A 72089-nucleotide genomic window follows, 5' to 3' on the forward strand; every position below is an offset into this window, starting at 1 on the left:
ATAAATCTTCATTTCTCCATCATAGTCACGAGCACGGGATCTTCATTTTACTCCATAGGTTTTTCATACAGAGGTGTAGTGACTATGGCATAGCTATGAAGGCTGCTTTATTTATAATAATTGACTCGTGAGTTTGCAGGGCAGCAACATGTGTATTTGTGTAAACCATAATCAATGCTTTCATGGCAGGAGAGGTTCATACTGTATACTTACGTTCCTCCTGTGTCCTCCTCCATGGCAAGCATGCTCAGCTCTGCTACATCTCCCACACGAGACCGCTAACACATAAGATGCTGCCAAGTTGATTACTAGACAAGTGGCAACTTTGAGGGGCCCCTTTGGAACAGGGGGTCCTGGGCAATTGCCCAGTTTGCCCCCCCTTCCCCAACGCTGGCCCTGCATTGATTAGAAAGTTACCGTTTTAGAAACCACCTCTACATCTTACTCCTTCTTTTGCGTGACCATATTTCCTTTTATGTCTGTTTGCCTGCCAAGTCTGTACCAGACAATTCCATAGCTACGATACTAAATTACCAATGTAGTTTATTGTATAATGTACATCTGCCTAAATAATACTGATACACTGAACTAGCTTTGGAAACTTGGCTATATATTGTATCTCTAGAAGTCAATACATACATTTTTGCTATAGTTTTCAATGTAGTTCTATCTTTAGTTTAATATTTGACTCGTGATAGTTCAGGATTTCACAGAAAGGAACCAAAATTAATTAATAAAGTATATTATTAAACCTATTACTGTCACATTACTGTCTATTACTGTTGTTTGTAAGTTTAGTTACGCTCAAGGTCTCCTGCATCCGACTATAGTTTACATCCACGATTATAGATAAAACCATGGACATTTCTACGGGCCACGGGGTTGTCATTTTTGTGGCCGTATATAAGGATTGTAAATGATGTATCTGGTCGTATTCTTGGCCGTATTTACGTAACAGACAATTGTAGAGGATCATACAAGTATTTTTACGGATCCGTGTTTGCGGATGACATTCCAATGCAATGTGGACAGTAAAAACCACTAGGGTCATGTCCATGTGCTTAAAGAGGACCTTTGGTTTGGGGCACAGGCAGTTCTATATACTGCTGGGAAGCTGACAGTGCGCTGAATTCAGCGCACTGTTGGCTTTCCCAATCTGTGCCCTGGGTAAAGAACTATCGGTGCCGGTACTGTAGCGCTTTACAGTCAGAAGGGCATTCCTGACAGTCAGTCAGGAACGTCCTTCTTAACAGCAGTGCCTATCACGCTGTACAGTGTGAGCAGGGAGGAACGTCCCCTCCCCTCCTGATAATACTCGTCTATGGACGAGCACTGTGAGCAGAGGGAGGGGGCTTTCCTCCCCACTCACACAGTACAGTGCGATAGGCGCTGCTGTGAAGAAGGACGTACCTGACTGACTGTCAGGAACGCCCTTCTGACTGTAAAGAGCTACGGTACCGGGACCACTAGCTCTTTACCCGGGGCACAGATTGGGAAAGCCAACAGTGCACTGAATTCAGCGCACTGTTGGCTTTCCAGCAGTATATGGAACTGTCTGTGCCCCAAACCATGAAAGGTCCTCTTTAAAGAGGACCTTTCCTGTCCTAGATCATCGGCCATGTTATATATTGATGGAACGCGGATATTGTGCTGAATTCAGTGCACTATCAGCATTGCCAGTATCTGCTACGGTTGCACAGATAATGATAAATGTAAATACATAATGTGCCATTTGTTTTGGTACCAATATCTCTGCACTGTCAGAGGGGCCGGCCTTGCTTCTCGGCATCATCACTGGGTGCTCAGCTACGCCCCCTGGCAGTATATGTGTATAGAAGAGTACCATTAGGGGCGTCCCTCACCACCCAGCGATGATTCTGAGCTGTATGGCCGAGCCCTCAGACAGTGCAGGGATATCAGTACCGAGACTAAGGGCACTGTCCGCTTTCTAACAAGAAAAGGTCTTCTTTAGAATTGTGTTTGTGTTCTCTCTTGTAGAACTTGTTGTCTCTGCCATAAAATCCATTACTGTAAATGACCTTTTTTATGGCTTCTTTAATTATTCAGCCAATCTTCAGATACAATGACATGAATAGACGCCCGGTCACACTGATGAAATATGTATGACCCCGGATAATGTCTGCCCGTGTCATCTGTTCTCTTACATAACCTGAGCGGCTCCTCCCACGCTGCTGCGTATCTCCAGGCTGTACATATGGAGATGGTTATCTCTGTGGCATGTTGTGCTCTGTATGGGGAAGCCTATGTTACTGTAAGTCAGGTGTGAATGGCACTTTATCTCTGCGCTCCGATCAGAGGCTTACTGGGCAATTTGCTGCAGGATCAGGAAAATGATCATTTATTTAGTTATTTTTTTCTAAGGCTGGGTTCACATCTGTGTATGGATGAGTTTTAGTGATCCGCTCTCCATTGTTCAGGTCAGTGATGGGAGCCATGATGCATTGTAGGGATCGATGGTGCTATAAGATGGGATCATTAGACCTCTGGTGGGAGCGCACAAGACAGACATATTCTTCCTATGTGAATACAGCCTTATCCCCGAATCTCACTTTTTGCATTGCAATGAATGTAATCCTCCGTGCACTTTAAATTGTGCTGCGTTCCTGGAATCGCTGTGGATTTCTCTGCTGTGACTTTAGATGTTCACTTATATGGTAACTGGTTGTGGATTTTGGGTGCACTTCCTATGTCTGATGTGGGGCACAAACTAAAAAAATATGGAAAAGCATATGACCAGAGGAGTAACTATAGGGGGTACAGAGGTAGCAATGACGACCGGGCCCTGGAGGCTGAGGGGCCAACAGGTCTCTCTACAGGAGCTTCAGTTTGATGACCATAGGGGGCGATGTAATGCATTTGTAATTGCAATGTTGCATACAATTTATATCCATGGGGGGGGGGGGGGGGGGATGGAAGAAATCTGTGACAAAACCAGTGTATAGAGGACACCGCAGAATGTTAGTTTTTGGTTATTTTGTGAGATGACATATAATATTGCACACTACTAGAGTCAGCCATGTCCAGATGTAGCAGAGCTGAAGGTGTTAGTACATGACACAGTGTCACACACCTCAGCTCTGCTACCTCTTTGCTATCCTCACCACGTCTTACACACTGCCCAGCCCCTCTCTATATATAACGCCTCCCAGACCGGCCTCCGGTGACGTCACAGCAGCCCTCCCTCCGTGACGTCACAATGACTCCAAACAGGAAATGCTGGAGAATCTAGCAGAATATAGCCGCTAGAGGAATGAGAATAATGTGCCTGTGAGAGGAAGGTAAGAGCTGCCCTGCCCGGGCCATGGGGTGGTGCTGAGGTGGCCTGTATATAGTGTCCTCACATGGATATACAGTCCTTATAGGGTGACATCACATGGATACACTCAGCTGTTACACTATAGGGACTGTGTAGACACTGTATCATCACATGTACTGTATATACAGCCCCTATAGCGTATCATCACATGTATATACAGTCCTTATAGGGTGCCATCACATGTATATACAGTCCCTATAGTGTGCCATCACATGTATATACAGTCCTTATAGGGTGTCATCACATGTATATACAGTCCCTATAGTGTGCCATCACATGTATATGCAGTCCTTATAGGATGCCATCACATGTATATGCAGTCCCTATAGTGTGCCATCACATGTATATGCAGTCCTTATAGGGTGCCATCACATGTATATGCAGTCCTTATAGGGTGTCATCACATGTATATACAGTCCTTATAGTGTGCCATCACATGTATATACAGTCCTTATAGGGTGTCATCACATGTATATACAGTCCCTATAGTGTGCCATCACATGTATATGCAGTCCTTATAGGGTGCCATCACATGTATATGCAGTCCTTATAGGGTGTCATCACATGGATACACTCAGCTGTTACACTATAGGGACTGTGTAGACTCTGTATCATCACATGTACTATATATACAGTCCTATAGCATATCATCACATGTATACACAGTCCTTATAGGTGACATCACATGTATACACAGTCCTTATAGGTGACATCACATGGGTACACTCAGCTGTTACACTATAGGGACTGTATACATGTGGTGATACACTATAGGGACTGTGTAGTGTCTACACTGTAGACACTGTATCATCACATGTATATACAGTCCTTATAGGGTGACATCACATGGATACACTCAGCTGTTACACTATAGGGACTGTGTAGACACTGTATCATCACATGTACTGTATATACAGTCCTTATAGGGTGTCATCACATGGATACACAGTCCTTACATTGTATCATTACATGAATACACTCAGCTGTTACACTATAGGGACTGTGTAGAGTCTACACTGTAGACACTATATCATCACATGTATATACAGTCCTATAGCGTATCATCACATGTATATACAGTCCCTATAGTGTGTCATCACATGTATACACAGTCCTTACATTGTATCATTACATGATTACACTCAGCTGTTACACTATAGGGACTGTATATACATGTGATAGTGTCTACACAGTGACTATAGTGTATTATCACATGTGTATACAATCTTTAATAAGGTCATCACATGTATACATAGCCCAGAATATAGTATAATCACACTCACAATTGCTACTGTATCATCACACATATATATACACAACTGTACACAACTATCACAAGTATACACCCAGTTACTGTATTACCACATGTATACACGGAGCTGTTATACTATATCATCAGGCACATAGAGATAGATCTGTAACATGTATAAATAGCCCTTTAAATGTTATCATCTCACACACTGTATCATTACACAAGTATACACACAGATGTTACACTGTATCATTACAAGTATTTACAGTCCTTATAGTGTATCATCACACACAATCTCCTCGCACATTCTTCTATTGTATCATTGCCACATACTTATTCCGCACTATGCTTTTCTCCAGGGCAGATATCCGGTTCCCGCCATGTTTTACACTAGTTATTGCATATTTTTCTTTCTTCACAGAACTTTCCATGTTGCTCCATCCACTGTTGTAATATCACAATTCTAATAAACGTTACTCAATTTAAAGAACCGCTTCTCCCAAACCACCACTTCTTTCTTTTCACAAGACCTATTCCTGTTTTTCTACATAATACACGTGTTATTGTCACATGTGCGGCTCCTTATACCGAATCAGCTGAGACAGACATAATACAGTCTTTGGGGGTGTGGGGGGGTATGGTGACCTTACCCCCCCTCCCCCAACACTTATTATCTCAGTAAATATTTGTATATTGTCCTCCCAAATAATAGGGTCATAGTGAGGAATGCCTGGATGGAATCTGTTAACCATTCTCTGCCCGATGTGAATTCTCTGACGTCAGCATGTTCTGGTGCACTGACCATTGTAAGCCCTCGCGGGCAGGGCCCTCTACCCCACTGTGCCAGTCGGTCACTGTTAGTATTATATCTACCTGTATATTTTGTGTATTGTATGTAACCCCCAAATGTAAAGCACCATGGAATTAATGGTGCTATATAAATAAACAATAATAATAGTATGACATTGCAGTGGTCACTGGCTATCTCATAATGTTTTGAGAGATGTAAAGGGGTATTCCGGCCAAATCCTTTAAAATTCTTTAAATCTGGCTTCAAGGGGAATAGAAGGTGCCAGGCTATTGGACAACTTACTTTTAAAGGGAATGGCAGACGTAGTGGCCGGGGGACCCCCATTCTGGAGATGGGTACAGGGCTCATATCAGACCTTTATGGTATATCCTGTGGATGGTCCTAAAATGTCTAATATGGAGTATTCCTTTAATGTTTCATAGTCCTGCCTCTGGGACTCCCATCTATTTTGAAATATGTTGTCATTGACTCCATCAAATCATCTGGAAGCTGCAGGGAGGGAGAGAAGTTGGGGAGATTTTGGACCCCCCCTTAACTCTGATATATATATATATATATATATATATATATATATATATATATATATATATAAAATGACCTCAAATGCCAGGCTGGAATACCCCTTTAAAAGGGTTATGCCATGAAAAATATTTATCTTCCCTCCATGGGAAACAGTTACATAGTAGATGAGGTTGGATGAAGACATCAGTCCATCAAGTCCAACCTATAACCCTACAATCCCTACGGTGTTGATCCAGGGGAAGGCAAAAAACCCCATGAGGCTCATGCCAATTCAGGGGGGAAAAAATTCCTTCCTGACTCCAAATCTGGCACTCCGTCTAAAAACCTGGATCAACGTGTCCTTAAAATCTAGAGTCCAAATTGCTGACCACTAAGACCCCCTCTAATCATGAGAACTGGTGGTGTTTTACCCCTATTATGGGTACAGATGCACCCCAACTTTATTTCTTTCAATGCTCCCATTAAAGATCCACTTGGCTATCTACGGCTCTCCTGATGAAAGTAATGGAGCTTGGGTGCCCCTGTGTCCATTCCCGACGGGGTTAAAATACCCCCCTATTCTCAGGACCGGTAGGGGTCTCATTGGTTGGACCCCCAGTTTATCAAGTATCTATGAATATTTCTGTGGATTTACTCCTTTAAAGGTTTGTCCTCATTCTGTTATAGAGTTTAGCTGGTGACCACCCTTAAGCACCTGAGCTGCATTCATGGTTTTCTGGGCTTCAGAGCTGTAATCCCCCAGCGATCCCTTGTCCATTTAAAGTTTACATAGAACAAACACTAAAAAGTGTACAACATACTGAGATTGTGGTAGATAAAACCAGAAACCCCCTTTAAACATGGACTTAGGAGATCTAACCTAAGGATGCAGACAGGACTGTTTCATCCACTGCCAGCAAGCAGAGATATCGACATTTAAAGGTATAGTATAGAATGAGTTCGAATTGCACGAAATCCAAAGCCTTATGTAAACGAATGCAAATAAGAATAAGAACTGGCGTGTGGAAGCCACAGGTTGGGATAGGTGACAGCTGGGACGTTGCAGGCAGGCGCCTGTGACACAGAAGTAATTACCCTCCGGCCCGGCCCACATAGACGCTGCAGCAGCAGATGTGTGTAACCTGTTTATCTGGTGCCTGCTGTTGCGATCCTCTTCAGTTCTCTTATGACCTTTGACCATTTCCCTGATATTAGAGGTTGACTTCCTGGTGATCGATGCCAGTCCTTTATGGTCGTCCTGGCATCGAGCACAGTCATGCACTGGAGGCTCCTGAGACGTTTGGCAGGGAAGAAGAGGTCTGAGCTCCTTAGACTTTTCAAGCCTCTGCCAGGAAGTTTTTTTTCCCTTTTTCTGCTGTGTAATACGGTAACTTTCTTCCTCGTTGCAGCATGCAGGCGACCGAGAGGGATGCGGCTCCTGGCGGGGACACGGGGTGGTCGGAGGGCATTCCAACTATGACGGAGTCTCGGCCGGGATCTCCTCAGGTCACAAGCAAAGCACAAGCTTTTGATCTCTTCAACCTGGTCGTCTCCTACAAGAGAATTGAGATCTACCTGGAGCCGGTCAGGGATGTCTGGGATACAGTCAGATACCTGCTCAGGTAACGCTCTGTGTATACAACATGTCTCCTCTTATATCCCCGTGTAGCGGAGCTGAGTTTGTCATTTCATTCCTTGGCAGTCATTCTTTAATTTTTGCAGTGTCATGTAAAATAAATCATTGTATAGAAGAGTTTCTGCTTTCTAATCTATGGAGTATGTTACTCTTTACTCTGCAGATCTTGTGCCCGTGCTGTGGCTGACAACCTGCAGACCTTATACTTCATCATAGTTCAGGCCATGTTCACATCTGCATCTGTCAGTGTCCATCTGAAAATCAGCAGAGGAAAAAGTCCTGGATGGAGGACTCTTTCCTCCGCCGGCTTCTGTTTTAAAATGACATCCAACTGACCCCCCGTTATAGTCAGTGGGGTCCATTGAACTTTGAGCATAACTGGGTGCTTTTTTGTGGTCCACCTATCCGTTGTTCTGGTCCTCAGTTTGCTACAGTATATATCATCATCATCATCCTCCTCCCTGTGCTGGACTCCGGACTGATGACTTTTACCTGCACTGATACACTGTAGCAAACTGAATGCAGGGAGATTAAGGCTGAGTATACTTCTGATGTGTGGTCAAGTTTGCAGCCAGATGACATTCGTGTACGTTCCGTGATGCATTCACATCAATGGGAGCTTTTGATGCACGCTGTTCCGATGGGGTCTTGGGCTGCGAATGGCTTTCGCTCACAGAGGATTGTCTAGCCTAGGGATAGGGAACCTTCGGCTCTCCAGCTGCTGTGAAACTACAACTCCCAGCATGCTCCATTCACTTCCATGGGAGTTCCAAGAACAGCAGAGCAAGTATGCATGCTGGGAGTTGTAGTTTTGCAACAGCTGGAGAGCCGTACGTTCCCTACCCCTGGTCTAGCCTGATACCATTTTGGGCCAATTCTGTGCAAATTGTGAGTTTGTGATCTGCAATATCCTGAGGATCTTCAAAAAACTCAGCGTTATATACAATTATGGCTTTGTTCACATGCAGCTTTCACCTCGTGGTAGGCATCTGTACTAGGAAAGCTTGCAAATCCCACACTGAATGTATTCCCAGGTCCCCCGGTACCCAGTATATACCCCTGGACCAATAGTCATTTTTTGCTGTGTGACGTGTATAGGTCGAAACGGCAAAAAAAAAAAAAAAAGTGTATTCTGCGGGTTATCTTGTATGGTAGAGGAAGAAGGATGGACATGTTGGATTATAACATTGGAACCCGTGTTCTCAACATGTGTGACAGCATCCTCTTTACTTCATTGTTTCACTAAAAACACATGCACACTTGGACAAGCCGAGTATGCATGTGTATGGAGGATGGGAATAATAGATGTAGCCGAACAAGCTTAACAGCTGCTGGAAGTCTATGGCTACCATTAATAACACTGGATAAGGCCTAGAGTCTAACTTAACGCTGCTCTCTATTGCTGTAGAGCTGTAGCTCTTATTTAACTCTTAGGGTGCAGCCTCCAAATTTTTCAGATGGATCCGGCATTGATGGTATCTTTTGTAGGATTGAGCCGAATAGGTTTTTCCAGACTTGTGAATTGATCGGCGGGATCCGACATGGCTATGGGTGTGAAGTCATTTTGCTTCCTGCTGTGGTGCCGGTGTCGGACCTTGTACTTGTCAGCGGCTGAACCTATCTCTGTTATCTGTGCTATGTAATCCCTGCCTATATCGCACCTGTTACACGGAGGAACTTGGAGCTGATTTTGCGGCAGATTCTGTCTCCAAATTCCGAAATCTGTTTCCCATTCCCAGCATTTTTTTTTTTTTTTTAAATGTAGATTGTGAGCCCCACATAGAGCTCACAATGCACAGTTTTCCCTATCAGTATGTCTTTGGAATATGGGATGGAAATCCATGCAAACACGGGGAGAACATACAAACTCCTTGCAGATGGTTTTTTGCCCTTGTTTGGATTTGAACACCAGGTCTCCAGTGCTGCAAGACTGCAGTGCTAACCACTGAGCCACCATGTGGCCCCCCCCATTCCCAGCATCCATCTTTCTGTGGATTCTGCAGCTGATTCAGCCACCGAACCCATGGCGTTAGACTCGTGCTAATGTTCCCCATTTTTTTCTGGGGCAAATCAGAGTAAATCCTCTTCAGCTTTCGCCCAGGGGTTCCTTAAGGACAAAATTTGGAGAGAAATCGAGGCAGAAGACCCCAACCGTTTCCTCTGTGTCACCCTGCCCCTTATCATCTTTATCCAATGTGAGGTGTATTAGGAAAATATCTGATACCCTAAACAAATCTACAGCACCAGCCTTATAGGAAATGAGCTGCAGTACCAGACATGGCCTATAGACAAGAGTGGCGCTGTTTTTGGAAGAAAGCGGTTGTGTTTTTCTGATTCCATATAGGACTACGGTATATTATCCCTCCCTTCATAGCCTGGGGCCATCCGATTACAGCCTGGGCCGTACTGTATACCCAAATCATTGAAAGCTATTTGTGTCCTGACTGTATTGTGATGCCTGCCAGGATATAATCGATGTCTTCCATATTCCGCTACAAGGTAGTGCTGATAAATTTGCTGCCACCTTAGGGTGCATTCACCCACTCCCATTGAAATCAATGGGAGCATATACGGTACTCAAAATCTCACACGGCGTATACGTTCCAGGTCATGTGGCACGTTACTCCGTGTGAATGCACCTTACAATGTACTGCTCCTGTAGGGAATGGTGTTGATCTCCTCTGGGGCAGGGCTAGGGAACCTTCGGCTCTCCAGCTGCTGTGAAACTACAACTCCCAGCATGCTCCACTCACTTCCATGGGAGTTACATTCACAGTAGAGCAAGTATGCATCCTGAGAGTTGTAGTTTTGCAACAGCTGGAGAGCCAAGGTTCCTTACCCCTGCTCTGGGGTATGACTATAGGGGTTGTAGCGGTAGCCGTCACACACAGGATCTGGTGCCTTGTCCATGTCCTATATAGTACATGCTAGACCCTGTTACAGATGTCATATTAGGACCCAGGGCCTTATATCTTTAGGGAACACTTTTTTTTAATATATAAGGACATAGTGCCCTCCTGCTGTTAAATATAGCTTGTCCTTGAGAGCTGATCTTGGAGACTGCTGCGTGCAGGGACATTTTGCATCTTGGATATACCTAGGTCTGTAATGTGTGGACCTACTGTGTACGGTGCGGTTCCGATATCTGACATTGGGTAATCTAGCAAGCTCCAAAAAGGCTAAGGGGACCTCATAGAACCCAATGACGCACCGTGTGTGCTATTGTGCCATGTTTATATGTCTAGTACTTTGGCTTTTAAATATATTACAGTGTTTGGATGCAGGGCAAGGTGTATGGCGGGCTGTAGGACCACAAACACTGCATAACCTATGGAGATTGAAAAAGCCAAACCGTGCACATATGTAGGGCTGCGTTATCCACAGAGGCGGTGTATAGGAAGAGATATAGGGGCAGATTTGTGGGAATACCGGGGCACATTTACTGGCAGCTTGGACATAGTGCTCCGAGCCAAGAGCTGCATTTTTGTGAAGGCAATGGGTTAGAGTTCCCGCTGTGAGGCAATGGTGTTGCTGGAGAGTGTGGCAAGTGTCAGACCTTTAGAACAGGTCAAGGCAATGCCAGAGATGTTTGAGGCCAGAGGGCACAGCTGGGTACCTGTCCAAATTTAATTTCTGCATCTGCATTGAATCTGGATTGGACAGTCTCCGAAGCTGAGAAGAACAGCGTGTGCGTTCTACCTAAGAACTGTTGTGCTAAAAGTATCCAGTGTTGGCCCTGAATCGGCTCCTAGGGGCAACACGGTGGCTCAGTGATTAGCACTGTGGCCTTGCAGCGCTGGAGTCCTGGGTTCAAATCCTGTCAAAGTCAACATCTGCAAGGAGTATGTAGGTTCTCCCCGTGTTTGCATGGATTTCCTCCCATATTCCAAAGACATACTGATAGGGAATAATGTACGTTGTGATCCCTATATGGGGCTTACAATCTACATCTGGTACATGATTGGTATAGCGGCATAGACTGCCATCAGACACCTGGTAGGGTCACATATCCTGGGAGAGCAAAGGTTTGGGCATGTTGAATTTCCTTCCTTTGCCATTTGAGGATGGCTATTGGTCTCCATTGGTGGATTGAAATGTATTTTATTCTACTTCACAATGTATTTTCTTACTCTGCCACATTTCTCATGATTTCCCCTTTTGCCCCCGCAGATGGCAGACGCCCATTGTTTCTCTACTCACCTGTTTTCTGGTGAATATTTTGCTGCTGACATTAAATGAAGGTAAGTAGTAATAGTCCTGCTAATATCCGGGTCCTGTCTGACTGAGCTCCTGGTTTATTACCTTGTTGGCAGTGTGTTATATAGGTGGCACGGATCCTGGCATGGAATTGTACGGTAGACAAACACCCAGCGTCACGTTGAGAAAATCTCCTGCTAATAACAGGTCGTCCTATTACGTTGAATTTATTACAGTTCTGCAATAATCATCCCTAGGACAAACAGGGTCATGGCTGGTATCGTGGGCACGTGCCAGGGCCTACGTGGCTTGAAGGTTGCATTGCAATCTGAGCAAACATGCTTTACACCCTGGGTGGATGCCATTACAGTCTGCATGGGTGATCACATAGTCCTTAATGGCAGATCTACCAATTATACAGTGCTGTCATCATTTAAGGGTTTGGATTCTCATATCCAGGTGGGGTCCAAATTTTTTGGAGGCCTATGTATTAATTTTTGGGATTTTGTTTAGTGGTCCATTTGCATTCTAAAATAATTCTGGGTTCTGGATTGAGTTTATAGCTGGTTTGGGTATCAAGATTTAATATGGAGTCTGGTCTAGATTCCAATATATTGGTCTGGTCTCTATTAATTTGGCATTTGGGTCTGGGGGTTTGACTTTTTATATAATGGTCTCCTCTGCATTCTGAATCCATTCCAGGGTCCGGATTAACGTTATAGTTGGATTAGGTATCAAGACTTGTTTTTGGAGTCCAGTAGGCTGGTTGGGATTAATGCAGTAGGAGTAATACTTGGGTCTGGTTCGGGGGTTTGACTTTGTATAGGGGTCTCCTCTACATTGTGGTCTGGATTAAGTTTATAGCTGGTCTAGGAATTGTGATCTATTTTTGCGTGAATTATTTTTTTTCCAAAGAACGGCCACATCTGCCTATAGCTCCCTGGTTCTATTCCTAGGGGAAAAAAAATCAATTATGACTAATAATGGACAACCCCTTTAATTTTCCCTATTTGCTTTTAAGGTGTCACGCTTTATTTTAGCATGAGATAATCTTTTAGATAACCTCTATAAAAGCTCTTTTGTTATATCAAGTACAGTATGACGTGGGGTGCGGTGTGTTTACTTACCTGTGTGTACATATAATAGTACAGAAGGTTGGTAATAATCTCCCCGGCTTATTATAGAGGCGAGCGTTACGTTGCAGGTGACAGGTTCTGATGAGATGTATTGTTCCGATGTGGAAGGCAGGTGCAGCGCCGCGGCAATTACAGACGGGAACATGTGCGGTTCCGTGTAAAACACGCCTTACCAATGAATACTTGATGATATGCGTAAGCTGGAACAATGGCGCCATGTCTCCTTTTCAATGTGATGTCGTCTTTTGTGCTGACAACTTGTCGACAGCAAATGTCTGTGTGTCTTCTGGGTTAGCAGAATTGCGACTTTTTCCAAAGTGAATTAAGGTTTGTTAAAGGGATATTACAAAATATCTATACTTTATTTCCAAAGCTGTGCTACCTTTGCTCATGGGCTGTGTCTGGTATTGCATCATTTAAGAATTCTTGTAAGTTGCAATACCATTAACAGTCTATGGACAAGGGTGGCGCTGTTTTTGATAAAATAGGTTATCCGATGTCTAGTATTAATGGCCTATCTATCGATATTACATCTACGGGATTTTAACACCCTGGACCCCCTCAGATAACGTATAATGAGACAGTGCGGGTCTCGGTAATGGGTGTCAGACCCTCGCGTTCCTAATATCGAAAGGCCATCAAAGCTAGAATAACCCCTTTAACCTCTTTAACCCTTTGTGCAAAATGAATGTGTTAGTGGTGTACACTTCATACTATGTACACTATGGAGCTGTAACCTAAAGTTATCATTCCCCCAGTGCATTTATATATCAGATATGTTGTGCAGTTCTTATATTTGACTTTGTTTCATGTCTTTATCGTCCCAGTTGCCTGGTTCTCAGTGGGCGCTCTGGTCGTCTCCATACCTGCCCTTATCGGCTACCTCCAGGAGTTGTCACATACAAATATCCCCGAACCTGAGCTGGCCAGAAGGAAATACTACAGCGTGCGTCGGGAGGACCTTAAAAAAGTCAAACTCACCCGACAAGAGGCGGTGGCCGAGTTCAGGAGCTTGTAAGTACTTCCTCATTCTTGGAATTCCAAGATTACACCTCAGGTCCTCTGAGCACTAACAATGGCAGGATCGAAGCAGAAATACCAGAAAATTGTGTTTCCAATTCCTTTGTGCAGAGAGAGAATACTGTGTCCATCAAGGGCTTTCTTTCATGTTTACCCCCCACCCCAATGAAATGAATGGGAGACAGAATTTTCATGCCGGATTCTGCCGCTAAAATGTCACCATGTGAACCTAGCCTTGTATATTTAGCCAGCCCTCCATAGTACAGAGGTGATTCTGACCCCAGGGTCATGTGATGGGAATCAGCATCTGGCCCCCGAGTTTCTCTGACTCCTCTCCTGCGTTCACTGTTAGTCACCTGTGCAGTCAAGGCTGGTTTTAATATTGGGCTAGGTTCTGGTGGGACGTGCCTAGCAAAATCTGCCAGTGGCTGAAAGACTTTGGACTCCCATTCACTTTAATAAGTGGAATTTGCCTGAATATATTGTGGACGATCCATGCTGCCAGTTAGATGCGGTTTGCGATGCAGTGGGTGCAATTTACTATGTCCCCTACGTCAGGAAACTGTTGTAGATGGGAGTAGCTATGGCGCACCCTTGCACCAAAAAAGTGGGCAGAGGATGTCAGGGATCAAGGTGAGCCTGGGCAGGGATGTTTCCAGCCCATCAAATGTACTATGATTTGCACAATAAGGTGGGGTGCATGAGGGAGCCTTCACACGGAGTAAACGCGCGTGTATTTTTGCAAAATACGCGTGTAAAAATAAGACTCCCATTGACTTCAATGACATTTTACAGGCGGATTTTTACACGTGTAAAAAAATATCATTGAAGTAAATGGGAGTCTTATTTTTACACGTGTATTTTGCAAAAATACACGCGCGTTTACTCCGTGTGAAGGCTCACTTATACCTGATTTTGCATTCCAGTTCTGGTACATGGGATATCCCGTGGTGCATCAGAATTAAGGCCGGGGCCTCTTAGTCATTTTAGTGTTTCAGCAGAGGAGTGGATTAAAACGGTGTATGAAATTCCATTCTTATTAAACCCCCCTCCCCATTGTGTTTGGTGCTGTGCTGTTAGAGCGTCTCTATGCAATTAGAGGTTTGCTTTCTGGCCGGTCATAAAATTTTGACATGTCATAGTGACCTATGAGAAGTTACTGTATCTGAAGTTTTGTTGGGGTCCAGTAAAGGTTGCAGACACACTCCTTGATCGCCTAGCGCTGCTGATGCCAGGTACACAACATAGTCGTGCTCTCCATCATTGACTATAATGGGGTCTGTAATGGGATCTATAAGCCTAATCCTTCTGCCCCCAATAGCATGCATCTCTCCTGTACTTTAATGTGTCACTAAATGCCCCCTTATGTGTTCCAGCTTAATTCACCTGGAGGGTATCCTCAATCTGATCTGTGGTACTTGTGAGAGAGTCTATCAGGTCGTGTACTGGCAGAATCCTTCCGCCTCAATTCAGTAAGTATGGCAAATATTGCTTTTGTAGTGGCCTCCAACCTGCGGCTCTCCGGCTGTTGCTGAACTACAACTCCCAGCATTCCCTGAGTTGTAGTTCAATAACAGCTGGAGATTCAAAGTTTGCCGATCGCACAGTCTTCCTGATGCTGCTTTCTGAACTGCAATACCAGGACAGCCAATGGGCAAAGGTGGCGCTGTTTCTTTAATGGCGGCCGTATAGTATTCACCTTCCTTTACCAAAACCACATCATTAAAGGAATTGTACAGGTTTAGATGAATGTCACTGCTTTCTTCCAGAACAGATGCAACACCTGCCCGTAGGTTGTTTGGTGGTGAAACTGAGGTGCAATATCACACACAACCTGTGAACAAGTGTGGCGCTGTTTCTGAAAGCTTGTGTAACCATGTTCAGGGCTGTAGGAAGGATACTCTTTGTCTTTAGTGCTGAGATGATATTGTTTTTCTGTCTTTTACCAGGTTTTATGGATTATTACTGGGCACTGTTTGCATTCTCTTTCTCCTGCCCTTGTGTTGGGTTTTGGCCATAGTGAACAGTACTATATTCTTCAGAAACTCTGACTTCTACAGAGGTAAGAATCTTTATATTTGTATGAATTATGTTAATGTTAATTATGTTAAAAATGTGGGTGGTTGGGGGCCTGTGTAAATGGGGCAGCCCGATCTTGAGGTCTGTGTAAATGGGGTGGCCCAATCTTGGGCCCTGTGTAAGTGGGGCGGTCCGGGGGCCTGTGTAAATGGGGTGGCCCAGTCTTGGGGCCTGTGTAAATGGGGTGGCCCAGTCTTGGGGCCTGTGTAAATGGGGCGGCCCGGTCTTGGGGCCTGTGTAAGTAGGGCGGCCCAGTCTTGGGGCCTGTGTAAATGGGGTGGCCCGGTCTTGGGGCCTGTGTAAATGGGGCGGCCCGGTCTTGGGGCCTGTGTAAGTAGGGCGGCCCAGTCTTGGGGCCTGTGTAAATGGGGCGGCCCAGTCTTGGGGCCTGTGTAAATGGGGCGGCCCGGTCTTGGGGCCTGTGTAAGTAGGGCGGCCCAGTCTTGGGGCCTGTGTAAATAGGGCGGCCCAGTCTTGGGGCCTGTGTAAATGGGGCGGCCCGGTCTTGGGGCCTGTGTAAATGGGGCGGCCCAGTCCAGGGGCCTGTGTAAATGGGGCGGCCCAGTCCGGGGGCCTATGTAAGTGGGGCGGCCCGGTCTTGGGGCCTGTGTAAATGGCGCGGCCCGATCTTGAGGTCTGTGTAAATGGGGTGGCCCAATCTTGGGCCCTGTGTAAGTGGGGCGGTCCGGGGGCCTGTGTAAATGGGGCGGCCCGGTCTTGAGGTCTGTGTAAATGGGGTGGCCCAATCTTGGGCCCTGTGTAAGTGGGGCAGTCCGGGGGCCTGTGTAAATGGGGCGGCCCGGTCTTGAGGTCTGTGTAAATGGGGTGGCCCAATCTTGGGCCCTGTGTAAGTGGGGCAGTCCGGGGGCCTGTGTAAATGGGGCGGCCCGATCTTGAGGTCTGTGTAAATGGGGTGGCCCAATCTTGGGCCCTGTGTAAGTGGGGCAGTCCGGGGGCCTGTGTAAATGGGGCGGCCCGGTCTTGAGGTCTGTGTAAATGGGGTGGCCCAATCTTGGGCCCTGTGTAAGTGAGGCGGTCCGGGGGCCTGTGTAAATGGGGCGGCCCGGTCTTGGGGCCTTTGTAAATGGGGTGGCCCGGTCTTGGGGCCTGTGTAAATGGGGCGGCCCGGTCTTGGGGCCTGTGTAAATGGGGCGGCCCGGTCTTGGGGCCTGTGTAAATGGGGCGGCCCGGTCTTGGGGCCTGTGTAAATGGGGCGGCCCGGTCTTGGGGCCTGTGTAAATGGGGCGGCCCGGTCTTGGGGCCTGTGTAAATGGGGCGGCCCGGTCTTGGGGCCTGTGTAAATGGGGCGGCCCGGTCTTGGGGCCTGTGTAAATGGGGCGGCCCGGTCTTGGGGCCTGTGTAAATGGGGCGGCCCGGTCTTGGGGCCTGTGTAAATGGGGCGGCCCGGTCTTGGGGCCTGTGTAAATGGGGCGGCCCGGTCTTGGGGCCTGTGTAAATGGGGCGGCCCGGTCTTGGGGCCTGTGTAAATGGGGCGGCCCGGTCTTGGGGCCTGTGTAAATGGGGCGGCCCGGTCTTGGGGCCTGTGTAAATGGGGCGGCCCGGTCTTGGGGCCTGTGTAAATGGGGCGGCCCGGTCTTGGGGCCTGTGTAAATGGGGCGGCCCGGTCTTGGGGCCTGTGTAAATGGGGCGGCCCGGTCTTGGGGCCTGTGTAAATGGGGCGGCCCGGTCTTGGGGCCTGTGTAAATGGGGCGGCCCGGTCTTGGGGCCTGTGTAAATGGGGCGGCCCGGTCTTGGGGCCTGTGTAAATGGGGCGGCCCGGTCTTGGGGCCTGTGTAAATGGGGCGGCCCGGTCTTGGGGCCTGTGTAAATGGGGCGGCCCGGTCTTGGGGCCTGTGTAAATGGGGCGGCCCGGTCTTGGGGCCTGTGTAAATGGGGCGGCCCGGTCTTGGGGCCTGTGTAAATGGGGCGGCCCGGTCTTGGGGCCTGTGTAAATGGGGCGGCCCGGTCTTGGGGCCTGTGTAAATGGGGCGGCCCGGTCTTGGGGCCTGTGTAAATGGGGCGGCCCGGTCTTGGGGCCTGTGTAAATGGGGCGGCCCGGTCTTGGGGCCTGTGTAAATGGGGCGGCCCGGTCTTGGGGCCTGTGTAAATGGGGCGGCCCGGTCTTGGGGCCTGTGTAAATGGGGCGGCCCGGTCTTGGGGCCTGTGTAAATGGGGCGGCCCGGTCTTGGGGCCTGTGTAAATGGGGCGGCCCGGTCTTGGGGCCTGTGTAAATGGGGCGGCCCGGTCTTGGGGCCTGTGTAAATGGGGCGGCCCGGTCTTGGGGCCTGTGTAAATGGGGCGGCCCGGTCTTGGGGCCTGTGTAAATGGGGCGGCCCGGTCTTGGGGCCTGTGTAAATGGGGCGGCCCGGTCTTGGGGCCTGTGTAAATGGGGCGGCCCGGTCTTGGGGCCTGTGTAAATGGGGCGGCCCGGTCTTGGGGCCTGTGTAAATGGGGCGGCCCGGTCTGGGAGCCTGTGTAAATGGGGCGGCCCGGTCTGGGAGCCTGTGTAAATGGGGCGGCCGGGTCTGGGAGCCTGTGTAAATGGGGCGGCCCGGTCTGGGAGCCTGTGTAAATGGGGCGGCCCGGTCTTGGGGCCTGTGTAAATGGGGCGGCCCGGTCTTGGGGCCTGTGTAAGTGGGGCGGCCCGGTCTTGGGGCCTGTGTAAATGGCGCGGACCGGTCTTGGGGCCTGTGTAAATGGGGCGGACCGGTCTTGGGACCTGTGTAAATGGGACAATTTGCAACCGTATAAAAGGGAGTAAAATTGTAAGTTGCAATAATAGTTGCAGATGATTCTCAGCCATATTGTAGATATGTGTATTACATACATCTAACACTAGAGGGCAGTGTGTATCGTCGCCTTCCCGTCCAGCGTTATAGATCCCGCACAGACATATAATCGTTACTTATTGTATTATATCTTTGGAAGGCAATAAGTAAGATGAATGGCGTATTATTTTCCGGGGATCTGGATGTATAGCTCCTCCATCAATATTAAGTAATCTTCGCTGTTCTATTTCATTCCATCCTCACTGCATTCATTAGGTTTCTTCTACTAATAGAATTAGCCATTGCATGTATCAACTAACTTTTAATTATCTTGTAGCCATCACTTTACAGCAATATGAATTACGTGTCATAATCGGTTATGCTAGGTAAGCACCCAAAGTGCTGCCTTTAACCCTTAGGTTCCATCAAGCCTTTAAGCCCCAAAATATCTAGGTGACTTTCGGTACTGTTACTTTAAATATGGCATGCAAGTTGCCCACTACACCCCTACATTGACCAATATTTAAGTTGTTTTTATAAATTATGACACAATCTAAATATATATTTAAAGTACTATATTTTGCAATTTCCACTCTGGCTACTAAGCCTAAAACTAAACTGATTGCTGTAAAGAAAACCTCTACCTAATCAGCAACAGTCAACTCATTTACAACACAGTCAGGATTACGATAGAAGATAACACCTCTATAGATAAAACCACTGACCTCTCATTACATCCTTGATCCATCATTACCATGGCTGCCTATGGCCACGAAACTGCTGTAAAGCAGATCATTAAATACTGTTAACACAGCAAAGGAGAAGCTGACTATCTTGGCTCAGACTTTTTATAGTACCTCTCTAGTTTTTATAAACTAGATAGCTTTTAACCCTACATCATCTAGTAATAAGATGATAGCTGTTGTTTTCACTGTAGGCCCTCTAGTGGTCAAGTTCCACTTTGTTGTAGCTTAAGGAATAAATCTAATGGTAGTATCCCTTTAATGTCTTCGCCTCTTTCCACCGCTTCCAAAAATTGAAGAAAATCTTAGGTAGAACATTATATAGCCCTTATAGACTGATACATGGCACTTGTAAACTTGAACATTGTGCAGATCCCCATTGTGTGTGTGTGTGTGTGTGTGTGTGTGTGTGTGTGTGTGTGTTGGGTGCATGAGATTGCCTATACAACACTACAACTCCCAACATTGTAAGAGTTGTCTATGAAAAGAAAAACGGCTGAATGTAGAGAAATTGACATCAACATTGTAGGAAATATTAAAAAAAAACCCAGAAAACTTGAGTCTTCAGTAGTTGATACCTTTTTAATGGTCTTCACATATAACCCACACCTGGAGATGCTGAGAGGAATCACACGCAAACTACATCCACTACTACAAAAAGACAACCGTCTAACATCCATATTTCCAGATCCCCCTCTCCTGTGCTACAGACAGCCACCAAACCTCAGGAATATGGTTGTCAGCAGCTCACTGTCACCTCCAACTAACACTGGAACATTTCCATGTGGACAGAAAAGGTGCAAAACCTGTCCTCACATACTGACCACTGACAGGATAGAGATACCAAACTCTAACAGGGAATATAAAATCCCAGGTACCTTCACCTGTAACACACCCAATGTAGTGTATTTAATAATGTGCACCAAATGTTCCACTGAAAATCTGTATGTTGGAGAGACCGGACAGCAGCTTAGAATACGTATGAATTCACATCGCCATACAATTAGAGAACGAAGAATGGACCTTCCCGTGTCAAAACCTTTCCGCAAAGAGGATCATAATATCACCGATCCCATGAAAATTTTGGTTTTAAGAGGGAATTTTAAATCAAGGAAAGAGCGACGGATTTATGAGTATAAACTTATGACCCTGCTTCAAACACTGGAGAAGAGGTTAAATCTGTCACATGGGTTTATGGCATCTTACAGAAATCACTGACCTGAGAACTGATAAGAACCTGGAATTGTTTACATTGTTTCTACCAATAACTAATAACCCTCTACCTCCCCCCCCCCCCCCCCCCGTCCTCCTGGAATTCTATCCCTATGCGTCCTTTTGTATATAAATCTGCTCCTTCAGAAATGGTTTTTAAATTTACTTGAGAAAGGAGCCTAGACGTTCTGAAACGTTGTAATCTGTCGTCATTATTAGTTAGCCATTAGAAAGGTATCAACTACTGAAGACTATCAAGTTGTTTTGTTCTTTTTATAGTTCCTACCCACTGGCTAACACAGTACGAGAACAAACATTTTCCTTATATCAACATTGTAGTAAAACTTAAAAATAAATATATAAATGTAATTCCAAAAAGTTGCCACTAGATGGCAGGGTTTCCACTCTTATTTTTTCCTTTTTGGCTGGATTTTCCAGTTGTCTGGACCTCCGCGGCATAGCAGAGAGGCCGGGTGTAAGTGTCTAGGTTGGGTTGCGTGTGAGCACTGAGCATACAGGGAGTGACCCCTTGTGTGTCCCCGTGTCAGAGCAGCAAGTCACTGATTGCTCTTGAAGTATAAAAAATGAGAAAAGGTCGCAGACCAAAGCTGCACATTTCTCCAGTATTTAACACTCCAGCTGGAAACCCTGCTAGAAAATAGTGAAATGAAATAAATAAAATATATATATATATATATATATATATATATATATATATATATATATATGTATGTATCCATATCAATCTATGTTTATGATACATAATATAACATTTATCAGAAATTTGCATATGATGTGCAACAAAATCCACGATGACTTGTGGGCCACATTCACATCGTGCTGTAAAATGAGATGCTTTTCTGATGTGTAGTCTGACATCTAGTGGCTGATATGGTCATTACAATAATATACTAAAGAATAATAATAAAAATTAATATTAATAATAAATCCAGTCCCTCTATATAGCCAGGAAGGATTATTCAGCATTAGACAGGCTCTTCCTGGTATTAGCTCTTATACTGGTGTCACATAAAAAAAAAACAAAAAAAAAACACCAGCTCCCTCTCCCCTCCCACAGCATGCAGTCTCAGAGAAAGTAGCTGCAGCTGCATCCCCCTCCTCCATTTCCCTTTGTTTCCTGCATCATGCTATAAAGATTTAAGACTTCTGAAGACTTGGGGCATGTACACCCCTGATTCGCTGGCACTCTAGTTTCTGTAGCAGTTGTTCAGTTTTGTGTTGAGAATCCTCATGAGGGTAAATTGATCTCTGTCTAAACAAGAATGTCAGAATTGCCTTGTCAATTTTTATTTTTTTTTACCCGTGTTCTCAAACTTCATTTACATGCACTTAATGCAGATTGTCACTGAATTTGTTGCAAATCTGCAAGAAAATCCGATAGGTGTGAACAGACCCTTACCGAGAGCCTATAGGTCGGTAAAGCGAGTCTAAAAACTACTAAAGTGTGAGCACAGTGCCCCTTTACTCCTGATATGTACTAGTCATTGATGGAAAGCCTGAAGTGGCTGATAACAGGAAGCAATAGAGGAAATGCATGTTCACAGATGGCTATTATGTACAGGTACGTCACTATGAGCCATAGGGATAGATTAGAAACGCGCCAATCTTGGTCCCCGCCGTGTGCGCTTATGTTGCCTTGGTCGGACACAGACGCATTCCCATGTTCCTTTACAAATTCCTCCGTTCAGTCCTTCCAGGCATAAAGGAGAGACAGATGTTTGCGTTTGGATTGCTGGAGCACAAATTTCATCCATTTTAATTCTGGCACCCTGGTGTCCCTGGGCTTGACACATTGCTATCGGGTGTGAATAGAGGGATGTGGTTTACAAATGTGAACGTGCACCCTGCTTGGTTCTTGGACCGGGTCTCCGGTGGAATGTCAGATTTTGGATAGAGTTTGGGGTCTGGAGTCAATCCTGGTGTTCATGTGTGCTGGTAATTACAGGCTTTGTGCACCGTTCCATCTGGCCGGAGCGTCACCGCTTGATGGGCCCTTGTGCAATTTGTCCAAATGTCACTTCAATGCGGGCGGGAGCGTTAAGGACAGACGGGAACACGGGCAATTATGTTTACTGTGAATATTTATGTGTCTTACAAAATTTCCTGATCTATATCTGAGGGGGCAGCAGATGTCCGGTGGCTGCGGCTTACCTGGCAGAGAGAGCGGATTTGTCTATCTACAGAAGGACCTTGTCTCTCTGCATCTGCTCTGTTCAAGGCGGTCGCTCTTCTTAATTTGTAGCAAATATTTGTAGCAAATATTGAGTTGGCCTATGGCCAAATAAATAAATAAAAAATAATAATTTGAAAATAAAAAATAAATTAAGAAAATAAACAAAAATAATAATAAAAAAAATTCTCCTCTGTTACATTTTCCTTTCTTTGCCTCTAGACCAGTGATGGCGAACCTATGGCACGCGTGCCAGAGAGGGCACGCAGAGCCCCCTCTGCTGGCACGCGTGCTGTCGCCCTGATCGCTCACTAACGGCGAATCCGATGCAGGATTCCCCGTTAGTGAGCGATCGCTGCCTTCAGCTGGTTGTGCAAATGCGCATCCAGCTGAAAGCTGTCAGTGTAGCTCAGTGTAGGCCACGCGTACTACGCGGCCTACACTGACTACAGAGTGTGACCTCTGAACAAGCGCGGGCGTGATGACGTAAGTCATCAGCGCGCGCAGTGAACAGAAGAGAGAACACCCGGCAGCTCTTCAGGTAACTATATTGTGTTTGTTTGCACTGTCAGGGGAGGGGGGCAACGGTGGACATTTCATGTTGTGTAGGAGGGGGCTACTGTAGACTTTCATGCTGTGTGGGTAGGGGGCTACTGTGGACCATTTTATGCTGTATGGGAGGGGGCTACTGTGGACCTTTCATGTTGTGTGGGAGGGGGCTACTGTAGACTTTCATGCTGTGCGGGTAGGGGGCTACTGTGGACCTTTCATGTTGTGTGGGAGGGGGCTACTGTAGACTTTCATGCTGTGCGGGTAGGGGGCTACTGTGGACCATTTTATGCTGCTACTGTGGATCTTTCATGCTCTGTGGGAGGGGGCTACTGTGGACCAGTTCATGTTGTGTGGGAGGGGGCTACTGTGGACCATTTCATGTTGTGTGGGAGGGGGCTACTGTGGACCATTTCATGTTGTGTAGGAGGGGGCTACTGTGGCTCTTTCATGCTCTGTGGGAGGGGGCTACTGTGGACCATTTCATGTTGTGTGGGAGGGGGCTATTGTGGACCATTTCATGTTGTGTGGGAGGGGGCTACTGTGGACCAGTTCATGTTGTGTGGGAGGGGGCTACTGTGGACCAGTTCATGTTGTGTGGGAGGGGGCTACTGTGGACCAGTTCATGCTGTGTGGGAGGGGGCTACTGTGGAGTATACAGGTATAATCCTGTGTGGGGGCCACTGTGGGCCAGATTGTACTGTGTGGGGGGCCACTGAGGGGCAGATTGTACTGTGTGGGGTCCCCTCACTATGTATATCACACAGTATTTGTTTTATAGCAGACGTGAAATTAGTACAGGATGTAATAACATTGCACGGTAAACTATAAAACAGATCCTGTGCGATGTAAATAGTGAAAATTAATTGTTTAAAAGTACAGAATGCAGAGACCTTTACCTTTCAGTACAAGATCTGTAAAGCCCCAGTCACATGACTGTAATTTGTGGGTCCGCAATTGTGGACCCACAGAGTTTTAAGGTTAAATTGCCGTGTTGGCACTCCGTGATAATTTATTTGGTTTTGGGTTGCAGTTTAGGCACTCGGTCTCAAAAAGGTTCGCCATCACTGCTCTAGACTGTCTCATATAATAACTAGAATTGTAAGTAATATATCAAGAATTATTTTATTATAAATCCTGTATCCTTTTCCCCGTCATCACAAACCTCTGTAAGGCACCAGGCTGCAGCGGAAGCTCTCCTCCATTGTGTTTGCAATAGGAAACCTAGGCCATCAGTATTAAAATTCAGGAATACCCCTTTAACCCAGCCCTCGTGGCCAGCTATCTGTGGTTAAGACTTGAGCACGTTGACCTTGTTTTAATAAGAGTTCATGAAAGTTTCGTCTGATCCACAGAACTATTTTTTGGATGTAAGACGAGAAGCAAAATGTCTAAGACTTAGAGGAAGGAATGGGGGGGGGGGGGGGGTGTCCTAATTTCTTGCAGCGAATCTTTCCGAATACACACACCTTGATATTGGGCCTCTATCTTGGTTCACTGTGACAAATATTTGAGAGGATGTGAACCCGCACGAGGAGGGCATCTGGCTTAGAGAATGACATCCGAGTGTTATAAGGGCCGATAGAAAGATAACTTTTTTTTTTTTTTAAATTGAGTCATCTTTGGGGTTTATACAAATTTAGACGAGAGATAAGGATCCTTAAGAATGTTAGCGTATCGCCTGCCAGGATCTTTAATGGCTCTTGGCTGAGCTGCGTCTTGGCTATAGATCAATGGTACAGTACAGAATAATAAAAAGGTGCTTTCTAAGACGAGGGATTTATCTAAAGGGTTTTGCAAAAAAATTTTGATGGCCATGAAACACAATAGCTGTGTAGGGTGTGACTGATGGGTGCAGTTATTTTGCTTAAAGGGAACTACTCACCAGATTCTAGAAACAGTCGAAATGTATATACAGGGTAGACATGAGACCATAGACCATGTAAGAAGAGAGCGTCCCGAGATGATAAAATCCAATGAACACTTGCACCCTTGACACATGTATGGGGGAATCCGGATGAATAGCTGTTATTCAAGCAGTTCATCCATCTGTTATCTATAGTGTGTAATTTCCTTAAGGCTAAGGCCCCATGTTGCGGAAACGCAACTTTCTTTTTTTGCAGATTTTGCTGTGTTTTTTTTTTGAGCTACAAACAATGACTACAAAAGGAATGGGAAACATCTAGGAAGTTCTTCTCCCCTCTGCTCAATCCACTCCAGGCTTTGGCTCAAAAAAGCAACAAAATGTGCAACAAAAAAAAGCTTTGTTTTGGCAACGTGGGACTCCAACCTAAGGCGGTTTTCTGGGCTTAATAATTGATGACCTACGCTTAAGATAGAGTTTTGAGACCTGGGACCCCCACACTGTTGCGGAGAGTGCTACGGCCTCCTCGCTGCTTACTATTGTACATTGTGGAGTGGCTGTGCTTGTTGTAGCCACTTGAATGGGACTGAGTTGCCAACCCATGTTACTGATTAAACATGACATCACTTGGACCTCCACTGATCTTCAACTGAGGTCCAATCCTGGTTCATGCTTACAAAAGGGACAAAAACCTTAACAGACTTATGAAACCATGGTTTGTGAAGGGCAGGATACCACGGACTGATACTTCTCCATTTGTGGGCTGGGCCTCAACTAAGAGAGGACCCACCAGTTATTGGGTAGTCGGGGTATGACTGAACCAATCCTTTACTGGACAGTCCTTTCTTTGTATCGGTATCTACTGTAGCAATGAATGTCTTTCCTCATTTTGGCCTGGACTTTGACCACCAGTGAATCCTTCGAGGGTTTAGAAGTCCTGCAATGGATCTTGCGACACAGTAAGACCATTCCAGGAGACACCTTGACATCTTCATATCGGCAGTTATTGCCTCTTTACGAAAAAATTTGTATGAGTCTGTTCTGTGGGTCCCATTTTTGGTTACATCTTAGGTCACGAGAACGCAGCTTCATGCAAACAGGGGACACAAGACATCCAATACAGTGGATGGTCAGGGTCACATCTTGCCCTCTGGTTACTCTTGCTTTGGAATCAAAAAGTTGATGCCAGTAGCAAACCTATTGGCTTATGACTAGGGTTGAGCGATCGGGAAAGATCGGATTCCGATCGGCGATCGAGTAAATTTCACAATCGCGATCGGAATTCTGACCCGATCTTTTCCTGCGAGATCGAGGTCAGAGGTTATCTCGAAGATCGGCTCAAGCCTAAGAGTGAATTTTCCCATAGAGAAGCATTGACTAGGGTTGAGGATCGGAAAAGATCGGATTCCGATCGGCGATCGAGCAAATTTCACGATCGGGATCGAGATCGGCTGGAAAACGATCGGAAATCGGATTTTAAAATCGATCTTGAAATCTCAAGATCGGCTCAACCCTACTTATGACTTGAAATCTGGAAATAACATTCTGAGCCTATATGGACGCCTGCAGTTGGGGTAAACCACCACACTAAAATCTAACCCTTTGTCCATCTTGAAAGGAGCCGTAGTCGCCCTCTTGTATGTGACCTGTTCAGTAGGGTTTGTGGAACTGGGAACTGCCTTTGTCCCTGTTGTAACTCCTATGTCTTTGCCTCTAGTTGTCGCAGAATGTAAAGCATGTTTGCAGCAAAAACGCAACACCGAGACGGCAACAGTAGAACCGACTCCAGCGCCACAAGAGGTCGAAAACATTACGGTTGTGGATCGCACACCCACCCCGGTACTATCCACCTCGGAAGTGAGTAACGCCTCATTAATAAAGTGGTTGTACAGGGTTATGGGGAAACATGACTGTTTGTGGCATACCTTTTAACCTAATTTTATGCCTTCAGCATCTCGCACCACGACCATAGAATATATGTGGCATATTCAGGAGGTCTCCCCTTTTTTTGAGAATGTCCTAAGAGCTGGCTATAGCTATAGGGGGTGCAAAGGAAACAAATGTTACCAGGCCCTGGAGTCTGAGGGGGGTACCAAAGACCTCTACACAGCATAAGACGACCCCACTATTATAGATGCCACATGATGAGTGGGGCCTCCATTAGAAATATAGCATTGAGGCCCAAAAGCTTCAAGTCACAGCTCTGCCTAAGACTATCTAGAATAATAGCAAGTAAAAAACCGAACTCTTGAGAATAATCCTAAAAAGTGTCTAAAAGCTGAGCTGGTTGCACAGGGCAACAAGGCCTGGTTTACTGTTAGACACTAAACACGGCCTGTAGTACATGGGAGAGCCTGGCCTTGTTGCCTATAGCAGCCAATCAGAGCCTAGCTTTCATTTTTCCAAAGCAGTTTAAGAAATGAAAGTTGAGTGCTGATTGGTCACTATGGGCAACCGGCCTATAAATGAGGCCTATAGTACATTCAAAAGCCACACAAAGTTCTCATTGATCTATTGCCCCCCTGTTCTCATCTATTAACCATTCATAATGTATATTTTTATATTTAGTTTTTAATATTCTGCCTATTTTTATATTAATATTTTGTGCCTGTCTTATGTTTGTGAGGCCAATGTGTCTTTCATTACGGAGAACATCCGCACGTTCACTCGCCTTCTCCATCGTTCATCTTGTGCTCGCTACAAGTGATTCTCCTCATCTGATGGCCATTAGAATATTCTTAATATAATAGTTACACGATTCCGCGCATTCCTTTAATACTCCCTGGACAAGGCCAGAAAATCCTTCGTCCTCCCAAGGAATCAGTTGGCTACCCATCTGGTTTCTTGGCCGGAGATCCAGGGATCCCACAGAGTTGTATTCCTGCTCTGACACTGGATGGAACGTCCTAAATCAGTCATAGCCTGGCAGAGCCTCCGCGCCGAGTCCAGGCTTGGCCCCGAGCCCGACCTTCCTTTGTGGGCCGAGAGGCGGCTTGGTTTTTCTATGATGAATGTGTTTTTGGAAAATGTATTCCCTTTTGATTTAAGTTAATTTCTCCCGTTTTGGTTGCTGTATTGTACGACTCCTTACACTGCCCAGAATGCTTTAAGAGCTTTTTTTTTCTGGGTGTGGGAAAGCTGGGTGCTGACCAATAACAGCTTCTAGGAGGAAAGGCAGCCACTTTTTTGCTTAATAATAATGCCTTACCTGCTCATGTGTTGGTATATAGCTAGGCAGATTGTTTAGTCAGGGTTCTAAGAAAGCTGGGTTCCCACTGCCTCTTAAGTTGATGTTGCTTTGCGTTTCATAAAGCCCTCTAGGGATCCGTGCACATGTACTTTTAGGGGGCATTCACACGGAGTAACGCCGGGCATGTATCACAGCCGTACACGCCGGCGTTACGGCAGACTGCCGAACACTTCCCATTCACTTCAATGGGAGCGCTCGTAAACACCGCTGTGAATGGGAAGTGTTCGTCAGTCTGCCGTAATGCCGGCGTGTACGGCTGTGATACACGCCCGGCATTACTCCATGTGAATGCCCCCTTAGCCTTGTTTTTATATTGGAACGACCCCCTACACGCGCCTATGTATGGGGCCGTGAACACAAAACATATATAAGGTCAGGTCCTCTACCTGTCCGTTCTGCGGTCTGGGCTCACTGAGTCACATATGTAGTCCGTGCCGTTTTACCATGAACCTGGCTCATGCAAATAGTCATCTAAGGCTACTGATTTTTGGCAGATCTGTTTCATGGCAATGTCAGCACCAGTAGGCATCCATCATTAAAGGAGCGGTCCATACATATTAGATGGACCGTGAGTTCAGCTGACAGTCATCTAAGCTGTATGGGTTTATAAAGAAGTCCCTGCCAAGGACTTTTCATGATCAGCAGAATACAGGGTTGCCCTCACTGCAGTACTTGGAACAGTGCCATCCACATAGGTAAGGCTGTTTCCGGTATTGCAGCTCATTCCTGTGATCTGGTTCTTTGAACTTGTAACCTCCATGAGCTCTTGGGTTCCGATCCTGACAGATTACACAAGAGAATGTAAATCCGGACCTGTAAAATTCTCCCTGGCCGTTCTGTTCCTCAGCAATATTCCCATCAGGGCTCCACTTTGCCAGTTACTCCTCAGTACTGTATATTCCCAATGGGTGATTATATTGGTACGTTGCATTTTTTTCGATCAGGGTTTCCCTTTAAACACCTGAACATTTTTATTTCTTTCGGTGTTCAGGACTCATTTCTCAAAAAACTAGTTAGTTCTTTTGCAGCCAAGTTTTGGTTTTGCTGACTCGGCCTATGTGAGCAGATTAGATGAAGATTAGACTTTATAATGATATTGGAGCTCTGCTATTTTTCTCCATGAATGATGAGCTTGAACTTTATTGTGACTTTATTAAAGTGATCACCTAGAGCCCATAATATCCCTCCGATCGCCCGAGCTGTCATCCTGTCTGGGGTGTGCAGTTTTATGCCAAAAAAACACTTAATGGAGTTGTCCAGGCAAACTCTCATATAGTAGCAAAAATTGTCCTTCCTTAGTTACTACAGAATTGTCTCTAAAAGTGAAATAATTGTATATTCGGAGCTTGCCGATTGTGTTTCCAAAGTGTTCATGGAGATCTTGGGCTGTTCCAATGTCCTACATTTGCTGGAATGGTATATTACGTGGACAATATTCCGATGGAGTAATGTTCTCTTGCTATCTGGTCACATGATGGATGAATATGGTTTTGTTGAATATTCATGGCGATTGAGTAGTCCCTACTGCAATGTGTGGTTGAGAATGGCTAATGGTTAGGATCGGCTTCATGGGTTTCCCCTTGTTTTCAGTGTCCCAATGTACAAACACATTTTACAGAATTGCCAATTTTTCAAAATTTTACAAAATTGTCAAAGGTTTGTGGAAGATCCCTTCATGTTCCAGCATGACTGTGCCCCTTTCACCAATCTGAGGTCTATAAAGAAGTGTGGTGAAGATACTGGCATGGAGAAACTCAAATGGCTTTAAAGACCCATCAAACCCCTTTGAGATGGAATGGAATTCCCAATTTGAGCCAAACCCTCTCTTTGCAACACAACCTGATCTCATGGTTGCTTTTTTTGGTGGAAGGGGCACACAGTCCCACTGAACCATCCAAAATATTGCAAAAATCAATTTTAGAAGAGGGGGGCTCGTATGGCTTCAAAAGTGGCCATGTCATCATTGGCACTTGTGGTTTTGAATGGCATGTCCAACAATTTTATCCCTGCAAACTCAGGCCACCCATACATTAAATCATTAGTAGAGCCATGTGGTCAAAGTTGTCAAGTACAGTAGACCTAGCCTTGTTATCCAAAGGTTCTCATGGAGAATGTGTCTACATATGGTTATATACGGTTTAGAAAGAATCCAAAATTTGTTTAAAAATATTAAGGAATTTACAAAATTGTCTTTTCTGTGACAGGATCTGTCTCCGGGGAGTGTGGAAGAAGCTGAAGAAGCAGAACCTGATGATGAATTTAAAGATGCAATAGAGGTGGGTGAAAGAGGACATCTATAGTGGTGGCATATGGGCAAAGTCTTTGTTTGACGTATTTTGCAAGTATCTTCTGTTGTTAATGGGTTTAGTATACAGTATGTAGTAGCGCTTGACAAACCTCTAGTCTTGACGGTGACTCTATACTGCAGAGATAAAACTTGTCCAAGCATGCCGATATCAGACAGATTGGCCAACAATCTCGTGTGGCTTTGTTGGTTATTATGAATGTTGACGTTTGGTTAATCCAAAATCTTGATAGGAAAATAACTAGAAATTTAAAGGGGGTTTTCAATGTTTACAATGTTGATGGTTGACTATTGGGTCATCGGTATCAGATCAGTGTAGGTCCGACTCCCGGCACGTCCCCCAAGCACCTGAAGGAAGGGGCTCTTTATTATTGAGCAGGTACAGCGCCGCCATACTTTTTGTAGTGGCTGTGTCTGGTACTGCTGTGACTGTGTTTGGTACCATGCTTGGACACTACCCCAAGTGTAGCATGGTGACTGGTAAACCGTTTCAGGAATGCTGACTGCAGTGCTTTAACCTGATTGGCAGGGGTGCCAGAGTATCGTCCTCCGGCAATCTCATCTTGATTTCCATAGGCCATTAGTATTTTATTACTAGAAAACCCCTTTTAATCTTGTTGAAGACCTCTCGCAAGAAGGCCTTAGCTCTCTGAAGACAGATCTGTTTCATAAGAGTTGAAGACCTGAGTCTTTACAGAAACCATATACATGGCATTGAGAAATCTGAAGCAAACTGAAGACAGATTCCTGCAGATGACTTCAAAAAGTGTTTCTAGAGTTCTTAAGTCAATTTGACCGATGAGAAAATATTAGAACGATAAACCAAGGCTTCATTGCTTATTGTTTCCTATTGTAGCCTGACAAATCATCAATGTCTAGCTGTTTGCGACCAGGTGTGATGTTATATGTGTTGAGCATCATCGCTGGACATTCTCACATTTCTATGGGAATTCCACCGTATTCACACAGTTGACACTTTACAAAAATTTCCTTTGCAGCCACTGACACTGACAAAAATGTGGATAAAGGAGAGATGCAAAATGTAGCTACAAGATAGATGGAGATGATTATGGGTGCTGGGTTGTGGAAGATGCTGGTTCTACTTGTGGAGATCCAGTTGGTAGGGACAAGTTGCAAAATAGTTCTTTTCCAGAAGCAAGCAAACCGTCTCTCTAGTGCGAAACTTGAAACATGACCCTGGTTATCACCAAAATCAGAGACCGTCTGTAGACCCCAGTTTTGGAGTTGTTACTCTTTGCTCGTGTGGAGTTGGAAACTGGTTCGGAGATGCAATGTGTACTGGATTTTGGAAGGCTGAAAATAGACTTTGAGGGTTTCTACCTATAGATGTACTGGAGAGACATGGTTCTTTTCTTCTAGGGGAGAACATTTTTGCACCTTTTTATTTCCCAAGTAGACTGCATGTTCACAATAAGAATCTGCACCTTCCAAGAACCTTCTATCAAGAGCTATTTAAGATTCTGGTGCAAAATCTTCCCAATTTGGGTAAAAAAAGATCAGGTCTGGAGATTACTCTTACCAAGGGTTGGTTCTTAATTGTTTTTTCTTTTGTCCATGCTGCTTGAGAAAGGAGCAACAACTGATGACCATGGTGAGTGGTGGACATGTAATTCAGAGAGACCTTACCGAGACATCTGATCTGTTACATGGTCTCCTCCCCAAAGATTTTTCTCATTCTCTTCCCCAGGTGATGTCACTATCAGACCTGATGCATGTTGTGCAGGTGCTTTTCATGAACTGATAGCTGGGGAGAATGGCAGAGATGCCATCTTGAAATGTTGCTGCCTAATTGGTATGGATGGGCAAACCGTAGACAAAATTATTGTAAAGATCAGAATTTGGATTCAATATTTTATACTTGACTGCATTCGAGAACTTTTAACTGGACCAAAGACTGAGAGTTTCTAAGCCACTGATCCGGCCAAATGTTAGACTCAAGCCCAGATGGATATGTTTCCAAATGCCTTTGGAGGGTGCATGTTGATGGAGGAATTATCTTAAAGGGGTTCTCCAGTTTAGCAAGCCCATTTCCAAATTGGAGAACAGTTACAAAGAGTGTCTCGCTCTGGAGGACTTGGCGTGTCCTGCATTGACTTGAGTGTGGGCACGCTGTAATTCCTAAATTCCCCAGTGGAGGTGCTGCAGCAGATAAGTGGCTGTTAATATACGACGTTCACTTTCCAAACTAATATTGTGAACCGGTCATTTGCTCGCTACATTCACATGATCTAGTGCATGAAGCAAAAATAACCTCTAGACTACGTAACCCGCTGATTCTTGATATTGACAATGGACATCTTTTCACGTTACTTTTTCAGGAAGATGACGATGTGTCCCAGTGTCCGTCGGAGTATGAGCTGAACATGCAGGACAATGGTTTCCTCAGCAGAAATGATGCTATCAAAAGTAAAGTATCCAAACTGACCGAGAGGTTACGAAAACGATATCCCACCAATAATTTGGGTAGGTACTTGTCTTCAAGTTGATCATTTTCCCGATTCTACAATGAAGGTTGACTTGGCCCACCATTAATGCCTCCTATGTTGCCTAGATCTAGTAGATAGTCGATGTTTTCTCTGATCCTATTGCATCCCTGAGGTCACAGCCAGAAGGTTCTTTTAGGACTTTGAAGCCTTCTGGGTACTTAGTAGCTCTATGAATGTGTATATATGGACAAAGTATGGCGCACTGGGTGCTTAGTGGCCCTATGGTTATTATTTGGTACTATATGTGTATTGTATCTTATGATTGCACATAGTAGCCCTATATGGGCAAAGTATGGCACTATATGGGCAAACTTGACACTCTAAATACTTAGTGGCTCTATATGGGCAATGTATGGCACTCTGGGAAGTTAGTGGCACTATGAGTATTATTTGGCTCTATATAGCTCCAGGTGGGTATTGTTATACTTTGGCTGCTTTATTGGCCCTGTATGGGTATAATATGGCACTCTATGGGCAAATTTTGTCATCCTATGGCACTGTGACCTAAAATATGGCACTATGAGGGCACCGCATGGCATTGTATGGTCCCTTCTTGACATTATGTGGACAATGCATGGCACGAAGTAGACACTGGCTATCTTTTGGTAATTGGTGTACATTTTATCTGCACTATTTCTCCATGGACTATGGCGGTATATTCATATAGACATCTATAACATTGGTGTTATTTGGGTAAGGCACGTTGCTGTCCCTCGTTCCAACGCTGTTAATGGATGTTACTTGTACTTATCAGTTTAACAAAGTTCTGGCATCACAACGTGAACATTTTTCTGAAATTCTGTCAGACCGACTAAATATTGGACGCAGATGCCGCCATAGTTGATAAAGCTTAAGTATCTGGCAGACAACAGGGATGATGCATGATCCTCTGAATTTTTTGAGAAGCGCGAGGAATCTCTGATATTCTGGGTCTCTGGGAAGTTTTTGGAACAAACTCACCTTTGTTAGCTGTAATGGAGCAGAACGAATCTCTCTCCAGCTAAGCAAGTAAAACCCGCTACATGGGACGTACATACTTGCCATCTCCTGAGATATGTAACGTGACACGCTCACGCCATGCATGTGAGATAAGTCCGGGCCAGACAAACACTCTTTTCACTCGGCCGGACCCTGGATTAAGAGTTTAGTTTGGGCTTAGCCTGCTAGCTGGAAATCTGAGCCGACTGCTGTGCGTTTCCATGTTGGATGGGAAAAGAATGTAAAATAAACATGGAGTAAGCTGGTTTTACGAAGATTGGGAATAATTGGTAGCAGCGTACTTACTGGATTAACCCCTTGCTGTTATCACATCTGCAAAATGGAGGCGACTGGATATAGGCTGACGAACTGACTGGCGGGCTATTTGTAGTCTATGGGATGATGTAAGAAATATAGTAATATGGAAAAATAGGAGGCGGATTCCATTTATAAAAACGTATATGTCTATCCATCTCATATCTATCTACAGATGGGTTACACAGATGTTCATATATTAGATAGGTGTTAGATATTCTATAGATATTGCATAGACATTTGGACGATATTCCTCATCTAATACCTAATATCTATAGTATATTAGATATTGCATAATGTTAGATACTTTATAGCTATTAGATGGATATTACATAGACATTGGATATATTACATACTGTAGATACTAGTTATTAGATATGACAGATTTTGCATAGACAGATACATATTTGATATTGCAAAGATGTTTCCTATTGTAAATATTGGGTATTACACATTACTTAGATGTTAGATTTGAGATCTAATATAGACATTAAATATATAGATGATACATACAACAACTATTAGATATTACATGGAGATTGTATATTGAATATTAGATATTTGATGCTATGTACTGTAGATATTAGATATATCAAATATTGCATAGATGTTATATAGATATTACATAGCTAATAGGTGTTAGATATTACATTAGATATTGTTATATAGATATTAGATATTACATAGACCTTTGATACATACTGTAGATATTTGGTATTAGAGGAGTATCAGATATTACATGTTAGATAATATATAGATATTCCCTACATTTGATACTGTAGTTATTTGGTATTGGAGGAGTATCAGATGTGGCATAGATATTAGATATTATATTGCTAATAGATGGCTATTACTTACACATTGGATACATATTAGATAGTTCATATATAAATTGGGTATTAGATATTATATATGGTAGATTAGATGGGCATTAAATTAGGGCTGGGCGATTATGACTAGAGATGAGCGAGTAGTATTTGATCGAGTAGGTATTCGAAATATTCGTACTCGATTGAATACTACTAGCTATTCGCAGTAAATATTTGATTCAGAGGCTTGTCTGTGAGGAGGCGGAGTCTAAGATCGGACCACAGCAGTCTCCATTGTGGCGTTGATTGGCCGAATGCTGTACACTGGCCAATCAATGCTGGTCAATTCATTCCTATGAGAAAAAGTAAGCTCCCTCATAACAGCAGGCTGCCAGCTCTCCTGGCTAGCAAGGACGAGCCTGCTGTAGAACCAGCGTTGATTTGTCGCAGGCTCGTCTTTGCTAGTTGGGAGAGCTGGCAGATTGCGGTTACGAGGGAGCTTACTTTCTATCAGCACAACTGCAAGTGCTGTGCAGTTAAAGCGCATGGACCCCATAGACTATAATGGGGTCCGTGCACTTTAACTGCACCGCGCTCCTCCTAAACACTCTCCTCCTGCTACTCATGGACTTGGTGACTCTCCTTTAGTAGAATAGTGGATTCCCCTGAAACGAGCATTTTTTCCCCTAGACTATAATGAGATTCGGTATTCGATCGAGTAGTCGAATATTGAGGCTCTACTCGAAATGAATATGGAATCTCGAATATTTCACTGTTCACTCATCTCTAATTATGACCTAAATAAAAATTACAATAGCGCATTGTACCTCAATTACGGTAAATGGCAATTATTTAGGTCGCGTGCCTTTGATGCCACATCCCCATCACAGCGTGATTAAGTGTTGGCTGAACCCCACAAGATTCATCTTGCGAGGTTCGCACAGTGGGTTCATTCAGAATGAATCTAATTAAATGAACATAGTTGGGTGCTGCCTATTTTTGGACTTGCTTATTATAGACATTAGATGATACGTACAGTAGATATTGCTTAGATATTTGATGTTACATACTCTTCTAATACCCAATATCTACAGTGTGTAACATCTATGTATCTAATGAACATCTAGATCTCTATATAATGTGTATTACCTCATATCTACAGTATGTAACATCTATGAACATCTAGATAATGTAATCTCTATATAATGTGTAATATCTACAGTATGTTACATGTATCCCAGGTATATCAATATCTATAATATATAACATTGACTATCTACCGTATGCAGTGTCTTACACTGTAGATATTGGGTATTAGCTATTATATATTGCACAGATATTCAGTGTTGGATATTATACGGACACAAGATACATATTCGATATTACATACTGTAGGTATTAGATGCATATTTGCTATTACTGTAGATATTGCATACTAGAGGAGTATTGGGTATTACAAAGATATTAGATAGGAGATACATACATACTGTAGATCTTAGGTATTTCATAGATGTTAGATATCGCATATACATTATTATAGAGACATTAGATACCTAGATGTTATATACTGTCGATATTCCATACATGTCAGATATTAGATAGATATTACATAGATACCTCTTATTATAATGTGATACAATTTACTGACAATGTAAAACAATTCTGTAGAATCTTTTCTTAGAAAACCATGTTCTGTGGTTTCTCTGTAGTTCCTCCTGGAAATGTGTAAATGAATATGACTATTGCCATGTGTTAGCTTCCCCTTATTAACAGGTTGTATCCATACACAGTGTGACACTCCATGGACAGTGTGTTATTTCCAGGAGGAATAACAGAGGAATGGCAGAACAGGAGTGTAACAAAAGACCCTTCAGTATTGTTGCTGTAATGAGGACCACGTGTGCTTCCTATCCCAGACCTGTCAGGAGAGCGGAGGGGTCCCCTTTCATGTGAGCAGATGAGTTTTCAGGGTTTGACAGTGTAAATGCTCAGCGATGTGATCTTGTATACCAGCCATTGAAGATAGGGGGCAGCGTGTAATTCCTGGTTGCTGGTATGAGACCTGCTCTTTGTAGACGTCCTCCTCTATGGTATCCATAGGTCCTAATAACCATTTACATGATACACATTCCTGGCTGTGAACCGCTCTAACACTTTACAGATGTAGCAAATCTTAGCTTGACATTTAACACTTTTTCAGTTCGGTGGCATGTGATGTGTTTGTCCATTTACTGTATACAGAGTCATGTCAATGTATCTGAGGAACTAAACCAGCAGCAGGTCCTTAGCGGCTAATGGTTTAGTGTCCCAGGTACTTCTATACTAATGCTGGTCATGCCTATGGGTTTTTTGGTTTTTGATACTTTGCTGGTGCCCCAGACATCTACATATACTGCGCATGAACCAGAAACCTGGCGGGGAATGTCCCTTTAAATAGACCCTTACTAGTAGATGGGTGTTCGGTCCCCCTGGCTCGCCTATACAGGTAATCATATTCATGTTGACATGTATTCGGACCAGTCACTCACTTTTCCTAAGATGGTGATAATTGTCCATCTCCTATCATTCGAGCTGGACGAGTTCCCTGACCTGGGAGGAAATCGCTGTCATTGTGGAGCTGAATACGCAGTGATACCATCTGGAAAATCTCCCTCGTAATGACTAGAGGATAAATTCTATGTCCTGCCTCAGTGCGGTGTGCTGGCGCTCTATAGGTTTAGCATTTTATTCTTTTAAGTTCCAGGCTAGGCAGGAGTCTTCCCCGAGCACAGGAACGGTGCGCCCTGTGCTGATACCACCCTGATGCCAGACACAGATGAGAACAGATCAGGAGTTATAAACTTAGCCCTGAAATCTCCTGCGTCACCTTGGAAATTGGTTACTCCGTGAAAAGTCAGGGATGTGGGACTGTCCATCACCGCACGTGTCCTGGCCAGGGATGTGCTCGCAGAGAGGAATGGCGGAGATTGTCTGAGCTGATGTATTTGTGCTTATTTCAGCAAAACGAATAAATGTGTTTGGATCAGAATAATATCTAATTTTACCCATTGTGTAGAGTTAAAGGTTAGGTTCATGTTTTAAAAAACAATTTTGTGTTTAACCTACAAATATATTCTATGCAAATTATTAAAATTGAACTTGCATTACTTATCCGGTGCTGATCCTGAGTTATATCCTGAATTATGCTCCAGAGCTGCGCTCACTATTCTGCTGGTACAGTCACTGTGTACATACATTACTTATCCTGTATTATACTCCAGAGCTGTGCTCACTATTCTGCTGGTGCAGTCACTGTGTACATACATTACATTACTTATCCTGTATTATACTCCAGAGCTGCGCTCACTATTCTGCTGGTGCAGTCACTGTGTATCACTGCTCTTCTATCTCTACTTAAGGCTTCTACCACCTTACACAATACAGTACTTTTTCGTTATATGTAGGTGGCAGCACCATATAGCATTGATAGTTAGATATCTGTATGGGAGCATTATTTGGCAAATGTTTATTACGTGTATCTGGGTGCCCTGTTTGATACTTGTATTTAAGCACTGTAGCGTAACATTATTTGCACACCAGATTATTAGAGAGGGAACCAACAAAAGATTCAGAGCAATTCCCATACAACAGACGACCAGCCCTGGTCTGAATACCCCTTTGAATAATGTATTCTGCAAGTTTACAAGATGGCGGCTCTAGAAAAGCACAGATAAACAGAAACACATGGACTTGCACAAAAAAGATTCCAAAGTTTCGTGTTTGTATGGGTTTTCTGCACACGCGTATGTTGTATGGATTCCGCACATTTCATCATACAGGGTGGTAACACTCTCTGTTTATTTCATTAACTTCCAATAGTCTCTGCAACAACATTCGTTTTTCCTGTGCGCGGCTTCAGATGTTGTTGAATTGATCCATTTTCCCAAGATGGACTGTTTGCTTTACATTTTACTGTGAAAACAAGAGTGAAATCTATCACTTCCCTGCCTCTGTTTTCTACAAACTTTGCCAGGCAGATACATTGGATATTACCATATGGATAGATCCTGATTATTTTTGTGCTGTACAGACCTACCGCAGCGAGGGAATGTAACGCAGTATGCGAGATGATGGAAATTATCATGATATCCAAACCTTGGTATGGACCTTGTATGCAATAGTCTATATTCTATCATAGAGCTGCAAGTGTGGCCCTAAATACTGGTACAGTCACTGTGTACATACATTACATGACTTATCCTGTATTATACTCCAGAGCTGCGCTCACTATTCTGCTGGTGCAGTCACTGTGTACATACATTACATTACTTATCCTGTATTATACTCCAGAGCTGCGCTCACTATACTGCTGGTACAGTCACTGTGTACATACATTACATTACTTATCCTGTATTATACCCCAGAGCTGCGCTCACTATTCTGCTGGTGCAGTCACTGTGTACATACATTACATTACTTATCCTGTATTATACTCCAGAGCTGCGCTCACTATACTGCTGGTACAGTCACTGTGTACATACATTACATTACTTATCCTGTATTATACTCCAGAGCTGCGCTCACTATTCTGCTGGTGCAGTCACTGTGTACATACATTACATGACTTATCCTGTATTATACTCCAGAGCTGCGCTCACTATTCTGCTGGTGCAGTCACTGTGTACATACATTACATTACTTATCCTGTATTATACTCCAGAGCTGCGCTCACTATACTGCTGGTGCAGTCACTGTGTACATACATTACATTACTTATCCTGTATTATACTCCAGAGCTGCGCTCACTATACTGCTGGTGCAGTCACTGTGTACATACATTACATGACTTATCCTGTATTATACTCCAGAGCTGCGCTCACTATTCTGCTGGTGCAGTCACTGTGTACATACATTACATTACTTATCCTGTATTATACTCCAGAGCTGCGCTCACTATACTGCTGGTGCAGTCACTGTGTACATACATTACATTACTTATCCTGTATTATACTCCAGAGCTGCGCTCACTATACTGCTGGTGCAGTCACTGTGTACATACATTACATGACTTATCCTGTATTATACTCCAGAGCTGCGCTCACTATTCTGCTGGTGCAGTCACTGTGTACATACATTACATTACTTATCCTGTATTATACTCCAGAGCTGCGCTCACTATTCTGCTGGTGCAGTCACTGTGTACATACATTACATGACTTATCCTGTATTATACTCCAGAGCTGCGCTCACTATTCTGCTGGTGCAGTCACTGTGTACATACATTACATGACTTATCCTGTATTATACTCCAGAGCTGCGCTCACTATTCTGCTGGTGCAGTCACTGTGTACATACATTACATTACTTATCCTGTATTATACTCCAGAGCTGCGCTCACTATTCTGCTGGTACAGTCACTGCGTACATACATTACATTACTTATCCTGTATTATACTCCAGAGCTGCGCTCACTATTCTGCTGGTGCAGTCACTGCGTACCTACATTACATTACTTATCCTGTATTATACTCCAGAGCTGCGCTCACTATTCTGCTGGTACAGTCACTGCGTACCTACATTACATTACTTATCCTGTATTATACTCCAGAGCTGTGCTCACTATTCTGCTGGTACAGTCACTGCGTACCTACATTACATTACTTATCCTGTATTATACTCCAGAGCTGTGCTCACTATTCTGCTGGTGCAGTCACTATGTACATACATTACATTACTTGTCCTGTATTATACTCCAGAGCTGCGCTCACTGTTCTGCTTTAGGAATCCTTCTCCAGACACTCTTGGCAGTAGTTTATCTCCCATGACGGTGAAGTATAGCGCATGTTAGACTACCAGCTATACCTGCCCAATTCTATGTAGAAGTGAATAGAGTAGCAGTGTGCCTGTGTACACTAATACAGAAAAACAGGACCTTGCGATTGCTCAGGGTCTCATTGGTTGGATCTCCACCAATCTTCAAGTTATCAACTACCTTGTTGTCCAATCTTTAATGGTTAATAAACATAATCCATGTGCATGACCCTAAAACAATCCAGTTTGCATGAATGGAACCAATTTTTCAGTTACGCAAATTTTTCCTCAATAAATTTGCCACGTGTGAATTTCCCCTGTGACTGGTTGGGGAATAAGTTGATTTGTATCCTTACGAGCCAACCTACAATGTCGCTCCTACAACCGACGACCACCTCGGATCAGCGCTGATGGAGGTCAGTTCACCAGCTGAGCAGATGTGGGAGAACAATTCCTTAATTCTTTGTCTGCCCCTCTCAGTGAATGTTACGTAAGCCGCGTTTCCTGTCTATTCATTATATTGGTGTCCAGGGGAAACCACACTCAGATCTTCAGATATTGTGTCCGCACCTCCCCTTTAGCTGAGGTCCATGTATGGAGCATCCCCTATGGACTGGAAGGGTTCTTTTATTGACTGCTCACATAATAGTGGGAGCTGTATTCTGTATATACCACCATATTGTTTGAGACATTACGTATTCCCAATAAAGACCTTATAATATAACTATTTGCTGTCAGCGCTATGATATACTAAATGATACACTTGCCTAAAAGGAGTGGCCCATGTAGATAAACGCCGGCGGTGATGGGATTGGCTTGTGTTCCCGGCAGCTGTAACCCTTCTATAAATGTCTGTTATAATGACCAGACCAATGGGCCTATACTGTACAAACCTGCACTAGAACTGTATCTCACATCAGTTGTATCTCACATCACTTTCATAAGAATCCTGGGTATAGCTCTAAGTGGTGCAAAGATAGCATGTGCATATAGGCACTAGTACTCGAGGACCCGTAAAGTCCTCCCTGTCACATAAGAAGACCCCAATATTATAAAAGGCACGTGTAGCAGAGCGCCCCGATAGAGATTTTGTACTGGGGCCCACAAGTTTCAATAACAAGGTCATGCAAGAGGTAACATTATCCCAACAGATGTACACCAGTTACCTCATACGTGTCAACGTTTATTACCAAAGTATGATGAGGTCGTGTGACCTTTATCATGCTTACGCTAGGTTCACACGTTGGTCGGATTTGTTGGTGGACTGCATGTCAGTTACACACAGTGCCCGGTGGCCCCCATTGACTATAATAGGACCCGTCAGGTGTCCGTCGTCAAAACTAAAAGCGACGGAGAAAAAAAGTCCTCTGTGCGGACTCTCCGACCCAGATGTAAACATAGCCTTAGTAAATCCAGCCCAATGGTCACAACTTTCTACATATTTGGGGTATGAGATCCTATGACCGTGATGGCGAACCTATGGCACGGGTGCCAGAGGTGGCAGTCAGAGCCCTCTCTTTGGGCACCCATCTATGGAACAGATCATACTGTGTGGGTCCAACGTGGAGCAAATTATACTGAGTGGGGGCCACTGTGGAGCAGATTGTACTGTGTGGGGACCACTGTGGAGCAGATTGTACTGTGTGGTGACTACTGTGCAGCAGATTATATTGTGTAGGGGTCACTTTGCAGCAAATTATATTGTGTGGGGGCCACTGTGGAGCAGATTATACTGTGTGGGGGACACTGCAGCAGATTATACTGTGTGGGGACCACTGTGCAGCAGATTATACTGTGTGGGGCCACTGTGCAGCAGATTATACTGTGTGGGGACCACTGTGCAGCAGATTATACTGTGTAGGGGGCCACTGTGCAGTAAATTGGACTGTGTGGGGGTCATTGTGGAGCAGAAAACTCTATAAAGCCCCATTCATATGACCATATTTTGCAGGTCTGTAATTGTGTGCAATTGTGGATCCGCACGTTATTAAGGTTAAATTGCCGTGTTGGCACTTCACGATAATTTAGTGGGTTTGGGGTTTCAGTTCTGAAAGGTTCGCCATCCCTGTCCTATGATGTCCATAAGCTGTCATCTCTTAGTGAGACAACCCCTTTGACCCGTAGACCACGGAATCTATTGACCCCTCTGTCGTCGTGTCTTCGGAGCTCTGTAAGCCGGTGCACCGCCTCCATCCAACCTAAAGCGCGGCCTATAAACCATAGTCAATAAAACGGGAATAAAAACAAAGCAAAAAAACCCCTTCTCTATAAACGTGCTTTATTGTATATGAGAGAGGTTTATGCCTCTGCTAGAAGTTACATTTTCAGGCGGCAGTAAAGTTTGCTCCGTCACCCTATAAACCTCCTCCATGCCGTTGCATTAAAACCCATCCCTGTGATGGGACTAAAAACATTTTGATTAACTCCCTTGTCAGATATTCATGGAGCGCCGCTGATCTCCGTGCAGGAGGCATCTATCTCTGTTAGCATCACTCCGAGGCAATCACAGCTTTATTATGCGTGTGATAAACGTATCCTATTGTAATGGCCGCCATTGCTTTACTATCTTCCTTACCATCAAGGCATCGGGAGGCCTGAGCGCAAGGATTGGCGCAGCAACCCCAAGGAGCTGGAGATTGAGGAATTTATAGTCTCTATGTAAAGCAGCTGTGCGTCGAGTGGGGAGAGCGTGGCGATAAATCCTCCGCTGACATGCCCTTTGCTTTTCTCATTATACTAACAGACCTCAAAATTTTTTTTTTTTCCCTTTGTACTCGACAGGCAATATTTTATGTAAGACATATCTAATAGATGCGGCTTTATTTCTCCCTTATTTCGCAATCATATAATCCACGGCTCCGTTATAAGCGACATTTGTTTCAATAACCACTCAATATGCAAGTAAGAAGCAAAGTGCTGAAACAAATCCTAGAAGTCTCCTCTCATGTGGCTCTGTCCGGTGTCGTCCTATGCCGATACGATGGTGACGGCCACAAATATGTCATTCTGATTCTATATACCGTGTGTCAGTGTTTACTGAAGTTCTAAAATTCTGTTCATGACCTAGGCTTTAGCTCTACGTCCCACCGGGTTAGCAGATCGTTCACAAGTCCTGGAATCATTGTGAAGGATAGATGGAAATGTTCCCATGTTGGATGGTGGGGCTGTAGAAGGTGCTTGTGGTGTCTCAGTGCCGGTCCGCTCCGCTGTTTATGGGGTTTCGTGTCTTTCCTTCTCTTTGTATCTCTCCCTTTTTCTCTTATTTATTTTCTTTCTCCTGTCCTCTGTTTTCTTCTCATATCTCGTGTCTTGTGTCTATCGTCTTCTTTTAATTCTTTCCTCTTTGTTATCGAGATCTTATTCATTCTTTTTCTCATTCCTTGAGGCCGGAGTTTCTTGCCAGTCTTAATTCATTCCTCATAAGGTGCAGGACGCTCTATAGTTATAAAGGAGCCTCGCGGTATTTCTTACATAGGTCAGTGCCGCTGGAATCAGATCTGTGCTGGTCAGGAGGTGGTGGAGAGTTCTGCTCACTTCCTCAGCACGTTATGGTAAATCTGATGGATTGGGGCGGTATATGCACCTTCTATAATGGTGACAAGTGAGGAGGTAAATCTGGGCCATTATCTCTGTTTCTGTTAATTTTGTGATCTCCTTTTCTCCTTTTTTTTTTCTTTCTTTTCTTCCTTTCTTTTTCTCTTTCCCTCTTTTCTCTCTCTCTCTCTCTCTCTCTCTCTCTCTCTCTCTCTCTCTCTCTCTCTCTCTTTTCCATCTTCCCCTTGATCTCCCCATTCCTCTCTTTCTTTCTTTCATTCTCTCTCTCTCTCTCTTTTCCAGCTTCCCTTTGGTCTCTTCATTCCTCTCTCTCTCTCTAGCTCTTTTCCAGCTTCCCCTTGGTCTCTTCATTCCTCTCTCTCTCTCTAGCTCTTTTCCAGCTTCCCCTTGGTCTCTTCATTCCTCTCTCTCTCTCTAGCTCTTTTCCAGCTTCCCCTTGGTCTCTTCATTCCTCTCTCTCTCTCTAGCTCTTTTCCAGCTTCCCCTTGGTCTCTTCATTCCTCTCTCTCTCTCTAGCTCTTTTCCAGCTTCCCCTTGGTCTCTTCATTCCTCTCTCTCTCTCTAGCTCTTTTCCAGCTTCCCCTTGGTCTCTTCATTCCTCTCTCTCTCTCTAGCTCTTTTCCAGCTTCCCCTTGGTCTCTTCATTCCTCTCTCTCTCTCTAGCTCTTTTCCAGCTTCCCCTTGGTCTCTTCATTCCTCTCTCTCTCTCTAGCTCTTTTCCAGCTTCCCCTTGGTCTCTTCATTCCTCTCTCTCTCTCTAGCTCTTTTCCAGCTTCCCCTTGGTCTCCCCATTCCTCCGTCACCACCCCTTGCCTCCCTTCCCGTCACCCCTTTTTCTGTGTATGGAGGAGCCGGTGCTGTATTTCCAGCAGGCTGTAAAGGTGACACACACTGAGCTTTAAATAAACAGACTTAACAGAATTATGTGATCCAAATGTGCTTTTGTGGTAAAGCGAATACCCCAAGAGGCCGCCGCGCTGAACCTTTGCCCTGGGGCTGCAGAGTGATCTTTGATGACCCGCAGACTGCTCGCTAGAACATGGTGGTGACAGAACTTTAGTGCCTTTTATTAATGACCCAGGGAATTGGGCCGTAGTAGCTGGTATTATAAATGTCTGCTGAGATGAGGGAAGGAAAAGCTTTGAAGCCGCCGGATACAACCGTGCATATTACTGGCCCTATAACTCCAGCCGAATGCTTTATGTCTGCAGACTATTGAGATTACAATTCTCTAATAACCCTGTGCATACAATGGAAAATGGCCAGAAAAAAGTTCATACATTATGCACATGTACTGTAAAGTTATTAGACCTAAAGGCGGCCTGCAACACGCAATGGTGGCAAGAGCAGCCCCACATATGGGAGAATGACTGGTAGATTGGTCTACGTAACCCATTCCTGATGCAGGTTACATGAGGCGCTGTCTGTCTGTCTGGACGGATGGCTGTTGTGTATTAGCAGGTGTAATTACCTTCTAATGACTGGTTTATGTACATACGATGTATTCCATCATAGGTGGAAATGAGCCGCACCTGGTAAAATACCGCGGCCCAGGCGACAGGTGATCCCTGCAAATTAGACTCATTTTAGGCTTCACAAAGCAAATAATGTCCATTGCATAGCAAAGACATCTGGAAATCAGGTCTCCCCAACTGGAGGTATAATAAGGAGGGACTTTCTATGTCCGAATCTCCAAGTTTTCCAAAATTAGGAAAAAAAAAAAATGGGCTAAGGGATGTTTACAGGGGGGAAATGGTTAAAATATCAAATGTACCTTTAGTTACTTGTTAACTCCCCTGCCATTCCGGTGATTCTAATTGGTCTTTGTTTCTTGTGCTGCAGCCAATCACTAACTTGCATAATACACTGTGACGCAGAGCGCTCTGTACAATAGTGAGTTCAAGTCCCCTACTGGGACTTTAAGAAAAACAATTAAAAAAAATAAATTATTTTAATAAGTGAACCACATTTTAAGAAGAAAAAAATTACATGTAGAGGGGTTCGGCGGTCTCAAAATTCATCCCCCACCTCTTAGGGATGACTTCCTCAGTTGTTACATAACCAGATGCTCTTCTTTGGCTACGGACGGCTCCTTCCATTACCTCCTATTAGTTGTACAGCTCCTGGAAGCTTCTATTTACAATGCCCGGGAGATCGGATCACAGCACAAATCCAAATGAAGAAACTTTGGTTTCCAAGGCAAATGCAAAAACCCATAAAATGACCACCCGCGGGTCTTCGTGCAGAGATTTCATTTGCTATTTTGGCCTGATGCACACGGCATGCGGCAGAACAGTAAATCACAATAATACCGTAAAAGTAAAACCCGAGAATTTATAGAGGTAACACTTTTACAATTACAGGAGGGGGAGGAGGACTTCAGGTATGGCTGATGTTTACAGGCCCGAGCTGTCGGCTCCTCCACCCGCTTACACAGGAACGCAGTAGGTAATAGGAAAAAGATGTTCTCACAGTCTGATCTGTCTTATAAACCCTCGTACAATCTCCGGGCGTCCGTCCTGATGCATTATGGGAAGGAATGTTATGGCCTGGGCTGTACGAAGAGTGGAATTTATCTCCTGATAGCAAGCGTATAAAACCAGAGCGAGATTACAGGGTGGCAGAGAAATTCCACCTGCAAATACTGTAGAAGCCCTAGAAATTGTTCCTCCAATAGATCTGTAGCCCTCAAAATTGGCATCCATGTCTTTTTCACGAATCTATGGACCCAGGGTCACGTTTGATGCCGTTATTATTGTTTATATAGCACCATTAATTCCATGGTGCTTTACATTATTATATTAATTCCATGGTTCTGTACATTATTATATTAATTCCATGGTGCTGTACATTTGGGGGTTACATACAATACACAAAATATACAGGTAGATATACTAACAGTGACCGACTGGCACAGTGGGGTAGAGGGCCCTGCCCGCGAGGGCTTACAATCTATGAGGGAAGGTGGTAGAGATAGAAGGAGAGGGGGAGACTGTACAGATGGCGGTGCGGTGATAGTGTTATTGGGGAGTGTAGGCCTTCCTGACTAGGGAAGTCTTCAGGGCCTTCTTGAAGCCTGTGATTGTGGGGGTCAGTCTTATGTGTCGTGGTAAGGAGTTCCAGAGTATGGGGGATGCACGGGAGAAGTCTTGGAGACGGTTGTGTGAGGAGCGGATGAGGGCAGAGCGGAGTAGGAGGTCATTGGAGGATCTGAGGTTACGTGTGGGCAGGTAGCAGGAGATTAGGTCAGAGATATATGGAGGGGACAGGGTGTGGATGGCTTTGTATGTTAGCGTTAGTAGCTTGAACTCAATTCGCTGGGCTATAGGTAGCCAGTGGAGGGACTGGCAGAAGGGAGCAGCCGATGAAGAACGGGGGGTGAGGTGAATTAAGCGGGCAGCGCAGTTTAAGGTGGACTGGAGGGGGGCGAGACTGTTTGCTGGGAGTCCATGGAGAAGGGTGTTGCAGTAATCTAAGCGGGAGATTATGAGGGCATGGACGAGCATCTTGGAAGTTTCTGGGTGAGGAAGGAGTGGATTCAATGGATGTTCTTGAGCTGGAGGCGGCAGGAGGTGTTGAGGGTTTGAACGTGTGACTTGAAGGATAGATCGGGGTCCAGGGTAACCCCAAGACATCAATGCCGGTGGGACTGGGGAAAGTGGGGTTCCGTTAACTTTGATAGATGGGTCAGGTGGAGGGGCCATACGGGGTGGGATGAAAATGATGAACTCCATTATTTATTTGTTCCATGGAGCCATGGCTGTAAGAATAATGGAAGTCTGACTAGCCACATAGAAGTTACAGATAAAGCCAATAAGCCTTAGCGCTTGTGCTGTGTCTCCATTTTATGCAATGTTAGCCACCTGAAAAAACACAATCTGCCCCTAACCGGAGGAATGTCTACATAACCCAAAGTGCGTATGGACCTGTCATTGGTTTCCATCAACCCAGTCGCCATGGGTGTGTATGTAACGTAGCGAGCATTGTCCATGTGTGTTACATTCCCATCCCCGGGTCTATAACATGACTGGTCTGTCTTGTAAATGACTGCTGTTCTGCACAGGGGCCTGTACAATATCTCCGTCTCAGGACATGGTCTTGGGCTGTCATCATCCATATAATGCATAGGCTTGTCAAGCTGTCCACACGGTGAGGATTACCAGGAGGGCCGATAGATTCCATAAATGACACAGACTTCATTACACGGTTTCTTTTACATTCCTCGCCAAGTCTTCGCACTTGCTGATCTGGATTCCTTGGCTAATGGTAGGAATGTAGCTGCGGTATTGGTGCCTTTCAGCTGTCGGAGCCGGGCCATGAATTAATGGAGTTCTGTGCAGGATAATGGTTTTAGGTCTCCCATATGATGTACGTCCCTAGTGCCGCCTGCCATTTATCAGAGTGCTATCTGTATAATGTTTCATTACAAGAGCGATTCTACCTGAGAGCACAATTCACGCTGCGCCGGCGCTGCTACGAGGTCGTGCAGATCACGTAATATCCATAGTCGCATCCGCACTGCAGCTTCTTACGCTGATGTCATCATTTTTGGGAAGAAAGTTTTGAATTCTGGCCTATAATTTCAGGTGAATCTAGTTTTAGATGCATTAAATAAGGGCAGAAAATGCGACAATGTGCACCTTCCATTGTGCCGAAATTCTGATGGAAAATTCTTAAAGGTGTCTTTTAAGATTAATAGCTCATCCTTCTGGTTATTAGTTGAAGATCAAGATCCAACACCCCAGACACCCACTGATCATCTGAAGCAACAGCAGCGTCGCTTCACAGGTCAAGTGATGTCATGTTAATCGGTCACATGACCTGGGAGCAGCTCAGTCTCATTCAATTAATTAGAGAAACAATACCAAGAATAGCCACTATACTAAGTAAGGTGCCGTGCTTGGTTTTCAGTGAAGGCTAGGGTGTCTTCACACAACAGGTAGCCGTCCGATAGCTGATGTCCTATTCTCCATTAGCTGTAATGTTGGCCCTACATGTACTGATGTGCATAGAGATATTGAGGGGGTACAACACCTGAAGCCCAAAGGTTTAGATTTGGAATAGAGGGTCATTGTTATCACGTCCTAACAAGATTTTGTGTTTTGTTTTTGCAGGTACATGTACTGGATGCAGTGCAACATTTTCAGTACTGAAGAAAAGGGTATGTAATATAAAGTGTATAAGAAAATAACTACTATAATACTGCCCCTATGTGCAAAAATATAACTACTATAATACTGCTCCTATGTACAAGAATATAACTACTATAATACTACCTCCTATGTACAAGAATATAACTACTATAATACTACCTCCTATGTACAAGAATATAACTAGTATAATACTACCTCCTATGTACAAGAATATAACTACTATAATACTACTCCTATGTACAAGAATATATCTACTATAATACTACCTCCTATGTACAAGAATATAACTACTATAATACTGCTCCTATGTACAAGAATATAACTACTATAATACTACCTCCTATGTACAAGAATATAACTACTATAATACTACCTCCTATGTACAAGAATATAACTAGTATAATACTACCTCCTATGTACAAGAATATATCTACTATAATACTACTCCTATGTACAAGAATATAACTACTATAATACTACTCCTATGTACAAGAATATAACTACTATAATACTACCTCCTATGTACAAGAATATAACTACTATAATACTGCTCCTATGTACAAGAATATAACTACTATAATACTACTCCTATGTACAAGAATATAACTACTATAATACTACCTCCTATGTACAAGAATATAACTACTATAATACTACTCCTATGTACAAGAATATAACTACTATAATACTGCTCCTATGTACAAGAATATAACTACTATAAGGCCGGGTTCACACGGAGTATTCTGGCTCGTCATTTGGTACGTAGACGCCGCAGGAGGATTTGGGGGCCGTATACGCTCCCATTGTTTTCAATGGGAGCCGGTACCGTACACGCGGCGCTATTTTGCAGCCGTGATTTTGCAGCGGCCGCAAAATAGCGCTGCGTGTACGGTACCGGCTCCCATTGAAAACAATGGGAGCGTATACGGCCCGCAAATCCTCCCGCGGCGTCTACGTACCAAATGACGAGCCAGAATACTCCGTGTGAACCCGGCCTTATACTACCTCCTATGTACAAGAATATAACTACTATAATACCGCTCCTATGTACAAGAATATAACTACTATAATACTTCTCCTATGTACAAGAATATAACTAATATAATACTGCTCCTATGTACAAGAATATAACTACTATAATACTGCTCCTATGTACTAGAATATAACTACTATAATACTACTCCTATGTACAAGAATATAACTAATATAATACTGCTCCTATGTACAAGAATATAACTACTATAATACTGCTCCTATGTACTAGAACATAACTACTATAATACTGCTCCTATGTACTAGAACATTACTATAATCCTACCTCCTATGTACAAGAATATAACTACTATAATACCGCTCCTATGTACAAGAATATAACTACTATAATATTGCATTTTATATAAGTATTATCTGTTTAATGTAACTCAGTAGACCCATCCGGGCACATGATAGTAGATTGGTATTGATGCAGGTGAGGTGGGTGAGATCAGGGGTGTCTGGCTTAAATAGAGCCCTCTGACCTTCACTTTGGAGGGTCCCCGGGGATTATAGAAGTTATATTAACTCCAGTCAGTGCTGAACTTACTTGGAAAATCTGATGCTGGCTGATGGCGGGCGCCCATGTGTCCCTGACTGTTCTGCGTTCATTGATCACTGCCATAGCGCTCCGTCCTCATATCAACAGCACAAAACCGAAGCCAAAATGGGCATTATAGCAGGGGGTGATGGGGGGTGATGCTGTGACATGATGACATGTGATACAGGTTAATGCAGCTTTGTTTAAGTGAAGTTATGAAGGAGACCTCTGCAAGTTACAACAAGAATGGGCTTTATATGTAGAAGGATTTCTGTATCCTGAACTTTTTGGCGTAGTCTTCTTGGGCAGGAATAAATGGAGAAGAGTGCGGGCCCCTTGGAAAGATCGACACTCCTCCAGACACTTCATTCCAGTAATAGAGGGATCTTGTGTACCACACTTCTTCTCGCTAGCACGACAGAAGGTCCTCCAAACCATTGGCTGCTCCTCTGCCCCTTGTTGGGCAATAGGGTGTTCCTTTGGACAGTAAACTGATCAGTAAACTCCAGCGATAATCCAGTATCAAGTGTGACATTTTCCTACAGTGCCCCCACAGGGGAATTGAAGTATTACATTGTTGCAAATAAAATCTATCTGATGTTATACAAAGATGTGATGGGAACTTCAGAGTGTGAGGAGCTTCTACCTTCAGCCCCCTCTGTCTGATAGCCCCTAAATTGGGTCCCCCACTCCTATACCTGAAAAGGCTATTGGTTATATAGCAACTGTTATATTGAGATGTAGATTCACACACTATAACCAACATGGTGTTTTGTCTTTCAGAGGAGCTGTAGTAACTGTGGCAATAGCTTCTGCTCCCGGTGCTGCTCTTACAAAGTCCCTAAATCGGTTATGGGGGCCACAGGTAAGTCCTCGCACTGTAATTATATACACAGGAGGAATTTGGGGTGTCATGTCTTGTTCATGTCTACTCAGATGGCGATACACTTGTACCCAGTCTAGACAATGCTCTGCAAGCGTACTAGTAACATTGTACAGAGCTTGTCCTACTGTGTGTACCATTGTGTCCAGTCTGAGCAATTCTCTGTGAGATAAACACATCAAAAGCAGCTCTCTGGTGGTTTGTTACAATGTATCAGTCTGGGGTCCAGGCTATTTAGCTCACAGAGCTTTGTCTAGACCGGATAGAATTGTAAACACTTCTCAGCGAAGACCAAAACTATATATGTACCGGAGAAATGGTTACAATTGTATCCAGTCTGGACAATGCTCTGCAAGTTAAATTCATCAGAAGTACTTGCATTCATGTCTGTAGCGGTTTTCTACAATGTATCAGTCTGGAGTCCACGCTTTTTAGCTTACAGAGTATTGTCTAGACTGGAAAGAGATAAGCAGTACATATCATATCTAATGCCGCTTATCTGGTTCTGAGTACAAAATCACAAGTCAAGGGAGAATTTCCATTTTATTTGGTACTAGCCTCTGCTCGCTGGGACGCCATATAATGAGTGTGGTTTTGGCGTCCATGATCCGCATGCTCCGGCAGTTCTCAAGTTGGCCTGGCGCTGAAGTTGTTTTTTGCACCGTATCTGTAATTGTTCCAGCATCTCTGCAGCTTTTAGCAACGCCATAAAACATAGGCTACTTTATCCCGGTACTTGACATGGCTTCACGACTGTTATGAATTTATGTTCACATACTATATTACACTGCATGTGTTGTTGGCATTGATAATCCCCCTCAGCTCCACTTGAGGAGAACTCTGTGACTTTTGGCTCTCTTTATAGCTCTCGTTGTTTGCGACAAATTAGATTTTCTTTTTCCAGGCATGTTTAAAATTGACAAACTGCCAATCTGGATTAAAGGTTTTTGCCTGTGTCAGTGTCTCAGCACTGCCTGGAGCAGATCAGATAATATGCAAATGTATGTACACAATCCACAGAGGGTTAAGTGTGTTTACACAGAGAGATAACAGACCTGGGACCTGAGATTAGCTGCTGCAGGAGCAGTGTAATATAGTATATGAACATAAATTCATAACAGTCGTGAAGCCATGTCATTTACCGGGATAAAAAGTAGCCTATGTTGTAATCGAGATTACAATCTATCTATGTGCCAAAGTTCATTCAAATCCGTTCAGCCGTTTTTGCGTGATTAACAGACACACAAACATCCAAACGCACAATCTTTCACATTTATAATATTAGCAGGATACGTCTGATAAACCTGGTTGTATAAATCCAATTAATATCATGTCTGATGCATTTTATGTCATTTCAGCCCCGGATGCACAGAGAGAAACTGTATTCGTCTGTGCCCTTTGCAACCAAGCATTATGTAAATAAGACTGGACTATTTGCTATGGATGTAGAATGGGACCGTCTGCCACGTGTGAACAGGAGCTTGGACATATCTGCAGATCGGCGCTGCGCCTATGTATTGTATGTCCTGCAGACAGCTCGTATGTCTATGTTCATGTCTATCGGGTATCCTCACAAGCCATTACAGCTATAAGCTATATAGTATATAGACCTGAAGCTATGTACCATAGGTCCTCCTGTCAGGAGGTGGCGCTATAATCCTTCCTCCTGGACAATATTAACCACCAGGGGGCTCCCTCTACATAGGCAAAGAGGGAAGAAGGATCCAAGAATCGCCTCGCTCCTTCGAGGGATATACACTAGGCTGTCTTGTGACCCTGCCGCTTGGGCCCCATTATTACCTATAACATGTTATTTTATAGTAGTATTAATAGATGCACCTTAAAAAATTGTAACATTGGATTGTTCTACGCTTGGCGTTGCCTATTCACATGATCCCGACCTATCAGGTTTACTACTTGAAGCTAAGCAAACCTCTAGGGTCCTATTCACATATGCCGTGACACTGTGCAGGTTCTGTTACACAACAGATCCTAATGGCAAGAATAGTCCCTCTATTATCCCTCCTGGAAACGAAATATTAAAAAAGACAATTGGCTATACCCCTTGTGTGTCAAAGCAAGCGACTTATCCTAGTAGCAGGTAAATGGTAACAACTAGTTCATTTATATATTTCCAGGAGTAATAACAGAGGAACCACACAATGCAGAGCTTAGAAATGAATTATTATTTTGTGGAGGATGTAGGTGTTGGCTAAAATAGACATGACGGGACCCTTTAAGATGCTGGCTGCCGGTGTCAGTAGAGTCTGCAACCTTGTGAATTGAATTGTATCCTCTTCTGCTAATTTACCACAATGTGCCCTCGGCTGCCGCCTCCGAACCCTTAAAACATCATTGTCAGGCCGCTAATAGCTGCCCGCAGGAGTTGCAGAGCATGCAGAAAGTTTCAGGATGAATGGAGGCTGTTAGGAGCGCGGGCGGTGACCTGTAATTATTTCGGTGGCTGTCACCTGTCTGCCGGCGGCTCCGCTGGTATTTAGCTGCCGAGGACACAAAATATTCTATCACTGGCACCGATCACCTTACCCGTTAACCCTTTTTTGGCCAACCTTTCATGTACATTAGGTAGAAGACTATGTTTGTTAGTTTAGACATTAATACTGAAACTTGCCTAGACTTAAAGGGGTATTGCAGTTACAGCAAAGGATAGGAGTTAACCTGCTGATCGGTGGCGGTCCATCTGCTGGGACCCGCACTGTCTACAAAGGCCAGGGTGCTGTGCACCCCCATTTGTATAGTGCGGCAAGATGGACAGTGTACGGCACTCCATTCATTTCAATAAGACTGCATTTCGGCTGTTTGTCTATCTACTCCGTTCATAATTAGGGTGCAAAACACCCCTTTAATGTAGAGGGTGATGTGCTGTAACTGGAGTACCCCTTTAAAGTATAACACTATGGTTCAGATTTCAGTGTCAGTTGACTTGTATACCTTTTATAGGGGTTTGACCTCTATATAGGACGCAGATACAATCTAGCATAGACTTGATGTTTATACACCGTTCTGGAGGAGCCACCACTAGAGGGAGCTCATAAGCTTACTGCGTACTTTTACATTCACTGTATCATTTATAAGCCCCTTAGTGGTAGCAGCAGGCTAATTCATGTCACATCTTCACAAGTATGACCCTTTAACACTTATATTTTAACTCTATGTGGATACAATTGGCATCTGTATACAAGTGAGCACAGCAAAAGAAGATTTTAAACTATTGCTCTTATCCAACCTCATCTACTATGTCACTATGTAAGTTCTGGACCATGATACATTGTGGCTGGCGTCCATTATAGCCTCCCCATCCCCCATACTGTCATGGGGGAGGGGAAGTAAAAATGTCTATGAGCTCATACGGTGTAGTATCACATCTCTATGCATACTTACATCCAAAATGAGTCCACTGTGCAAATATTGTGGATTAAAAAAAATCTACCGTTTTGTGTATACAGCTCCTGTGCAGATTTAGGTGTCGCCATGGCTCCAGACTACAAACAATCCTCGTGTAGTCGGATCCCACAACTCTGTCGTTAGCCCCTTTCTTTATAGGATTACAAACAGGAGCTGTAAACGCCAAGTGGTAGATTCGTTTTTGGGATTTTTGCAAAAATGAATAGCTTTTGAAAAATTTTTCTTATTGCCTTTTAATAGATTTATTGGGTTCTCCTATGTAATGCCACGACACCCCTCTATGACTGGCGGTGCGCTGGCGACCTTGTGTCTATCTAGGAATACCTGTAGATGAATAGAATATGTAATATAAACGCTACACTGGATTATAAAGCTCATGGTCGATACATGAAATAAGCGCGCTAGGTGGCGCTGTGTTGGTATTTTGTCTTTGCACATGTATATACATTTGTTTGTATAGATACATAGCTATATATACATAACACTGTGGTCACTGTGTCTGTGTGGAAACGCCATTCGCCTCGTGCCAGGAGGAGTTAAAGAGGCACTCCGGGCAAAACGTCTGAATTTCCTGAATGAGCGTCAATAGTACTGCCCTTCTGAACTGCTACATCGTCCTGCCAAATTCTGTGGACACTGGAAGCAGGACACACCTATACCCCAAATCATGACTTTGGGGGCTCGACCGGGATGAGGGGGGGGGTTACTCTTAGTGCCAGTTTAAAGTCTACTGACACCGGATCTTCTATGCTAACTATAGTTCTTAGCTTTAAGTTTGCATAAGACGGTCGGTCTTTCCTAACCCCCCCCCCCCCCCCCCCCCCCGACACCACACACCCTTTAAGATCAATTTTGCCAAATGGTTAGAAGCTGTGGGCCTTTGTGTGGTCACTGTTCACACTTTCATTCCTATGTAAGACGTAGAGTTGAGCCTGGGATGTTTTATTGCAGATGTAATACCTAAAATCGCCACTAGACTTTATACAGTAAATGAGCAGCGTGTAAAGATTTCCAGGAACTGCGCTGCCCTGGTATAGCTGATCTGCGAGGGTCCTGGGTGTCACCCGCAGATTTAATATTGCTATTGGGTCAGCGTCTCAAACGTGCAAACATGACATTGTAAGATTATAGTTATGTATGCATTGTATATATGTAGATTAATTTTTTTTTTTTAGCAAAAAGTGGCCACTTTAGGGAGGGGGGAGCAGAAAGGTTTTAGAGAATTGTCCATCACAGTGACCTCTACTGATCAGATGTATGTAGTGCATACAGGAGGCGCGTCGGGTCGCTCTATGTTCTCATCTTTATGTATATCGTGTCTGTGTCATGTTTAGCTATACGTTGCTTTATCAGTTCTCAGTTGCAAATTTAATGTTTTATTTATTATATTTATTGTTAATTTTTTAGATTCTGTTTAGTCGCTGCGCATTTGTTACCGCCATGTTTATTCCGGTCACTGCTGGCTACATTATGGCTCATTATGGATCTGTATACTCTCTCATCATGACCGCCCCTTGAAATGAAGCCGCCCGGGCGATCACCGTGATTCTGGCTTTGGAATGTTGCACGTTTCCTCTGCAGCGGCCACTGCTGGTGAAATGTTGTATTACACGCCAGCCTTTTAAAGTGTACCGCCTATTATAAACCAATTTAATAAATTCATAGTACAGGCGAATAGAAGGAATTTATTAGTATATCTTATTAAAGAAAGAAAGGTTTCCTTTTCTGCTGCTCCTTTTTCTCAGATACAGAAGTCTATGGAGTGGCTACTAATTGATTTTTTGCCTCATTATCTGCAGTGGTAGAAACTTATCAGTGCTGAAAGTGTTTTAACACTCTGTGTAGTCGCTGCAGCTATTCGTGCGTCTTTTCTTCCTCCTCCCTCTCCGTAGACTTCTATGTAACTCAGCCTGTTAGGTGGAGAAGGAAACAGATTTCTTTAATAAGATATGTTACAATGTTTCTTATATTCACCTGCACTATTCATTTATAAAATGTGGTCTTATAATCTGAGGTCCCCCCCCTTTCCTTATTAATCATAGGAAAACGCAACATATTGATGTCAGCTCCGGAGGACCAGCTGCATCCGCTGAAATCATTGACTGCCCTGATGTCACCTGGGATTGTGTAATTCTCCATTTAGTGTAAATCTGCTATGCAAAAACGTGTTATCCAAACCGGGCAACGTCACTCACCGTGGGCATTAGTAGGACAAATAACCTAAAATCTGTGCTTTCTATCAAGTTCTACTTGTACGTTCCAATGCAGGAGAGATAATATTACACTACCTGCTCTGCTTCTAGTTCTAATGACTAGGCTCAATAATACTATACCGTTATAGATCCGTATGGAAGGATTTTATGTATTGTTTTAAGGAGAACCACCTGCCCTCTTTGATTTTTATATCACCCCCCCTCTTCCCCATCCCCATTGTATATGCTCTCTTGACATGTCTGTACTGTAAATACAATAAGAAATCTGGAGCATCTTCATTATACCGTTCCTCCGTTCTTCCTCCTGGAAATATATGAACATAACACTCTTGTCAATGAGGAGTGTCCCTACACCGGTTGATAATGATTGGACCTTGTCATAGTGTGCGGAGTCTCCTCCGCCCCCCCCCCCTCCACCACAAGTGGTAACACCAGTCAACTTATTTATAAATTTCTAGGAAGATTAACAGAGGAACAAGAGAAAGAGCTCCAGAATTGTTATATTTGGGGGAATACAAATATTTACTAACACAGACGTATCAGGAGAAGTGACAGATCTCATTTAATCATCAGGGCGGGATATTCTTCCCTGCATTTTTTATATTAGGGCAGTGACTCCAATCTGTGGTTCTCCAGTAGTTGTCTAACTACAACTCTCATCATGTCCATGCGCCAAATCCCCTGCATAAACAGTTAAATATAAAATACTGTCTACCTGCAGCTACCTCTAGGGGGAGCTGAGGAGCTTACTGAATACTGCATGTTAAGCTCTTGAGCTCCCCCTAGTGATGGCTGCAGGTAGACAAACTGTTCTGATTTGACGCTGTGTCTACTTGTGCAGCTTTGATAGGTTTTTTTTGCAGGTTTCCTACTCTAGTGAGCACCAGTCTTCGCCCGAGATATCTTATGTTGTCTTTTGTTGCTTTTAGTTCTGCATAAACCTTGTTTTTTATGTGGTTTATTATATCCCAGCTACTGTATGTCTTATGTGTATGTACAATTGTTCTCATCAGTTTTTTTTGTTTTTTTTTTAAGAATTCTGTTCTGCTTTACATGTGGATCAATAAATACTGTATATTACCAGGTCAAATATGTGTGTGACTCTCTCTACTCTGAATTATCCTTAAAGGGGTTGTCCAGGACTATGTTCCGGAGCTCCACTTCCTCTTCTCAGGAAGTGACATCACAGATGTGGGTCACATGGCCATGTTGAACCTTCAGCCTCATTGATCTGAGTGGGACTGAACTGCGACTTGTCCATTTGGCTGACGGACATATTATGGTTCAGGAGTAGAGCTCAGTATCATAGTCCTGGACAACCCCTTTAATTTGCATACAGAACTATTTTGAATACTACAAATCCCATGATGCTTGGATACTACATGAATGTGATTGATGGTGAAAATAAAAAATAGAGTGCTTCTTTAATCACATCACCTTTTATTCTTCTCTGCGCATGCGCCACCCTTTATCCTGATTCTCTCTGCGTTTGTGCGACTCCTTGTTGCAATTCTCTGTGCATGCTCCACCATTTATTCTAATTCTCTGTACATGCTCCCCCCGCATTCTTATTTTCTGCGCATGCGCCACCCTTTATCCAGCTTCTCTGTGCATGTGCCACTCCTTTTTGCAATTCTCTGCGCATGCGCCACCATTTATTCTAATTTCTTGCACATGCTCCCAATGCATTCTTATTTTCTGTGCATGCGCCACCCTTTATTCTGCTTCTCTGCGCATGTGCCTCTCCTTGTTGCAATTCTCTGCGCATGCGACACCATTTATTCTAATTCTCTGTACATGCTCCCCCCACATTCTTATTTTCTGCACATGTGCCACCCTTTATTTTGATTCTCTGCGCATGTGCCACCATTTATTCTGCTTCTCTGTACATGCTCCCCCCACATTCTTATTTTCTGCACATGCGCCACCCTTTATCCTGATTCTCTGCACTTGTGCCACTCCTTGTTGCAATTCTCTGTGCATTCAACACCATTTATTCTAATTCTCTGTTCATGCTCCCCCTTCATTCTTATTTTCTGCGCATGTGCCACGCTTTATCCTGATTCTCTGTGCATACACCACCCTTTATCCTGTTCCTCTGCACATGTTGCACTCCTTGTTGCAATTCTCTGCACTTGCACCACCATTTATTCTAATTCTCTGCGCATGCTCCCCCTTCATTCTTAGGGCCCCTTCACACGACGTAAGCGCGCATACAAGCGTGCTTCCCTTTGAAATCAATGGGCTCTGTTTTGAAGCGCTGCGCTCAGACACGTGTATACGTGTCTAATTGAGTGGCGCGCTTACGCCGTGTGAAGGGGCCCTTATATTCTGCACATGTGCCACCCTTTATCCAGATTTTCTGTGCATGTGATACTCTTTGTTCAAATTCTCTGCGCATGCGCCCCCTTCATTCTACCCAGTCCTGCTGATGTGTTCATTAATATGAAGGATTCATCAGACAATACCAGCCACAGCCTGTGGACAAGAGTGGTGCTGCTCCTGGGAACTTAAAAATTCTCTTTTAAGCTTTAGGTGCGATGTCTCTTTAATACGGCTCTTTTGCAATAACAGGAGTTATGCGTTCTTTTCTTCCAAGCCCTTGTGTAGTTTCTGCTCGTCTGCCAATCTCTACCTGCTTGCAGCCAACAGAGAAAATGACGGCACAATTCCACCCTGTTATTAAGACTACGAGATAATACAAAGGCCGTACCTCTGTGGAGGGGGGAGGGGGGGCCGCTATAAAGAATTTCACAGAGACTCTAATTATGTGATATTTAGGCTTGTCCTTCTGTTTATCGCACCTGTGTGGCTGAAGAACCAGCCAAGAGGAACAGCTGGACCCGAAATTTCTGCAAACGTTCATCTTTTTATAATTTGTTTAGAATAGCTGGTGGAGATAGAAGTGAGCGCACGTTATATTATCTAAGCGGCCGCCAGCAAAACTAGACAAAATAGGTAATTGATTAAATTTAATATCCTGCTGCCACCTCGACAAACAAAGACGGAACCTGAAGCTTATTGGTCCCCACGCCAAATTGTAGCCAGGCACCCCAACTATCCTGCGTTATTAGTAATATTTGTTCCTTCATATGGCGTTGGGGGTCTAGAGACCGGCGGTGACTGCAACGTCTCTGTAACTAACATTAAAGTCCCTGTAATCTCTACAACTGTGTGTAAAACGATAGGACAAGTGAACAGAAGAAACTTTGTAACATATCCTGTAACACAATAATGCTTCTTTCTCCACTTATCAGCCACTTCTGATTCCTTCCTGCCTATGACACTGATCGCTCATTCTCAATTCGATGCTGAAATCCGTCTTCAGTGAGACAAAGATGTAGACGGATTATCCGTCTCACTGAGGGATTGGTTTACATTTGCAGTTACCCCCATAGAAGTTTAAGAATTCTGCAGTCTGACCACACTCTGATCACTGCTGTATAATGTCTGTCATGGTACTGCTGCTTCTAGTGAGTGTTTTATCTCACCTAAGTGTTGGATTGACATCAACACGATTCTGTACTGCTCTACTATGTCATCCATGCTGCTGCTTCCTCATTTAAATGTATGTAAGACAGTTATTCCTGGATCAAATGAATATAAGAACTTTGTAATATATTTTATTAAGTGGAGAAAGGCAAATTTTTCCTTATTAGTCATTTCTTCTACCTCCCTGCCTCCTGCTTTCTGAGTTCACTACTCACTTCTTAAAGGGATTCTACCACTAAACTAACATTTTTTTCTAATGACCACGTCAGAATAGCCTTAAGAAAGGCTATTTGTCTCCTACCTTTAAATGTGGTCTCCGCCGCGCCGTTCCACAGAAATACCTGTTTTAACTGGTATGCAAATGAGCTCTCCGCAGCAATGAGGGTGGGCCCCAGCGCTGAAACACCGGTGAGCGTGTCCCCATTGCTGCCCGAGAGCTGTTTCCAGCGCCGCCTCCTTCTTGAGCAGCAACTCCGCCTCTTCTGTCTTCTGATGCGGTCCAACTTCCGACGCCTGCGCAGTAGGCTCCTGTATTGAACTACACGAGCTCTTGCTCTTGTAGTTCAATACAGGAGCATACAGCAGCCACCCAAAAATGGCCGCCGGCCACTCCAGTATTGAACTGCAAGAGCGGCCACCTCTTGTAGTTCAATACACGAGCCTACTGCGCAGGCGTCGGAAATTGGACCGCATCAGAAGACAGAAGAGGCGGAGTTGATGCTCAAGAAGGAGGCAGCGCTGGAAACAGCTCTCGGGCAGCAATGGGGACGCACTTACCGGCCTTTCAGTGCTGGGGCCTGCCCTCATTGCTGCGGAGAGCTCATTTGCATACCGGTTAAAACCAGTATTTCTACGGAATGGCGCGGTGGAGACCACATCTAAAGGTAGGAGACGAATAGCCTTTCTTAAGGCTATTCCGACGTGGTCATTAGAAAAATATGTTAGTTTAGTGGTAGAATCCCTTTAAATCCATCTTCAGGGAGGTAAAGATGAAGACAGATTCTCACCCTCTGTAAGGGATAGGTTGCTACCCCATAGAACTGTATGAGACAGAGATATAGAGATGCTGCTACTTCTAATAAGGATTCTGCCACCTGACCACAGTGCTGGGTCATTACTGCTGTATAACATCTTCCATACTACTGCTGCTTCTAGTGAGTGTTTTATCTCACCTCAATGCTTGATTCATATTAACACTGCTTTGTACTGCTGTACTATAGATTGACATACCAGGAGGTGCAGAAGATTCTCCTTAAAAGGAACGTGCCTTCAATTTTTTTTAAATGTATTTATTAAAACAAGAAAAATCACTTTTTATTTAGAGATTGTAAATTTTTTTTTATTGTATTTTCTGTAGACGATTATGAGGGCGGCCATCTTGCTTGAGCTTCCTCTCTGCTCTCTTAACAGCACACAATCACAATATGCATTACAGCACAGTCAATAGTCTAAATCCAGTTCTTTGAGGTCTATGGGCGAGTTGTATAGACACCCACGTAATGATGGGTCAGTGGTGTTATCTATAGAGGTGTTCTCTTTTATTGTAATCCTGTCTGTGGTGTAAATGAGGTGAACCTACAGAATTGGTAAATGTCAATCTATTAGGCTTAGTGGACAGAGTGAAAATTGCAGGATATAGTAAATGTTAAAAAAAAAAAATTCTTATAAAAACTTGATTTAGGTAAGTTTTAGTGATTTTTTTTTTCTTTAAGTAAGAAGGCGAGTGCAGCGATTTGTTTTCACCTCCCCATATATGTAGCCCATAAAATCCCAAGGGTTTACAGGAACATCTGAAACCTAAACAGAGGAGCCTTTATGGATGTGTCTTAAAGGGCAGCGACTATCTCCAGCTGATAACAGGATAATAGCTTGTATGGCAGATAACATGCTCACAATGTCAGACTTATCTACCTTCATGGTACAGAATGTTACAAGGCGCCTCTTTATAGGATCCCAGCTCAGTACTCTCCGCCGCCGATGCGGACTTAACTCTGTGCTTGCTACATCTTGGCTTCTCTTCAATAATAATAGAAGTTTCAGGACAATAATGAAGTTCTATTATTTCATGGCTGTTGCATTGACTCTCCTTCTGTTCTTACAAGATTAGCACATCCAAGTCCGTTTCCCATCTATGTCAAGGATATCACAATCTAAACAATTGCACAGATGCCTGGCCCTGCGCTGATGGAAGTGCAGAGGATTGTGCAGTGCTAACGTGTTTGTTTTAGTCATCGACTAAGTTCATTGTCGGGAATCATTTCCATTGATGCATTGAAGGCCGTGGAGATAAAAGAATAAGGGAACAGACGCTCATTGTAGGGCGGCTTCCGGGGCAAAGAGCGTATCAGATGTAGCAGAGCTGAGTTTGTTATTTACAGTATATTTTAGTCTCTAGATGTTCTAAGTTTGCGTCATGTCAATTATACCTACGCAAACACCGGCGGTTTGAGGAAACTTCTGTGGACTTTGCGCGGCAGGAAAAAAACGCAATGTGTTGCCGCGTTTTTTTGTACAGAGTGTTTTTTTTTTTAAGCTGCGGCTCGTTTTCCGGCTGCAAATGGATTTATACCTTCTGGCAGCCAAATCTGTCCCCCACCAGTCTGATGCTGAAAACCTAACTTGTGGCTAGATCATAGGTATCAAATATGTCTAGGTCTCGGACAGCCCCTTCAAGGGCTTTTCCAGGGACTCCTCCGACTGCCTGCTTGGGTTTCTTGTGTTGAATGTTGGGTTTCTGGGCTGGTTCTGACACCGTCACAGGATAAGAACCAGCGGCCTCCTATCTCTTTTCCGTGTTCAATGGCATTACATGTATATGGGGGCAGCCAGCCCCCTCTGAGGGGAGAAGGAGGGAGGGATTCAGGTGTGAGGAACCATCATGTGACCTGATGTCTGATACACATACACATATGTTGAAAAAAAGAAAAACCCCTTAAATACAGGAATGCCGTCACATCGTCTACTAATCCTAGTTGACTCAACACCATCACTTGAATGACACCGAGCTGCAATACCAAACACAACCCATAGGTAAGAGGAGTGGCGCTGTTTCTGTCTGATGGTAGCCATATTCTTCTGTATTTTGTTGCATCTTGGGCATTCCCTACCAGGTGTTTCTTGCAAAACCACAGCTGCGATGTTCCAAGTGACAAACCCGTCTCTGCTACGTCTGTATATTTTGCTTCTACAAAGGCCGATTCTTAATAAAAACCTGTGATGTCACTTTGATTGCAAGACGTAGAGGCCGACAGCGACCAAACGAGTCCTGTTCCTTTTAGGGGACTTGACAAGCCAGGCCCTGATGTGTTGACAGGCCGGACAATGTTGAGCCTTGTTTTCTCTCTCCTGTCCCTACATACAAGGCCTGGATACTCGAAACATCTGGGGCTCGGGATTTTAGACACGTGTTAGTGATTAGTAGAATCCAAAATGGAGCAACATTCTTCTGAAAAAAAACACCATTTTCAAGTCTTGCTCAGGTGGGATTCAGTCCGGGCCAAGAACAACATGTGCTGTAAGCGCGCCGCTGTGATGTGCTGTATCTGCTGCAACCGTGCACATTAATAACCTGATCTAATATCTGTTCTTGGGTGATCTATCTTTCGTGTGGCCATGAGGTCCATCCATTCATCTTCATTAGGGATCCAACCTAATATCCAGTGGATTTAGTTTGCATTGTTTTCTTCTCCATTCACATCCAAAGCTACATTCCCAGTTCTGCTTGCTGACACAGGGGGCCTTGACATATGGAATCTCAGGGAACAGTAATAGGAAAAGAACTAAGTCATCTGTGTCTGATTCCAAATGTAACCAGCGGAATGTTTTCTTCTCTTGTCACATGCAAAGCTACATTCTTCCTGATACAATCCGTGTGCACTGCGAAAGCTCAGGTAGTTCTCATATCTCATCCATGTCCATGGACAACCAACAGAATGGATTTTACTCTAGTCACATCCAAAGCTACGTTTTTATTACTACAATACTACTAGATTATAAGCCCGGTACAAGTCTATGCCAGGGCGCAACACATGTAAAACATATTCTGATACTGAATTTGCAACACGAGATTCCTAAATATGTACAAGAACCACCTAATAAGATGTCACATTAATGTGTATGTGGCCCGAGAACAGAGAAGAACCCCCGGGTAGAGCCGGATATGTTTCACCCATTGTAAACTCTTCCTCCGCGGCCGGATTATCACTTTATGATGTTTTTGTCCCATGTGTATCAGCCCGGCCTTGTTTGTGTTTGTGACTATTATTATTAGCACATTTGCATATACACGCAGATTCCTTACTGCATGGAAAATAAACAGAATTCCATCCGACGCCTTTGTCTTCACATGTTGTCTGGGTACAGAGGACTGAGGATCCACTGGGGTGAAGGAGGTGGCATCTTCTTAAAGGGCATTTACCCTGAACAAAAATAGAAGATGCCCTCTAGTGTCTTATTGTTAAAGGCAACCTGGCAGGGCCTTATATACGCCTAAACCATTATATAGCACAGGGGACTACAAGTGTAAATTACTCACTACATCAAATTTTGAGTTCCTGCCATATCTAAAACTCAAAGTTCAGAAGCACAGATAGTACTGCTTCCTGTTCCCTCCATGAAAGTTGTGTATATAATGATCTTATATCCTCTCTGCATATCTGGTACATGATGTAAACACAGATAAGGTAGTACTACCTCCCTGTCTCTCCCTGGAAAGATGCTATCATATATACTACTATATGCCTTCCTTCCCAGTAAAACTTCTTCTCATGTAAATGATGTAAGCACAGATAGTAATGCCTTCTTGTCCTTTCTTGTAAATGATGTAAGCACAGATAGTACTGCCTTCCCCCTTTTCCTACTGCACTTTATGCAATAGTATTGTCACCTCATCTCTTCATGTAAATGATGTAGGCACACATAGTACTGCCTTCTTTCCTTTCTTCATGTAAATGATGTTAGCACAGTTAGTACCACTTACCTGTCTCTTTATATAATTATATATGCAATGATAGTACTTCTCCATGTATATCCTTTAATTGATGTAAGCACAGATATTGCCTTCCCCCGTTTCCCTGTTGTATGTTATGCGGTAGGATTATCATCCTCTCTCTTCTTATAAATGATGTAGGCACAGATAATACTGCCTTCCTGTCTCTTCTCTTAGATGATGTTAGCTACTTCCTCCCTGTATCTCATTTAGATAATTTACACATTGCTAATACTGCCTCTCTCACCCTAAAAGTGTTAGCACAGATATTACTACTTTCCTTTTTTCCTATAGGCCTAACCGAAGCTTGATCCATGTCTCCACCTGTAAAGGCACAGATAGTACTGTCTTCCTGTCTCTCCCTGAAAAGATATTCCTAATAGTCATGCAAATATTGGATAATATGCTCATGAAACTTTCTCCTTTTGTCTTCCTGTCTCACCTTAGAAATATTGTGCTCATGAATAGAACTTTAACATTATCTCTTTCTGAAAATCATGTAGGCACAGATAGTACTGCATCCCTGTCTTTCCCTAGAACAGATATTGACAGAGATACGAGATAATGTGCTCATAAATAGAAGTTTCACCTGGTCTCTTCCAGTAAATCATGTAGGCACAGATAGTACTGCTTCCCTGTTTCACCCTATATAAATGTGTTCATGGATAGAATATTTGGCTTGTCTATTGCTGTAAATCATGTATGTACAGATAGCACTACTTCATTTATAATGTACTAATCTATAGTACTTTTGCCTTGTCTCTCCCTGTAACTCATGTAGGCACAGATAGTACTGCCTCCTTGTCTCATCCTATAAAAATGTGCTCATGGATACAACGTTTGGCTTGTCTATTCCTGTAAACCATGTATGTACAGATAGCACTACTTTATTTATAATGTACTAATCTATAGTACTTTTGCCTGGACTCTCCCTGTAAATCATATAGGCACAGATAGTACTGCCTCCCTGTCTCATCCTATACAAATGTGCTTATGGCTACAACGTTTGCCTTGTCTATTCCTGTAGATCATGTATGTACAGATAGCACTACTTCATGTATAATGTAATAATCTATAGTACTTTTGCCTGGTCTCTCCCTGTAAATCATATAGGCACAGATAGTACTGCTTCCCTGTCTCTCCCTGTAAATAATATGGGTTGACATATGGCCGCCTCTTGTCGCTCTATTTATTCACACTGTGCTAAGCAATGGAAGCAGAAACCTCCTGATAGACAAGTCACTGAGACATAAACATGGCTACCGGGCCCAGACACTAAAAGGTGGATTAGTAACGAAGTTTACTGTAAATTAGCAGCGGATTACAGATGAACATGAAGCTTTCATGTAGCAGAATCCTGGCAGGAGGTCATGTGACCTCATCTTTCATCGCGCCTTGACCCCCTTGATTCTTCCTTGAAGTGTTCAATAACCCTGACAGCTCCCGGTGACAGCTCATCGACATCAGCTCGTGTGACTAATGGGGAAATCATTTGTTTTTCTTATTATTCAGGCATCAGACTTTTCAGGTCCGCACAGGAGGCCGATGGATCACAGGACGCAGACGGCTACGAGAATACAATTTTCTTCTTCTGTAAACGGGTTCTTACTGAAATTTCAAGTTCATTTGAAGGAATTTACAAGAATGTTGGGGGTGACCCTCGGACCCTCTAGTGGTAGATACAGGTAGCTGCAATGACAATGCAAGGGGCAAGCAGAGAAGCAACCTCTTACCAATATGTCCCTATAACTGTAGGTGCATCAGTCAGTGACTACCTGGCTATGATTAGGATGTGCACTCGAAACGTCTAAGTAAATTGTTTGCAAGCTACATGAAGCAGATATAAAGCATATCACTAATACAGTCATCATTATATACATGTAGTAGGCGTATATATTACACACGAGGCGCAGCTGCTGCGTATGGTCATTGCCGACTGCAGCAGGTCAGGGACCAGCACATGTGCCACAAGGTGGCATCCAAAGCATTCAGCGTGACATGGCGTCATTCAGAAAGAGGAGATTAGATGTGTATACTGTGATACCATCATGTGTGTGATAGGGGTAAATATACAGTACTGTGCAAAAATTTTAAGCAGGTGTAAAACAAAATAAATACAGTAAGAATGTTAACAGAAACATAAGGGTTAATAGTTTATATTTTTATATAGTTTTTATCAAATAAGTGAATAAAAAAGTATAAAATATTTGATGTGACCTTTTCCCTATGGAGGAGGAGTCCTGGAAGTGATGATATAGCCCCCCCAAAAAATATAGCCCTGATCTCAGCATCATCCAGTCCGTCTGGGATGACATGAAGAGACAGACGGATTGGAACAAGCAACATCCACAGAAGATTTGTGCTTAGTTCTCCAAGATGGCGGCGGGAACAATCTCCCTGACGGGAAATGACAAAAATAAACTATTAACCCTTGTATGTCTGAAAGCATTCTGACTGTGCAGCAATTTTCCCACACCTGCCTAATACTTTTGAACATTACTGTACCTATACTTAGTAAGGGTGAGAGAGAAGCGGAGAAACCTCAGAAGGCTCTAGTAAGTAAGTAGGTAGGTATGCTAACTGTTTGTAACATACCCTCAGCATCAGGAGACTATATGGGTTACTAGTATACTGATAGATTAGGTTACATGATTCCTATAGAAGTCTATGGAGAGGGGAAGTGATGAAGGAGGGTACTGCAGAGTGAGAGAGAAGCAGAGAAACCTCAGAAGACTCTAGTAAGTAAGTAGGTAGGTATGATAACTCTTTGTAACATACCCTCAGTATCAGGAGACTATATGGGTTACTAGTATAATGATAGATTAGGTTACATGATTCCCATAGAAGTCTATGGAGAGGGGAAGCGATGGAGGAGGGTACTGCAGAGCGAGAGAAAAGCAGAGACACTGCAGAAGACTCTAGTAAGTAAGTAGATAGGTATGCTAACTCTTTGTAACATACCCTCAGCATCAAGAGACTATATGGGTTACTAGTATAATGATAGATTAGGTTACATGATTCCCATAGAAGTCTATGGAGAGGGGAAGCGATGGAGGGGGGTACTGCAGAGTGAGAGAAAAGCAGAGACTTCAGAAGGCTCTAGTAAGTAGCTAACTCTCTGTAGCACGCCCTAAGGACCTAGTACAGAAATAGAGAGTTGTCTTACTGTGAATCCAGTGCTAGGATGAAATAGAAAACTTACTAACCCCTTCATCTCTGTGTGACCCTATCTTTATCTCACACTACGTATTCCCTGTCCTCTCCATAGACTTCTATGGGAAGTGTGTAACCTGGTCCCTCAATAAGTTGCTAATCTGACTCTTCTACCAAGATGGCTGAGCCGGTAGATAGATGGAGGAGTACAGGAGCCTGATAAGTGGAGAAAGAAGCATTTTCCCTACATAAGGTATTTTACAAAGTTTTGCTCCTTATGTAGAGTCCTTTATGTAAAGTTGTGACAGTGGTGAATCCTTTAAGCATCGTGTACATGCACTTTCCTGATCAAATGTATTCTAGAACTTGCATATACAGTATATACTGGATAGATATATTTTGCATTGTCTTCATTGTTCTCCAGTTCATTCACTTCTGTGATTTCCTCCCTGTCTCTGTAAATCAGACCCAAGCAGCTCATACGAGCCGAGAAAATATCAGCTTGTGGAATTTCCAATCTATCCGTGGAAATAGAATTCCAGATTTCTGCCCTTTGCCAAACAGCTGAGGTCTTCATTTCCACACAGATGAAGTTGTAGAGCAGCGCGGCCGGCTCCTATATTATCAGGTTATGGCCGGTGGAGCGGCGCTGCGCCTTGCAGCCATGTTTTATGTGTTTGATGAAGTGAGTGCGGAGTGTATGATACAATTATGAGGATCGTCTGTGTCTAACAGATGGGGCTGCCTCGCATGGCCCCTGAGCCAAATTCCAATTGTCCTACAGAGAAAGCATCCAAGACAATTGGCCGGGATTCCGGGATTTTAATGGACTTGACTGGAGCTGGTAAATTCCCAGAAGGTTAATATTTCCAAGCAGTTTTTCCCCTATAACTTGGATCGCAACCAAGTTGTCGTAATATACTGGAGGCGAGTGCGGACTGGTACTCGAGACCCCTCAGTAACCCATAGTGTGCCCATGGTGTATACATGTGACTTCTCCGGAATATAATATTGGCGTCACGCTCCTGCTATGTAATTAGTATGTAATTATAGTATAGATGACACTGGGAGCGCGTAGAGCGATATATAATTACATAGACGCAGGGAATGAACAAGAAACAAAAGATGTACAATTCACTATTCCAAAAAGTTATTATGTAGTTGTAGATTTCTGGCATTATCAGGGTTATCACCCAGCTCTCCCAGTCTCCTGAAAGGCAAGTCTACCAATAAAGCAAAACTAATGGGGAATTAGTTGCCTGAATGGCAATTCCAAGGATACAAGACCGATACATTCAGTTCTTCGTATCCAGGAACCTTTTTGCCTTGCAAAAGCCCGGGAAAGCTGATTGTCAGCTGTTATTTTGAACCCATTACCCATGCTATTATTTTAATTTTCCTGCACATAGCATCGAAGATAAGCGTCTGATTGCTGGGATTAGATTTATGTGAACCCCCAGTGATCGTGAGAATTGGGGTCCACTATGTCCCATGTGAATAGAAAGAGGGTGCGCATGCTCAGCCACGGCATCCTTTACCGCTATTGCATCTGCCTCAGTCCCATAGAAATGGATGGAGTAGTAGCCGAGAATTCGCATGGGGTACTGTGTTCCCTGACAATTCCCTGGTTTGGATTTGGTTTGGCTTGCTTTCCAGGTTATCCCCTTTCTTGCTGATTTGGCTTTATCTGTGACCTCCTTGACTAAACCATGACTTATACTTCTGATATTCCTCTGTTATTATTTTGGCTATTCCTATACTCTCCTGGTTTTTGACCCCGGCTTGTTCATTGCTCTTTTGCTTTCTGGTTTGATCTGTTTGTGTGCACCTGTTTTCTTGCACCTTGTTCTGAGCCACAAAGTCCATCCTGTCTGGTAATACCATAACATTATCATTAGAAGGTAGAAGATTTGATAGCTTTCTTATACACACTGCATGCAGTTCCCTGATCTTTGAGGAGGCGCTATACTCCTTATCTTGTATTAGTCCATGGACACTTTTCAGTCCATTAACTCCCATTCATTGCAGCTGCCATAAAGCACACACCCTACAACAGTTTGCATCTGCCAATATGTCCGCCCCCAATTTTGTAAAGTTTAGAAGTTGAATTATATTAAACTTTCCCTTACAATATTGTGCCAAGCCATACTACTGTGCAGAGCGTTGACTCCGCAGAGGCTCCCACAACCACAACAGCCCTAAAGCTGGAGGGGAGATTTGCCTATTTCAGCTGTGCCAGACCCGAAATCTCAGCAATGTAGGTTATAGATCATCCTGACAGCGCACACATAGCAAACAGCAGAATTATTTTAATTTGCAACTGGAAGTGTCACAGTCGGTTAATGTGCATTGTGTGTGTACAAGAAGGGGGCGAAGAAAAATACAAGATCTGTGCCGTCCAAAT

General features: G+C 43.8%; 1 protein-coding gene across 3 annotated transcripts; it reads left to right on the forward strand.

Annotated features, from left to right (window-relative positions):
• The first annotated feature begins 3217 nt into the window (after positions 1 to 3217).
• Positions 3218 to 59107, forward strand: ZFYVE27 (zinc finger FYVE-type containing 27). Of its 3 annotated transcripts, none has more exons than XM_075257867.1 (13): positions 3218 to 3299; positions 7311 to 7523; positions 11708 to 11778; positions 13698 to 13884; positions 15267 to 15362; positions 15840 to 15952; positions 27014 to 27153; positions 30751 to 30822; positions 32443 to 32559; positions 33191 to 33335; positions 49920 to 49966; positions 52315 to 52396; positions 53773 to 59107. In XM_075257867.1, the coding sequence occupies exons 2-13, from the start codon at positions 7312 to 7314 to the stop codon at positions 53835 to 53837; spliced, it is 1347 nt and encodes a 448-aa protein (XP_075113968.1). In that variant the 5' UTR covers positions 3218 to 3299; position 7311; the 3' UTR covers positions 53838 to 59107. The 3 variants fall into 3 exon arrangements, with proteins under 3 accessions (XP_075113968.1, XP_075113969.1, XP_075113970.1); XM_075257868.1 differs by having other exon boundaries at positions 32443 to 32463; XM_075257869.1 differs by lacking the exon at positions 32443 to 32559.
• The last annotated feature ends 12982 nt before the right edge of the window (positions 59108 to 72089 follow it).

The sequence above is a fragment of the Leptodactylus fuscus genome, chromosome 10 (assembly GCF_031893055.1).
Source record: "Leptodactylus fuscus isolate aLepFus1 chromosome 10, aLepFus1.hap2, whole genome shotgun sequence".
NCBI lineage: Eukaryota > Metazoa > Chordata > Amphibia > Anura > Leptodactylidae > Leptodactylus > Leptodactylus fuscus.

Coding starts and splice junctions, on each gene's coding strand:
- ZFYVE27 (XM_075257867.1), top strand. CDS start 7,312: ATGCAGGCGACCGAGAGGGATGCGGCTCCTGGCGGGGACACGGGGTGG. Junction 30,823..32,442: donor AATTTAAAGATGCAATAGAG/GTGGGTGAAAGA, acceptor TGCTTGAGAAAG/GAGCAACAACTGATGACCAT. Junction 49,967..52,314: donor TTTCAGTACTGAAGAAAAGG/GTATGTAATATA, acceptor TTTGTCTTTCAG/AGGAGCTGTAGTAACTGTGG.